We start from the raw sequence: 72,089 nt of genomic DNA on the forward strand, positions 1-72,089 counted from the left end.
ATGGGCCAAATGGCCTCTTTCTGCACTGTAAGCTTTCAGTGATTTATGCTCCTCATTATTTTATAGACCTCTATAAGATCACCCCTAAGCCTTCTACGCTCCAGAGAAAAAAGTCACAGTCTATCAAGCCTCTCCTTATAACTCAATCCATCAAGTCCCGGTAGCATCCTAGTAAATCTCTCTGCACACTTTCTAGTTTAATAACATCCTTTCTCTAATAGGGTGACCAGAACTGCACACAGTATTCCAAGTGTGGCCTTACCAATGTCTTGTACAACTTCAACAAGACGTCCCAACTCCTGTATTCAATGTTCTGATCAATGAAACCAAGCATGCTGAATGCCTTCATCACCACTCTGTCCACCTGTGACTCCACTTTCAAGGAGCTATGAACCTGTACCCCTAGATCTCTTTGTTCTGTAACTCTCCCCAACACCCTACCATTAACTGAGTAAGTCCTGCCCTGGTTCAACCTACCAAAATGCATCACCTCACATTTATCTAAATTAAACTCCATCTGCCATTCATCAGCCCACTGGCCCAATTGATCAAGATCCCGTTGCAATCCGAGATAACCTTCTTCACTGTCCACTATGCCACCAATCTTGGTGTCATCTGCAAACTTACTAACCATGCCCCCTATATTCTCATCCAAATCATTAATATAAATGACATTGGTATTGTGACATTGGTTTCCTGAGTCTAATTGCTACCTTGTCAAAAACCCCATTAATAGTTTAGAATCTAGAGGAAAAAGACAGAGATTTCGATAAGAAGTCTGTTCCTTGATTCAATCAACCATGAAGACCAGCTCTTGGAGATGGAGGCAAGAACCGGTTTGTTTTGGCAGTGGATGTTAGCGGGCTGCTAATTTAATGACTTTGTGAAACGGAAATGAATGCAAATAACGTTCACGCCACTAGCCAGTGGGAAGACCAACATGCCATTAACCCACCATTGGGAGAATTGCCACATGATTTTACGCTGGCGGATTTCTGAATTTCTGGCTCTGACTAAATTCTCCACTCCCACTCTCCACCAAATCCGCCGTGGGTGGGATGGTAGAATTCTACCCATAGGGCCAGATTCTCATCTCCCAGTGGAGGAGTGAAACTTGCAAAGCACTGAAATTAGCTTTTTTTCTGTTGGATATTTCTCTCTGCCTTTCCAGTCCCGTGTCATTTCATGTGAACTTTTCACAGGCTGTGAAATGATGGCATGGTGATATTGTCACTGGACTGGTAATTCAGGGACTCAGGGTAATTCTCTGGGGACCTGGGTTTGAATCCTACCATAGCAGATGGTGAAATTTGAATTCAATAAAAATCTGGAATTAAAAATCTAATGATGACCATGAAATCATTGTCAATTGTTGTAAAAACCCATCATAGAATCATAGAAACCCAACAGTGCAGAAGCAGGCCATTCAGCCCATCGAGTCTGCACTGAAACAATCCCACCCAGGCCCTATCCCCTTCAGCCCACATATTTACCCCGCTAATCCCTCTAATCTACGCATCCTGGGACACTAAGGGGCAATTTAGCATGGCCAATCAACCCAACCCACACATCTTTGGAGTGTTGGAGGAAACCGGAGCACCTGGAGGAAACCCACACAGACACAGGGAGAACGTGCAAATTCCGCACAGACAGTTGATGCACTATCAATCAAGCAAAGACTACTTTGTATGCAAGAACAAATAGGCTTTTATTCGCAAAAGACTTGGAGGGGGGATAGAATATAAAAGCAGAGAAGTCTTGCTGCATCTGTACAAGGCATTGGTGAGGCCGCAACTGGAATACTGCGTGCAGTTTTGGTCCCCTTACTTGCGAAAGGATATATTGGCCTTGGAGGGAGTGCAGAGAAGGTTCACCAGGTTGATACCGGAGATGAGGGGTGTAGATTATGAGGAGGGATTGAGCAGATTAGGTTTGTACTCGTTGGAGTTTAGAAGGCTGAGGGGTGATCTTATAGAGGCATATAAGATAATGAAGGGGCTGGATAGGGTAGAAGTGGAGAGATTCTTTCCACTTAGAAAGGAAACCAGAACTAGAGGGCACAGCCTCAAAATAAAGGGGGGTCAGTTTAGGACAGAGTTGAGGAGGAACTTCTTCTCTCAGAGGGTGGTGAATCTCTGGAATTCTCTGCCCACTGAAGTGGTGGAGGCTACCTCGTTGAATATGTTTAAGTCCCAGATAGATGGATTTCTGATCGGTAGGGGAATTAAGGGTTATGGGGAGCAGGCGGGTAAGTGGAACTAATTCGCTTCAGATCAGCCATGATCTTATTGAATGGCGGGGCAGGCTCGAGGGGCTAGATGGCCTACTCCTGCTCCTATTTCTTATGTTCTTATGTTCACACCCATGCTGATGAACTGGTCCGGTGACTGAGGCAGGGGCGTTGGGAGCAGTCACCTTTATACCTGGACCAGGGGGGGAGGAGTCTCAGGCAGGGCCGGCAGGGGCATGCCCAGGCATGTCACACACACATACACAGGCAATAAGCTTAACAGTGGTTTACCACGTTCACCCCCTGCTTTTAAAAAAAGAGTCCGGCGGGGGTGAGGTGGGTGGAACGATATTTACAGAATTACAAATTTACAAACTTAGTCTCTCTGGGGGCTTGATCTGCCGCTGCGACCGCCGTAGTGCCGGTTGTGGTGTCGGTTCCGGTGGCCGCGGTGTTGGTTCAGGCGCCAGGCCGTAGTCGTTCGAGTCGTCTGTAGTCCCTTCCGATTGTCGGGTGTGTGGTGGCGGCTCCTGGGGCTCAGGCGTGCTGTATACGGGCGTTGGGGGTGTGGGGTTGTGGGTCGTCATGGTCCCTGGGGCAACTGCGGGTTCTAGGTCTCGAATGGAGACCGTGTCCTCCCGCCCGTTGGGGTACGCCACATAGGCGTATTGGGGGTTGGCGTGGAGGAGCTGGACCCTTTCGACCAGGGGGTCCGACTTATGGGTCCTCACGTGCTTCCGGAACAGGACAGGGCCTGGGGACGTCAGCCACGACGGTAGTGAGGTCCCCGAGGAGGACTTCCTGGGGAAAACAAACATCCTTTTGTGAGGGGTAGCATTGGTAGCTGTGCAAAGGAGTGATCTAATCGAGTGTAGTGCATCAGGGAGGACCTCTTGCCAGCGGGTGACTGGAAGACCTTTAGACCTCAGAGCTAGTAAAACGGACTTCCAGACTGTCGCGTTCTCCCTCTCTACCTGTCCGTTTCCCCTGGGGTTGTAGCTGGTGGTCCTACTCAAGGCTATGCCTTTGCAGAGCAGGTACTGTCGAGGAGGATCCCCGGTCGCTATGGATATAGCTAGGGAAACCGAACAGGGTGAAGAGGCTGTGCAGGGCCCTGACGACCGTGGCCGTGGTCATATCCGGGCAGGGAATAGCGAATGGGAAACGTGAATATTCATCAATGACGTTGAGGAAGTATATGTTGCGGTCAGAACAGGGGAGGGGGCCTTTGAAGTCGACGCTTAGGCGTTCGAAAGGGCGGGTGGCCTTTATGAGGTGTGCTCTGTCTGGCCGATAGAAGTGCGGCTTGCACTCTGCGCAGACCTGGCAGTGTCTGGTTATAGACCTGACTTCCTCAATGGAGTAGGGCAGGTTCCGGGCTTTAATGAAGTGAAAAAACCTGGTGACCCCCGAGTGGCAGAGGTCGTTGTGGAGAGTCTGCAATTGGTCTATTTGTGCGCTGGCACATATTCCCCGGGACAGGGCGTCTGGGGGCTCATTGAGCTTCCCGGGCCTGTATAAGATCCGTAATTTTAGGTGGAAAGCTCGATTCTCCACCTCAATATTTTATCATTTTTGATCTGGCCCCGCTGCGTGTTGTTAAACATGAATGCAACTGACTGTTGGTCCGTGAGTAGGGTGAATCGTTTACCAGCTAAGTAGTGGCGCCAGTGCCGTACAGCTTCCACTATGGCTTGGGCCTCCTTTTCGACAGAGGAGTGTCGAATTTCAGGGCCTTGGAGGGTTCGTGAGAAGAAGGCCACGGGTCTGCCCGCCCTGGTTAAGGGTGGCGGCTAGGGCGAAGTCAGACGCATCACTCTCCACCTGGAACGGGATGGATTCGTCTACAGCGTGCATCATGGCCTTCGCGATGTCTGCTTTGATGCGGCCGAAGGCCAGGCAGGCCTCTGCCGTCAGGGGAAAAGAGGTGGATTTGATGAGCGGACGGGCTTTACCCGCATAATTGGGGACCCACTGGGCGTAATACGAGAAGAAGCCCAGGCATCTCCTCAGTGCTTTGAGGCTGGTGGGGAGGGGAAGTTCCAGGAGGGGACGCATGCGGTGGGGATCGGGACCGATGACCCCGTTTTCCACAACACAACCAAGGATGGCGAGGCGACGTGTGCGGAATACGCACTTCTTATTATAGGTCAGATTTAGGAGTGTGGCGGTGTGGAGGAATTTGTGGAGGTTGGCGTCGTGGTCCTACTGATCATGGCCGCAGATGGTGACATTATCCAGGTACGGGAAGGTGGCCCGCAGTCCGTTCTGGTATACCATTCGGTCCATCTCACGCTGGAAAACCGATACCCCGTTGGTGACGCCGAAGGGAACCCTAAGGAAGTGATAGAGGCGGCCATCCGCCTCGAAGGCAGTATATTGGCAGTCTTCCGGGCGGATAGGGAGCTGGTGGTATGCAGATTTTAAGTCGATGGTGGAGAACACCCGATATTGCGCAATCTGATTAACCATGTCAGTTATGCGGGGGAGGGGGTACAGCTGCGTGTATCGTTTAATGGTCTGACTGTAGTCAATGACCATGCGATGTTTCTCCCCAGTCTTAACAACTATTACTTGGGCTCTCCAGGGGCTGGTACTGGCCTTGATGATCCCCTCCCCGAGGAGCCGTTGTACTTCGGACCTGCTCCATCCCAAAACCTTTTGCGAATAAAATTGATGCACTATCAATCAAGCAAAGACTAGTTTGCATGCAAGAACAAATAGGCTTTTGTTCGCAAAAGACTTGGAGCACACCCATGCTGATGAACTGGTCCGGCGACTGAGGCAGGGGGGTTGGGAGCAGTCACCTTTATACCTGGACCAGGGGGGGAGGAGTTTCAGGCAGGGCCGGCAGGGGCATGCCCAGGCATGTCACACACACACAGGCAATAAGCTTAACAGTGGTTTACCACAACAGTGACCCAAGCCGGGAATCGAACCCAGGTCTCTGGAGCTATGAGGCAGCAGTGCTAACCACTGTGCCACCGTGCTGCCTCAGATCCATTAATGCTCTTTGGGGAAGGAAATCTGCCATCCTTCCTTGGTCTGGCCTACCTGTGACTAAAGATCTAAAGCAACAAAGAACAAAGAACAATACAGCACAGGAACAGGCCCTTCAGCCCTCCAAGCCCGCGCCGCTCCCTGGTCCAAACTAGACCATTCTTTTGTATCCCTCCATTCCCACTCCGTTCATGAGGCTGTCTAGATAAGTGTTAAACGTTCCTAGTGTGTCCGCCTCCACCACCTTGCCCGGCAGCGCATTCCAGGCCCCCACCACCCTCTGTGTAAAATACGTCCTTCTGATATCCGTGTTAAACCTCCCCCCCCTCACCTTGAACCTATGACCCCTTGTGAACGTCACCACCGATCTGGGAAAAAGCTTCCCACCGTTCACCCTATCTATGCCTTTCATAATTTTATACACCTCTATTAGGTCACCCCTCATCCTCCGTCTTTCCAATGAGAACAACCCCAGTTTACCCAATCTCTCCTCATAACTAAGCCCTTCCATACCAGGCAACATCCTGGTAAACCTCCTCTGCACTCTCTCTAAAGCCTCCACGTCCTTCTGGTAGTGTGGCGACCAGAACTGGGTGCAGTATTCCAAATGCGGCCGAACCAACATTCTATACAACTGCAACATCAGACTCCAACTTTTATACTCTATGCCCCGTCCTATAAAGGCAAGCATGCCATATGCCTTATTCATTACCTTCTCCACCTGTGACGTCACCTTCAAGGATCTGTGGACTTGCACACCCCGGTCCCTCTGCGTATCTACACCCTTTATGGTTCTGCCATTTATCGTATAGCTCCCCGCTATGCTAGTTCTATCAAAATGCATCACTTCGCATTTATCTGGATTGAACTCCATCTACCATTTCTTTGCCCAAATTTCCAGCCTATCTATATCCTTCTGTAGCCTCTGACAATGTTCCTCACTATCTGCAAGTCCAGCCATTTTCGTGTCATCCGCAAACTTACTGATCACCCCAGTTACACCTTCTTCCAGATCATCCTAACTATTACAGTGTAACTATTACACTGACCACCATTGTATAAATATTGACGTGCACTTGAATACACTTTAATGTATAATGCATTCAAAAGTGTAGAAAATGTGTTTGTAAACTCACATTTTTATGTTTGGCAATGACATTTAAATGTACAGACAGCTCCGACAGTGATAAGGTATGGCCTGCTTTTAAAAGGCATTCTGCTTTGAAATGGAGAGGACAACTATTATTTCAATTTTGAGCTCTTGCAATGATAATGATGTTTTGATCTTGTATGATCAAGGCTTGTAGCATACCCTAACAACCTCTGCAGAACACCAAGTTCCTGAGGAATGATTGAGACCTCTGGTTCTCTGTCCTACTTGCAATAGAGACAATTCTGATCCTGGTTACCTGTTGCATGACACATTCAGCTTCCTTATTTTGGGAAAAAGTACATCTCAACTACGTTATTGTTCCACAGAAAGGCTGGATGCTCAGTTCAGAGCTTCCTCCATCTGCTCTCTGCAGAATGTTGCCAGCATATTGGTGGCATTGTCTCACAGTGACAGAACACAGCAGTCATGTCTGTTTCTCAATGATAATGAACACATCCCCCATAATTTACAGGGCTACCGTCCGTCAACCTGGTCATTGTCAATGTGTGCTCCCTGCACTTGTTGCCCTGCTACTCACCCCCATAAAACATTAGCCTCAGCCTCTGATGACAATGAATCTCAAGGACAGAGGTCACTAAGAGGATCATAGATCTGGAAAAATGAAACTCTCCACATGAGATCACCATGATATAGAAACATAGAAACATAGAAAACTACAGCACAAAACAGGCCCTTCGGCCCCACAAGTTGTGCCGAACATATCCCTCCGTTTTAGGCCTACCTATAACCCTCCATCCTATTAAGTCCCATGTACTCATCCAGGAGTCTCTTAAAAGACCCTATTGAGTTTGCCTCCACCACCACTGATGGCAGCCGATTCCACTCGCCCACCACCCTCTGTGTGAAAAACTTCCCCCTAACGTTTCCCCTGTACCTACACCCCAGCACCTTAAACCTGTGTCCTCTCGTAGCAGCCATTTCCACTCTGGGAAAAAGCCTCTGAGAGTCCATCTGATCTATGCCTCTCAACATCTTATATACCTCTATTAGGTCTCCTCTCATCCTACGTCTCTCCAAGGAGAAAAGACCGAGCTCCCTCAGCCTATCCTCATAAAGCACGCCACTCAATCCAGGCAACATCCTTGTAAATCTCCTCTGCACCCTTTCAATCTTTTCCACATCCTTCCTGTAATGAGGCGACCAGAACTGAGCACAGTTGTGGTGAACCATCGTTGGTTCCCACTAGGTAGTACTGAGCCAGGGTCTGCCCAGTACTATGAGTATGTATATATGTTGCTGTTGGGGTTAGGGATGGGTTGTTCTACTTGTTGCTGTTGGGGTTAGGGTTGGGCTGTTACACCTGTATTATAGTTATTACGGTACATCCCAGTCGGGCTCCGCCTCCTGGGAGAGGTATAAAGGTCACTGCTCTGTCTGGGACCCCTCAGTCTGGGATCGTGTACTATACATGGTAGCTTCGTTGTAATAGTAAATAAAAGCCTTTATTTCCTTGAGCATCTCAAGCCTCGTGTGTGATAACGCGCATCAATTTTATTTACTATTAATTAAACTCTCGTCGTTAAAAAAAAGAAAACGATACAGAGAGTATGGAGCAAATGTTAAAACCCGAACGTCTTACACTGGATCCACGTGCGGCGGGCGCCTCTAACACCTTCGACCACTGGTTGAAATGTTTTGAGGACTACCTTGCAGCCTCCGCAGCGGTCACCACAGACGACGACAGACTCCGGGTCCTCCACGCGAGGGTAAGCGACACCGTATATCTCGCGATCCGTGCGGCCACCGACTACACAAGGGCCCTCGAGCTTCTTAAGAAGCGTTACATTAAACCGCCAAACAAGATGCATGCTCGATACCTCTTAGCCACTCGACGACGGCAGCCCGGCGAAACGACGGAACAGTACGCGAACGAGCTCCTACAGCTAGCCAGGGGCTGTAGCTGCAAAGCAGTGTCGGCAGACCAGAATATGAACGACCTCGCTCGAGATGCGTTTGTGGCGGGAATCGGATCATCTTATATCTGACTCAGACTGTTGGAGCAAGGTAATCTTGATCTCACTAAGTCGATAGAACTAGCGGATACGTTGGAGACGGCCTCCAAAAGCCTAGCATTGTATCCCGAAGACCACGTGGAGACAGCGTGGCAGGAGCAGTCGCTGATCCCTCCTCGTCCCTCGGGTTTGAAAAGCTGCGTGATGGCGTGCCCACACTCGAGCCTGACGACGGCAGCAGCTCCAGGCGGTCCGCGGTGTTACTTCTGTGGGGGAGTGAAGCACACTCGGCAGCGATGTCCCGCTAAAGCTGTGTTGTGCTCCGCCTGCGGTAAGAAGGGGCACTATTCGAAGGTATGCTGATCCAAACTTACTTCCAGGAACAGCAGTGCGGCCTGCGACTCCCCGGAGCCCGGTTCTTCGTCGTCGGCATCGTCGAGGGTTTCGTCCACGTGCGAGGCCAGGACGCCGCCATTACAGTCGACGGAGTCGCAAGAGACGCGCGACCACCAGGGGTCGCTGATTTTGGCACCGTCACCCACGTGCGACCTATGGGAGCAGCCATGTTGGTCGGCACCAACCGCGAACGACCAGCAGGGGTCATCTTCATCTATCTCAGCTGCTTGCAGTGGCGCTCACGAACCAACGGTGGTGTCGATCGTCCTGGACCAGGCCAAGCCTCACAGACTCGACAAGTCTATGATGGACATTCAGGTAAACAAACACTTGATTTATTGTCTGTTTGACAGCGGGAGCACTGAGAGTTTTATTCACCCAGACGCTGTGAAGCGGTGTGGCCTCCAGATCCAACCTGTCAAACAGACGATTTCGATGGCATCAAGGTCCCGGTCTTTCACTGTGCTAGGGAGTTGCGTGGTAAATTTAACGGTGCAGGGCACGGTTTACGAGCGCTTCAAGCTCCTGGTGTTACCGCACCTTTGCGCGCCAATACTCCTCGGACTAAATTTCATGGTCCACTTGAAGAGTGTAACCCTACAGTATGGTGGGCCACTCCCTCCGCTTTCAGTGGGAGAACAGCAGCTTCCAAATTGCCCAACGCCTCTCGACGCTGAAGATCACCACACCCTCCCTGTTCCAGAATCTTGTGCCAGGCTGCATGCCCATCGCGACTAAGAGTAGGCGTTACAGCGCTGAGGATCGGATCTTCATTCGATCTGAAGTTCAGCGGCTCCTCAAGGAAGGGATCATACAATCTAGCGCTAGTCCATGGAGAGCACAGGTCGTGGTGGTCAAGAGTGGGAACAAACCCCGGATGGTCATTGACTGTCAGACCATTAATAGATACACGCAGCTGGATGCATATCCCCTCCCGCGCATATCTGACATGGTCAACCAGATTGCGCAGTAGCGGGTGTTCTCCACCATAGACCTCAAGTCTGCCTACCACCAACTCCCCATTCGCCCAGAGGACCGACAATACACGGCTTTTGAGGCGGATGGTCGCTTGTATCACTTTCTCAGGGTTCCTTCTGGTGTCACCAATGGGGTCTCGGTCTTCCAGCGTGCTATGGACCGAATGGTGGACCATAACGGACTGCGGGCTACCTTCCCGTACCTGGATAACGTCACCATCTGCGGCCATGACCAGCAGGACCACGACACAAATCTCCTTAAGTTCCTACGCACTGCATCTCGCCTGAATCTGACCTACAACAGGGAGAAGTGTGTGTTTCGTACGCACCATTTAGCCATCCTCGGATACGTGGTGGAAAACGGGGTCATTGGCCCTGATCCGGACCGTATGCGTCCCCTCCTTGAACTTCCCCTGCCCACTAGCGCAAAAGCACTGAGAAGATGCTTAGGCTTCTTCTCTTACTATGCACAGTGGGTTCCCAATTACGCGGACAAAGCCCGTCCGCTCATCAAGACCACCTCTTTTCCCCTAACACCAGAGGCTCGATTGGCCTTTGATAAACTAAAAGCCGACATCGCGAAAGCCACGATGCACGCTGTTGATGAGTCCGTCCCCTTTCAGATGGAGAGCGATGCATCTGATTTCGCCCTGGCCGCCACACTTAACCAGGCGGGCAGGCCCGTCGCCTTTTTTTCCCGCACCCTCCAAGGCCCCGAAATTCGACATTCAGCAGTGGAAAAGGAGGCCCAGGCCATTGTGGAGGCCGTCAGGCATTGGCGCCATTACTTGGCGGGAAAACGGTTCACCCTGATCACGGACCAGCGGTCCGTGGCGTTCATGTTCAATAACACGCTGAGGGGCAAGATCAAGAACGACAAGATCTTGAGGTGGAGAATCGAACTCTCCACCTATAATTACGACATCATGTATCGTCCAGGGAAACTCAACGAGCCCTCGGATGCCCTGTCGCGTGGAACATGCGCCAGTATACAGGAGGACCGTTTGCAGGCTCTCCATAATGACCTATGCCATCCTGGGGTCACTCGGCTCTACCACTTCGTAAAAGCCCGCAATCTGCCCTACTCGGTGGAGGATGTCAGGTCCATAACGAGAAGCTGTCGGGTATGCGCGGAATGCAAACCGCACTTTTACCGACCTGACCGGGCACAACTAGTCAAGGCCACTCGTCCCTTCGAAAGACTTTGTGTCGACTTTAAGGGCCCCCTTCCCTCAACAGATCGGAATGTGTACTTCCTCAACATCATTGATGAGTACTCGAGATTCCCTTTTGTTATTCCCTGCTCTGATACATCCGCTGCCACGGTTATCAAGGCATTCCGTGATCTTTTTACTCTGTTCGGGTACCCCTGCTACATTCACAGCGATAGGGGCTCGTCGTTCATGAGCGATGACTTGAGGCAATACCTGCTCTCATACGGGATTGCCTCTAGTAGAACCACGAGCTACAACCCTAGGGGTAACGGACAGGTGGAACGTGAGAATGCTACTGTCTGGAAGGCTGTCTTACTGGCGTTGAAGTCAAAAAGCCTTCCAGTCTTCCGTTGGCAAGAGGTGTTCCCTGATGTGCTCCATTCGCTCACTCCTGTGTACGGCAACCAACGCTACTCCCCATGAGAGGCTGTTTTCATTCCCTCGGAAGTCTTCCTCTGGGACCTCATTACCGTCTTGGTTGACGTACTCAGGACCTGTCCTCCTGTGGCGACATGTAAGGGCCCGCAAGTCCGACCCGTTGGTCCATCTCCTCCACGCCAACCCTCAGTATGCCTATGTGGCATACCCTGACGGGCGAGAGGACACGGTCTCGATTCGATTCGAGGCCAGCAGGGGACGTAGAAACCCCTGTCGCTCCCATACCTCCTGTTAGAGACCCCCCAACTATTGTTTCCCCTCCTGACACGGCGCGGGCAGCATTGGGACCATTACTTAACCCTTTTACTCCCGTGTACAGCTTGCCTGGGTCCAGGAGATGGTCACCACTTCAGGGCGTGTCGGAACTCAACGGATTATCATCACCTCGGGGTCAGCCGGCCCGTGAGACTGTGGAGGAACCGTTGGACATCGCCTTGGGGAGAACGCCACCGTGAGTGCCTTCTCCGGTGTCATCACCGGTGTTGAGGAGGTCACAACGACGGTGTGGTCCCCCTGACCGTCTGAACTTATGGACTGATGACAAATTATTCTGTTTTTTTTGTACCCCGCCGGCCTTTGTCTTCAAAGGAGGGGTGAATGTGGTGAACCATCGTTGGTTCCCATTAGGTAGTACTGAGCCAGGGTCTGGCCAGTACTACGAGTATGTATATATGTTGCTGTTGGGGTTAGGGATGTGTTGTTCTACTTGTTGCTGTTGGGGTTAGGGTTGGGCTGTTACACCTGTATTATAGTTATTATGGTACATCCCAGTCGGGCTCCGCCTCCTGGGAGAGGTATAAAGGTCACTGCTCTGTCTGGGACCCCTCAGTCTGGGATCGTGTACTATACATGGTAGCTTCGTTGTAATAGTAAATAAAAGCCTTTATTTCCTTGAGCATCTCAAGCCTCGTGTGTGATCACGTGCATCAACAGTACTCCAAGTGGGGTCTGACGAGGGTCTTATATAGCTGCATCATTATCCCCGGACTCCTAAACTCAATCCCTCGATTGATAAAGGCCAGCACACCATACGTCTTCTTAACCACCTCCTCCACCTACGGGGCCGATTTTAGAGTCCTATGGACCCGGACCCCAAGGTCCTTCTGATCCTCCACAGTACTAAGAGTCTTTCCCTTTATATTGTACTCCTTCATCCCATTTGACCTGCCAAAATGGACCACTACGCATTTATCTGGGTTGAAGTCCATCTGCCACTTCTCCGCCCAGTCTTGCATCCTATCTATGTCCCTCTGTAACTTCTGACATCCCTCCAGACTATCCACAACCCCACCAACCTTCGTGTCGTCGGCAAACTTACCAAACCATCCCTCCACTTCCTCATCCAGGTCATTTATGAAAATGACAAACAGCAAGGGTCCCAGAACAGATCCCTGGGGCACACCACTGGTGACCGACCTCCATTTAGAAGAAGACCCATCTATACACACTCTCTGCCTCCTTTGGGCAAGCCAGTTCTGGATCCACAGGGCAGCAGCCCCTTGGATCCCATGCCCTCTCACTTTTTCTAGAAGCCTTGCATGGGGGACCTTATCGAACGCCTTGCTAAAATCCATACAAACCACATCTACCGCTTTCCCTTCGTCAATGTGTTTAGTCACATTTTCGAAGAACTCCACCAGGCTCATAAGGCACGATCTGCCCTTGACAAAGCCATGCTGAGTATTCTTGAGCATAATAAACCTCTCTAAATGCTCATAAATCTTGTCCCTCAGGATCTTCTCCATCAGCTGACCAACCACTGAGCTTCGACTCACCGGTCGGTAATTTCCTGGGCTATCCCTATTCCCCTTCTTGAAAATAGGAACCACATCCGCAATCCTCCAATTCTCCGGCACCTCTCCTGTCTCCATTGACGACGCAAAGATCATCGTCAGAGTCTGCAATCTCTTCCCTCGTCTCCCACAGTAACCTGGGGTACATCCCATCCGGACCCGGCGACTTATCTATCTTGATATCATTCAAAGATTCCAGCACAACCTCTTTGTTAAAGTCCACATACTCAATCTTTTCAGTCCACCGCATGCCCGCAGTACATCCACCCATGTCCTTCTCCTCTGTGAAAACTGAGGCAAAATACTCATTAAGCACCTCTGCCATTTCTACTGGTTCCGTACTGATTTTCCTGCCTTCACCTTTTATAGGCCCTATTCCTTCACGTCTCATCCTTTTACTCTTCACATATTTATAGAACGCCTTAGGGTTTTCCTTAATTCTACTTGCCAAGGCTTTCTCGTGACCCCTTCTGGCTCTCCTATTTTCCTTCTTTAGTCCCTTCCTACAAGTCGTATACTCATCTAGATCCCTATCGTCGTCAATGACCCAGGTCATTGAATATAAGCGAGCTGCCTTCAGCCAGATCGGAGTCAGACATTCACAGAAGCTCTTCGAGGAACAAATACCCAGAGCAAGTCATCATCATCCTCCTGCAACACCGGGAGCAGGGACAACTGCTCGCTCTCCATGACAGGAGCTTTATAAGTGAGTGTGTGCGCTGTCAACTGTCAGACAGGAAAGCAGTGCTAACAGAAGGCACGTGATCATGCTCAGTGGTTCGCATCATCACCATCCATGAGCACATCTTGTGCTCTTCTACCCTGTCTGCCCATTGCGGCTGCCTTATGGCCGACCTCTTCGCCATCCAGGATCTCCTCTCTGTCATCCACCTTGATGTCCTCCTCATCCAAGGAAATGTGCCACTCCTCCATCTCCTCCTCAGGCAGTTCGTACAGGTGCCTTTGAGCAACCATTCACTGGGGTCCCTCCTCTGGCAGTGGAGCAGGTCCTGAAACCCCTTCCTCCTGCATCTGGAGAGCCAGACATCTCCGTTGACATCTTCTCTCCTCTCATTGCACTAGAAGAATGATAGCCAGTCCTACAGGCTCCATCTCTCCCTCCTGCTAATCACTGCAAAGGAAAAGGGAGAGAGAGTTAACAACGAGCTTTCATCTCCAAGGGTTGACCCTATGCCCATTCACATTCGATAGCTGCATCTCAACAGGCAATGACTACAGTGTTGGCCATCAAATTGAGGACCTGTCCCTCAAAAGCTCGCAGAATGGACAAGAGCCGACACTATCCTTTCCTTACTCAGCTTGACAGAGTAGCCATAGCTTTGGCAACCCTACTGTCATGTAAACTTGTCCCTTGTTTCATTCAAAGGCCCCACATACTAACCGGCAGTGGGGGGGTGGGGGGGGGGGGGGGGGGTTGGTTGCGGGGAGAGTCCTGTGAAGGTGCCCCAGCACCTATGTCTGATGGGTGAGGGTGCTCTGCCCAGCCTGTGTGCTCGTGCTCACTGATAAGGTAGATATATGTCTTACCCACTTGGCAAATGGTGCAGGGAAACCATAGTAGTCATAGCATGAGATTAGTGTGCCAAGGGTTAACTGCAGAGCAGCAATCAATGGCATTCACACGCTTCAGTGGTGAGTTTGTGGGTGTAATTGGCTTATCGGTCAAACTGAAGGAATGTGAATTGACTTGTTGCTGAATGATCTCAGCTGCAAAGTGATGTTCATTGCTGTCATGCCTCTCCATTAGAGTTGACACAGTCAGTCAAGAACTCACAGGCAACCACCCCATCCCACGTGAGTGGATCTCTCAGCTGTGGCCACCACCCACCACACTAGCCAAGCTTCCCTTCCTAGTGTCAGGTCCCTCCAAGAAGGGCAGAGGTCCAGAAGCTGAAAAATGGAGCATTAGGATGGGTCAGTTTTAAACTTGGATTTCTTCCACTTCTGGTGCTGAGTCGTTGAAATGTAGAAACTAGGAGGAGGAGTAGGCCATTCAGCCAGCTCCTCCATTCAACCTGTACATTCAATAATGTGAATAGTTGGGGCCCAAGCACTGATCTCTGTGGGACTCCACTAGTCATGGCCTGCCACTTCAAAAGAGATGCATTTATTCCTACTCTATTTTTCCTGTCTGCTAACCAATTCTCAATCCATGCTAATATATTACCCCCAATTCCCATGCACTTTAATTTTGAAAACTAATGTCTTATGTCAGATTTTATCAAAAGTTTTCTGAAAATCCAAATACACCACATCCACTGGTTCTCCCTTATCTCTGGCCCAGTCTTCACTTCATCTCCTTCACCTCTAGCCCAGTTGTCACTTCATGCCCTTCATCTCTGGCCCAGTCACTGCTTCACTCCAACTTCACATCTGGCCCAGTCGCAATTTACCACCGGTACCACAAGGCCAATGCATCTCTCCCCTGAGTCAGCAGTGACCCATAGTGAGCTGCACACTCACCGCTAAACTCACCTCGGAGGTGAGCTTGCCAGGTTCCTATTTTAAAAACCTGTCAGAAATGTGATCATCATGATGTCACACCATCAGGGGTGGACCTTGGTACATGGGGGGATAAGTGCTGCAAGAAGGTATGGTAATGAGGTGCTAATGTATTGTGGTAAGATTCCCAACACAGCATTGTGGGAGCCCCTTATATCACTGGTGGGATCGGAAACAATAGCAATAGGAAATCCCACTAATGTAAATTGTGATTTGGGCGTTTTGCGATGTTTTGTCCTCCCATCACCATTCACTACCGATGCAAATAGGAGCTGAAAATCTTGGCCAGTATCTACTAAACAGTGTTCTCCATGTTGTGAGAAGCTGAGACTCTGGCTAAGCGGACAGACCAATAACCTTGCTTTGCATTGCTCTTTGAAAAATACTTAACAGCAATAAACATCGTGTTGAGTACAGGGTCAGGATCTTATGCAGATTTTGCATGAGGACTAAATTAGCCACCTCAGACCTAAGCAAATCCTGAGATTGCCATATTTTTCCAAAGTGTGAGTAAATGGAGCTGCACCCATGGTATGCTGGTGCACGTGACAGGTGATTCCATTGCACTCCATCTCATTGAGCTCCATTTTGAGCTTCAATTGTATGTGCATTTCCTTGGCACATTGATTGTAGGAATTGCATCCTCCTTTAGATGCAACCTGGCACCTTCCTTGAAGTCATCAATTGTATGAAACCTGTCAGATAGAGCAATTTCCGGTCTCAGTGACCTTCCATACCTTTCAGTGCAGTGCTGACCTCGTACTGTGATGATCTGTAAATCCACAAAAGAAGTTAGAAATTAAAACAAAGGGCAGAATTTGACGTGCCTGTGCGGGATACACACCGTATCTGGAAACGTGTTAAATCGCGCATGATGAGTTGAGCATGCATTATGATGACATCATGCACTCACGCAATATTTTGGTGGGTGGATGCAGGTAGGGATCGGTAGTGCGCTTGCTGACAATTACGAAAACCACTTGAAAGGGTTATCTCTCCAATTGACTACAATTGCTGATGGACTTTTAAGTTGCATGGGCAACATGGGCAGGCAGCCAATCCATTCTTGCAGGTTTCTCATCCAAGGGCAGGTAAATGGCTAGAACAAAGGCAGGCTGAGGCGTGAGGAGTTTTTAGAGGGCTAGAATACAAGAGCAGGGATGTACTGCTAAGGCTGTATTATGCTCTGGTCAGACCCCATTTGGAATATTGTGAGCACTTTTGGCCCTCAAAGGAGGTTCACAAGAATGATCCCAGCAATGAAGGATTTGTCATATGAGGAGCGGTTGAGGAGTCTGGGTCTATACTCGATGGAGTTTAGAAGGATGAGAGGATTACAGGGTCAAAGGTAGGCTTCTGAAGACTGTGGAGGAACAGAGAGATCTTGGGGTTCATATCCACAGATCTCTAAAGGTTGCCACTCAAGTGGATAGAGCTGTGAAGAAGGCCTTTAGTGTGTTAGCTTTTATTAACAGGGGGTTGGAGTTTAAGAGCCGTGGGGTTATGCTGCAACTCATAGATCATAGAAATCATAGAAACCCTACAGTGCAGAAGGAGGCCATTCGGCCCATCGAGTCTGCACCGACCACAATCCCACCCAGGCCCTACCCCCACATATTTACCCACTAATCCCTCTAACCTACGCATCCCAGGACTCTAAGGGGCAATTTTTAACCTGGATATCAACTGTACAGGACATTGGTGAGACCACATTTGGAGTATTGTGTGCAGTTCTGGTCACCTCACTATAGGAAGGATGTGGAAGCGCTGGAAAGAATGCAGAGGAGATTTACCAGGATGCTGCCTGGTTTGGAGGGTAGGTCTTATGAGGAAAGGTTGCGGGAGCTAGGGCTGCTCTCTCTGGAGCGGAGGAGGCTGAGGGGAGACTTAATAGAGGTTTATAAAATGATGAAGGGGATAGATAGAGTGAACATTCAAAGACTATTTCCTCGGGTGGATGGAGCTATTACAAGGGGGCATAACTATAGGGTTCGCGGTGGGAGATACAGGAAGGATATCAGAGGTAGGTTCTTTACGCAGAGAGTGGTTGGGGTGTGGAATGGACTGCCTGCAGTGATAGTGGAGTCAGACACTTTAGGAACATTTAAGCGGTTATTGGATAGGCACATGGAGCACACCAGGATGATAGGGAGTGGGATAGCTTGATCTTGGTTTCAGATAAAGCTCGGCACAACATCGTGGGCCGAAGGGCCTGTTCTGTGCTGTACTGTTCTATGTTCTATGTTCTATGAGAGGCAATCTAATTAAACTTATAGAATACTGAGAAGTCTAAATAGAGTGGACGTGGAGAGGATGTTTGCACTAGTGGGAGAGACTCGAACTCGAGGGCACAACCTCAGGCTAAAGGGACGACCCTTTAAAACTGAGATGAGGAGGAATCTCTTCAGCCAGAGGGTGTTGAATCTGTGGAACTCATTGCCACAGAGGTATGTGGAGGCCATTGAGTGTCTTTAAGACAGAGATGGATAGGTTCTTGATCAATAAGGGGATCAAAATAGGGTTATGGGGAGAAAGCAGGAGAATGGGGATGAGCATCGTATCAGCCATGATTGAATGGTGGAGCAGACTCGGTGGGCTGAATGGCCTAATTCTGCTCCTATGTCTTATGGTTATGGTCTTATGATATGGTTGTGGAGGGTTTAAACTGATTAAAAATTGCAAAAAGTCAAGCCCAAAGGCTTTGTATCTTAATGAATAAGGTGGATGAAGTGACGGCAGAAATAGAGGTAGACGAATATGATTTCTGTGATCTCCTGGCCATCACGAGATATGGTTATAAGGAGATCAAAATGTGGAACGAAATATTCAGGGATATTTGAACTTTCAGAAAGACAGGAGGGAAGGAAAAGGTAGTGGGGTAGCACTGTTAATAAGAGATGAAATTAGAACAGTTGTGAAAGATGATCTAGGTTCGAATGATGTAGAGTTCATTTGGGTGGAGGTAAAAAAACAGCAAGGGAAAGAACACATTTGTAGGAGTAATGTATAGACACACAAACAGTAGCCAATCTGTAGGGAAGGGTACAAATCAAAAAATCGTAACATACATAGAAAATGGAAGCAGGAGAAGGCCATTCGGCCCTTCCAGCTTGCTCCACCATTCATTTTGATCATGGCTGATCATCAAATTCAATGCCTTGATCCTGCCTTCCCCCCATATCCCTTGAACCCTTTAGCCCCAAGAGCTATATCTAATTCTTGAAATCACACAATGTTTTGGCCTCAAGTACTTTCTATGGTAATAAAGGAGGAGATCTGTGCGAGGGAAGTTTTTTTTCACAGAGAGGGTGGTGAATGTCTGGAACGCGCTGCCCAGGGAGGTGGTGGGAGCAGGGATGATAGTGGCATTTAAGGCACAACTAGACAAATAGGATGGGAATGGAAGGATATGGACTCCGTAAGTGCATAGTTTTAGTTTAGGCAGACATCATGATTGGCGCAGGGCCGAAGGGCCTGTTCCTGTGCAGTACTTTTCTTCGTTCTTTGTTAAATTTAACAGATTCATCACTCTCTGGGTGAAGAAATTTCTCCTCATCTCAGTCCCAAAATGTTTAACTCTTATCCTCAGACTATGACCCCTAGTTCTGGACACCCCTACCATCGCGAACATTCTTTCTGAATCTAATCCTGTTCGAATTTTATAAGTTTCTATGAGATCTCCTCTCACTCTTCTAAACTCCAATGAATATAATCCAGATTGATTTAGTCTCTCGTCATATGACAGTCCTGCCATCCCAGAAATCAGCCTGGTAAACCTTCGCTGCACTCCCTCTATAGCAAGGACATCCTTTCTCAGATAAGGACACCAAAACTGCACACAATACTCTAGGTGTGGCCTCACAATTGCAGTAAATCACCCCTATTCAAATCTTCTCGCTATGAAGGCCAACATACTATTTTCCTTCTTTATTGCCTGCTGTACCTGTGCACTTACTTTCAGCAACTGATGCACGACGATACCAAGATCCACTGAATTTACACCCATTCAAATAATAATCTGCCTTCCTATTTTTGCTAAGTGGATAATGTCACATGTATTCACATTATACTGCATCTTCCATGCATATGCCCACTCACTCAACCTGTCCAAATGGGACCTGATGAAGTGTATCCCAGGACATTGTGGGAGGCTCAGGAGGAAATTGCGAGTCCCCTAGCAGAGATATTTGAATCACCGATAGTCACAGGTGAGGTGCCTGAAGATTGGAGGGTGACAAATGTTGTGCCTTTGTTTAAAAAGGGCTGCAGGGAAAAACCTGGGAACTACAGCCGGTGAGCCTCACATCTGTAGTGGGTAAGTTGTTAGAAGGTATTTTGAAAGACAGGATCTACAGGCATTTAGAGACACAAGGACTGATTAAAGTAAAGTTTATTTATTAGTCACAAGTAAGGCTTACATTAACACTGCAATGAAGTTACTGTGAAATTCCCCGAGTTGCCACAGTCTGGCACCTGTTCGGGTCAATGCACCTAACCAGCACATCTTTCAGAATGTAGGAGGAAACCAGAGCACCCGGAGGAAACCCACGCAGACGCAGGGATTAGGGACAGTCAGCATGGTTTTGTGAGTGGAAAATTATGTCTCACAAATTTGATTGAGTTTTTTGAAGGGGTAACCAAGAAGGTAGATGAGGGAAGTGCAGTTGACATTGTCTAGATGGACTTTAGCAAGGCCTTTGACAAGGTACCGCGTGGTAGGTTGTTGCATAAAGTTAAATCTCACAGGATCCAGGATGAGATAGCCAAAAGGATACAAAATTGGCTTGTTGACAGAAGACAGAGGGTGGTTGCAGAGGGTTGTTTTTCAAACTGGAGGCCTGTGACAAGCGGTGTGCCTCAGGGATCGGTGCTGGGTCCACTGTTATTTGTCATTTATATTAACGATTTGGATGAGAATTTAGGAGGCCTGGTTAGCAAGTTTGCAGATGACACCAAGATTGGTGGCATAGTGGACAGTGAAGAAGGTTATCTAGGATTGCAATGGATCTTGATCAAATGGGCCAATGGGCTGACGAATGGCAGACAGAGTTTAATTTAGATAAGTGCAAAGTGATGCACTTTGGTCAATCGAACCAGGGCAGGACTTACTCAGTTAATGCTAGGGTGTTGTGGAGATTTATAGAACAAAGAGATCTAGGGCTACAGGTTCATAGCTCTTTGAAAGTCGAGTCACAGGTGGACAGAATGGTGAAGAAGGCATTCGGCATGCTTGGTTTCATTGGTCAGAACATTGAATACAGGAGTTGGGACGTCTTGTTGAAGTTGTACAAGACATTGGTAAGGCCACACTTGGAATACTGTGTATAGTTCTGGTCACCCTATTATAGAAAGGATATTATTAAACTAGAAAGAGTGCAGAAAAGATTTACTAGGATGCTATCGGGACTTGATAGTTTGAGTTATAAGGAGAGGCTGGATAGACTGGGACTTTTTCTCTGGTGCGTAGGAGGCTGAGGGGTGATCTTAAAGAGGTCTATAAAATAATGAGGGGCATAGATCAGCTAGATAGTCAATATCTTTTCCCCAAAGGTAGGGGAGTCTAAAACTAGAGGGCATCAGTTTAAGGTGAGAGGGGAGAGATACAAAAGTGTCCAGACGGGCAATTTTTTCACACAGAGGGTGGTGAGTGTCTGGTAGTAGTAGAGGCGGGTACAATTTTGTCTTTTAAAAAGCATTTAGACAGTTACATGGATAAGATTGGTATAGAGGGATATGGGCCAACTGCGGGCAATTCAGACTAGCTTAGGGGTTAAAAAAGGGGCGGCATGGACAAATTGGGCCGAAGGGCCTGTTTCCATGCTGTAAACCTCTATGACTCTAAATCACATTGAAGCATTTCTGCATCTTCCTCACAGCTCACCCTCCCACCTAACTTTGTATCATCTGCAAATTTGGAGATAATATATTTAGTTCCCTTGTCCAAATCATTAATATATAATGTGAACAGTTGGAGTCCTAGCACAGATCCCTGCTGTACCCCATTAATCACTACCTGCCAATTGAAAAAAGATCCATTTATTCCAGCTTTTTGCTTCCTGCCTTTCTATCCGTCTCAAGACACGACCCACAACCCCATGCGCTTTAACTCTACACAGAGATCTGTTATGTAAGACCTTGTCAAAAGCCTTCTGAAAGTCTAAATAAGGCACATCCATTGGTTCTTCCTGGTCAACTCTTTAGTTACATCCTCAAAAAATTCCAGATTTGTCAAGCATGATTTTCCTTTCATAAATCCATGCCGACTTTGTCTGCTTATACAACCGCTAGGGGAGAGATACAAAAGCGTCCAGAGGAGCAATATTTTTACACAGAGGGTGGTGAGTGTCTGGAATAAGCTGCCAGAGGTAGTAGTATAGGCGGGTACAATTTTGTTTTTTAAAAAGCATTTAGGTAGTTACATGGATAAGATGGGCATAGATGGATATGGGCCAAATGCAGGCAATTGGGATTAGCTTAGGGGTTTAAAAAAAAAAGGGCGGCATGGACAAGTTGGGCCGAAGGGCCTGTTTCCATGCTGCAAACCTCTATGACTCTATGACTCTTTCCAAATGCTGTGCTATGAAATCCTTGATAATGGACTCTAGGAACTTCCCTACAACCGACATTAGGCTCACTGGTCTATAATCTCTAACTCCCTTTTTGAATAGTGGGCTTACATCAGCTATCCTCCAATCCGTAGAAACCAGTCCAGATCCAAAGAGCTTTGGAAAATGACCACCAATATATCTACTGTTTCTCGGGCCATTTCTTTAAGTACTTTGGGATGAAGATTATCAGGCCCTGGAGATTTATCCACCCTCAATCCCATTAATTTTCCCAAAACTAGTTCTCTACTGATACTGATTTCCTTCAGCTGCTCACTAAAACTTGTGTTTCTCAGAACTTATGGTATATTATTCATACCTTTTTTTGTGATAGTAGGAGCATATAAAAAGAATAGAGCAATGGGTATTGATGACTATAATCTTCATGTTGCTTGTAAAAGGGCAGCTAACAACAACAAATTCATAGAGCGCATTTGGGATAGTTTCCTAGGACAACCAGCGAACAGGCTATCTTGGATCTGGTAATGGGTAATAAGGCAGGTTTAATAAATGACCTCAAAGTAAAAGATGACCGAGGAAATCATGATCATAACATGATAGAATTTAGTATTCAGTCAAGAATGAGAAACAAATGTGTTTAACTTGAATAATGGGAATTACAATGAAATGAGGATAGAGTTAGCTAAAGTGGACTGGGCAGATAGATTAGCAGGAAAGTCAGTAAGCAAGCGGCTGACATGTAAGGAAGTTATTCATGACTCTCAGCAAAAATATATCCCAGTAAGGAGGAAAGATTCTAAAAGAGGGATAAATCAATCATGACTAACCAAGGAAGTTAAGGAGAATATTAAGTTGAAAGAAAAAGCATGCAAGGAAGCATAAGTCAGTGAGAGCCCCAAAGACTGGGATAAATTCAGAATTCAACAAAAGAGAGGTATTGATCAAGTGGACAGTCAGAGGCTTTTTCCTAGGGCTGAAATGGTTGCCACAAGAGGACACAGGTTTAAGGTGCTGGGGAGTAGGTACAGAGGAGATGTCAGGGGTACGTTTTTCACGGGGGTGGTGGGTGCCTGGAATGGGCTGCCAGCAACGGTGGTGGAGGCGGATTCGATAGGGTCTTTTAAGAGACTTTTAGATAAGTACATGGAACTTAGTAAGATAGAGGGTTATAGGTAAGCCTAGTAATCGCTAAGGTAGGGACATGTTTGGCACAACTTTGTGGGCTGAAGGGCCTGTATTGTGCTGTAGTTTTTCCATGTTTCTATGTTTCTATGAGAATTAAAAAGATAATAAAGAGAGAGAAAATAACCTACATGGACAGCATTGTCCTGAAAGCTGCAGGCTATGCTGAAGCCTCCACAGATTGCAGAGAAAAAGCTGAAAATGCTCAAAACCAACAAGGTCAGCACTGCACTGAAAGGTATGGCAGGTCACAGAGTGCTTTAATTTGCCTTCCTAACTGCCAGCTGAACCTGCATGTTAACTTTAAGAGAGTCCTGAACCAGGACTCCCAAGTCCATTCGTGCTTCAGATTTCCGAAGCCTTTCTCCATTTAGAAAATAGTCTAACCCTCTATTCTTCCTACCAAAGTGCATTACCTCACACTTCCCCATATTGTAATCTATCTGCTACTTCTTTGCCCACTCTCCTAGCCTGTCCAAGTCATTCTGCCGCCTCCCCACTTCCTCAACACTGTCAGTCCCTCTACATATCTTTGTATCATCCACAAATTTAGCAACCATGCCGTCAGTTCCATCTTCCAGATCATTAATGTATATAGTGAAAAGTTGTGGTCCCAACATTGACCCCTGTGGAACACCACTAGTCACCAACAGCCATTCTGAAAAGCACCTCCTTATCCTCACTCTCTGCCTTCTGTCTGTCAGCCAATCTTCTATCCATGCCAGTACCTTGCCTCTAACACCATTGGCTGTTAGCTTATTTAGCAGCCTTCTGTAAAGCACCTTGTCAAAGGCTTTCTGAAAATCCAAATAAATCACGTCCACTGGCTCTCCTTTGTCTAACTTCTTCATTACCTCCTCAAAGAATTCTAACAGATTTGTCAGACATGACCTCCCTTTGACGAAGCTGTGCTGACTCAGCCCTATTTTACCAAGCATCTCTAAATACTCTGCAATTTCATCCTTAATAATGGACTCCAAGAACTCACCCACAACAGAGGTCAGGCTCACTAGCCTATAATTTCCCATCTTCTGCCTCCCTCCGTTTTTAAAAAGGGGTGTTACATTCGCCTTTTTCCAGTTCTCTGGGACCTTCCTTGACACAGTAAGAAGTCTAACAACACCAGGTTGAAGTCCAACAGGTTTATTTGGTAGCAAAAGCCACTAGCTTTCAGAACAGGCTGTTCCTTCGTCAGGTGGGTGGGAGTTCTGGTCACAAACAGGGCACAAAGACACAAACTCAATTTACATGAATAATGATTGGAATGTGAGTCTTTACAGCTAATCAAGTCTTAAAGGTACAGACAATGTGAGTGGAGGGAGCATTAAACACCGGTTAAAGAGATGTGTATTGTCTCCAGACAGGACAGCTAGTGAGATTTTGCACATCCAGGCAAGTTGTGGGGGTTACAGATAGTGTGACATGAACCCAATATCCTGGTTGAGGCCGTCCTCATGTGTGCGGAACCTGACCTTCCTTGATGCCAGTGATTCCTGAAAGATCACCACCAATGCCTCCACAAACTCCTCAGCTATCTTCTTCAGAACCCTGGCCAGTCCGGGTGATTTATCACCCTTAGACCTTTCAGCTTCCCTAGCACCTTCTCCTTAGTGATAGCCACTACATTTACCTCTGTCCCCTGACTCTCTTGAAGTTCTGGCATGTTACTGGTGTCTTCCACTGTGAAGATTGATACAAAATACCCATTCATTTCCTCTGCAATTTCTTTGTTCCCCTATTACTACTTCTGCAGCCTCATTTTCCAGCAGTCCAATGTCCATTCTTGCCTCTCTCTTACCTTTTATATATCAAAAAAAACTCTTGCAATCTTCTTTTATATTACTAGGTAGCTTCCCCTCATATTTCATCTCCTGCACCCTTATTGTTTTTTTTAGTTGTCCTCTGCTTGCTTTTAAAGGCTTCCCAATCCTCTGGCTTCCCACTATTCCTCACCTCATAGTATGCTTTCTTTTGCTTTTATGATATCCCTGACTTCCCTTGTCAGCCATGGTTGCCTCATCCTCCTGTTAACATGCTTCCTCTTCCTTGGAATGAATGTCTTAACAAGTTCCTAATGGTGTATAGGAAAACTGCACCTTCCATGACCAAGACCTCTCCTGCGTTACTAATGATATAAAGACAACTACGTTCCGCTTCAATCTGTAGAAAACTAAAGAGATTGTACAACAGCAAGTACAAGTGGAATGGCAGGAAAGCAAGGCAAAACTTAGAGCTTTCCATCAAGGACAAGGAGTTTTGGCTAGGAATTAGTCCACATGACAGAAATGGGTTCCACTTGGAGGAAGCACTGAGGGTAGCAAGAGCACAGCATGCGTAGGGGACTACAATGTCCATCAACAAGAGCGGCCTGGTCCTACATGACATAGCTGCCAGACTGAGACTGAGACAGGTAATGAGGGAACCAACAAGAGGGAAAAAAAAATTTGACCTCCGCCTCACCAAACCTGCCTGCCGTAGAAGCATCTGCCCATGACAGCATCGGCAACAGTGATCACCGCACAGTCTCCTGGAGATAAAATCCCATCTTCACGTAAAGAAGCCCTCCATTGTGTTGTGTAGTACTACCACTGTGCTAAATTAAATAGCACATCACCAGCAGCAGAATTGTACACAACTACTCGAGAACTCAACACCATCCAGGACAAAGCAACCCACTTGATTGGCACCCCTTTTACAAACATTGTAGAAAGATTGAAAAGAAAGGGCTACTATAAGATTGCCAGGTTCTGCTGGGGCTTTTGTTTCATCAAGTTAGATATAGAATTCACTTTAAATCAATGGAGAGCAAGTTTGTTAGTGTGGTGAACCATCGTTGGTTCCCACTGGATAGTACTGAGCCAGGGTCTGGCCAGTACTACAAGGATGTACATATGTTACTGTTGGGTTGTGCTACTTGTTGCTGTTGGGGTTAGGGTGGGGTTGTTACACCTTTGTATTGTAGTGTTGTGGTACATCCCAGTCGGGCTCCGCCTCCTGGGAGAGGTATAAAGGTCCCTGCTCTGGCTGGAGCCCCTCAGTCTGGGATCGTGTATCTAATTGTTCGCTGCTTTGTTACAGCAAATAAAAGCCTTTATTTCCTGAGCATCAAGCCTCGTGTATGATAACGCGCATCAGTTAGTAATTGTAATTAGGTGTTTTAAATACTTTGTAGTTTTAAAGGTATGTGTAATTAGTCTACACATATAAATTTATCTTCTATTCATTTTTAGAAGTTAAACAAAGAAACTTTGTTAACATGGCGAACAGTTACAGAGTACCGTGTGATACTAAACATGAGTTAAATACATTCCTTTAAGGTATCCAACTGTTGGAACCACAAGGCCATAAAGGACACTTAATAGCCTTACCAGTCACCTTATCAGAAACAACTGATACAAGAGAGAGTTTTAGAGAGAGTTTCACAGTTTCTAATCAAAACAGAGTCAGAAAGACATTAATGTCACAGCTAACGAAAGAGTTATGGTGGGAACTGATAAGGACTAACGATACATGCTGGCACCCCTCAAAATTGTAGTGTTGTACCTGTTAATTCTCAGATACTTTCAACCAGTTTACTTACTCCAAGGTTTTACCCCGGTGCCCTTATTTGCAAGGTGGACAAAGGGCAAACACAAGTAAAGGTTCAACAAGTTTATTAATAATAACACTATTAACCCTTAAATTACCCACATAAAACAAGAGGATACCCCAGCAGATTCAAGTATACTACCCGTAAAGATGGCTTGGTTAAACTGCAGGCCCGATTCTCTGAGTCCCTCTGGTCTGTTGTCACGAAGGTGAGTCTCGATGGCCGCTTCTTCCTTCCTTCCTTGTCTGGTCAGTCTTCCGAATGGTCACAGCTGTCTCCCCTGTCGAGTCTTCGCTCCTGTGTGACTCGAAGTGTGTCCCTTTATCCCCAGCCTGCTTGCCTTTCCAGAAACTTCTCTGGCTTCCGGCCAATGAGGTCCCAGGAGGGGGTTCCAATACCCAGTGAGTTTCTTGATGTCTGCCTGACAGGACACCAGGGTCCGCCCCCCAGGTATCCATCTCCATGTTGTTAAACTTGTTATCAGGTAAGGTTTCTACAGGATCTCTTGGTGACAGAAAGTCTGGCCCGATCTGGGCTTCTAACAATAGACCGATGCATTTCAATGAGGTGCCATGATCTCCTGCTAAGTCTCAAGTAGAGTGTAACGACCTTTGATGGGTGGTTGATGGGTCAGGCCCAGACACATTTGTGTATTGTACAATTGGCCTGCCCGAGGTTTGACTGTGTTTGATTTCAATGTGCCCAATTCTTTAATTTAGGATATCCAATTTTATCAGCCTTAAAACTAGGCCCTGTTTATATCACCACAGTAGATAGTGCTAAAGTGCTCAGTCATTGGATTGATAAACAATGTATACATGTGTTTCATTGTTGTTGGCGACATACAAACTTATCAGGGCTATAATCAGGGAATATCCTGAAGGCAAGTTGATTTGACCACATTCCTTCGAGATTCAGTTAACTTCACTGATAAGGCCATAAAATACTTATGGCTTTAGTAGGCCCCCTTTGTCAATTGAAGGATACCCATGTGAGACTGTTTTAGTGAAGATGTTTTGTGAGGCTGTTATCAAAATAGAGACATGAGACTAAAGGACAGTTCACAAGGATGATATATTGGGGTATCCCACAAGGAATCGTGGTCATATGGTTCAGGGTTGTTCAGTATTTCATTCTATTGGATCAATATGTAATGTATGTTATTTGTAACCCTTTTGATTGGATTGTGTGCAGCTGACTGTGAGCTGTAGAACTGTATAAACCGTGATGATTTTCTTTGTCTGGTGAAGTGGTGTTTTTGACCTATTGCGTCAGGAACCCTCCCCTTGCTGGCAAGTAAAATAAAGACCATCTGTCGGTTAAGTATCTTGTGTTAATGTGTGTTTGTGTTAAAGTCAAACTCGGAAGTCGAGATTTCAAGAACATTCACTCCCTCCACCACTGATGGACAGTAGAAGCCGTGTGCACCATCTACAAGATGCACTGCATAAACTCACCAAGGGTCCTTAGACAGGACCTTCAAAACCCACAACGGCTACCATCTAGAACAGGCCAAAATGGGGGTCGCGACCGGTGGGTGGGTGTAAAAAGGGTCATGGTGTTCCTCAAAGATCACCAGACTTAGGCGCACTATTCTAAATGCGGCCAAACCCCAGTGCCTCAATATTTTACTCAATTATGTTAATGAGCCATATAGGGGATGGATAGAATGAAGCACTGAGACCATCGGGTGTGCATCTCGAGCAGAAGTGGAAGAGATTTGTAACATCTTCTGGCTGGAGAAGCCAACTTCTGTGCATCAAGAGCTGAAATAAACATAATAGCAGGCTTTGATCATAAGAGGCAATGGTGAGCAGGTTAGTGTGCCCATGCTTTTGGCATGGATTCACTTGGAGGCAAGCTTCTTTCACTTGTGAGCTAGACAGGAAAACTGTGGACATGGATTGTTTTGTGACAAGTAAAACACGGCCATAGACTTCAAGAGGCAGCGTACCTACTGACCAGGATCTCACATCGGAATCTACTGGAGAGAGCTGCTTCGGAGAGTCCACGACTGGACAATGCAGTACTACTGTTCGCTCTGTACAGAGCACCAGGGCCTCCAGTGAACAACCTACAAAGAAGAAACTAAAATCAGGAACAGAGCAGTATAAAGACGATTTCTTAAGGTATTGTTTGTTAATTGTGGCAACACAAACCAGGATGCAAAGCCCTGTGTGCTAAATGCCAGGAAATACTGGCAAAAGAGAGTTTAAAACCCTCAAAACTGCAAAGACATCTGAATACTAAGTATGGCAATCTCGAGAACAAATCTTTGGATTTTTTTCGAAGTATGCAGCAAGAACTGAAATCATCAGCTCAAGCTCTTAGTAGAAATTTAACATTGCACAATTAGTCTCATATATGCTAGTTTACCACATAGCTAAAGAGAAAATGCCTCACAATGTTGCAGAGAGATTAATTCTTCCTGCAACATTAGACATAGCTCGCACAGTCCCAGATGAGAAGTCAGCTGACAAACTGTAATGCATTCCACTTAGTGATAACGCAGTGGCTCGCCAAACTAGTGATATTGCTGAGAATTTAGAAGTACAACTTATTTCTCGTTTAAAGTCAGCATGAGATTACAGATTGTGAAACCTTGCTGGTTTACGTTAGATATGTTTGACACAATCAATTTTTTGAGGATATGTTGTGTTTTAAGAAGGCAAATGGAATTTTGTCCTTCTAGCAAATACTCAGCCTAGGACATCAGTTCTGGTCTTACCCAGGTGTAACCCGTCCAGTTTGTACTTGTCCCACCTCCACCAGAACCAATCCCAATGTCTCAAGAATCTGAAACCCTCCACCTTGCACCTTCTTTCAGGCCACGCATTCATCTGATGTATCCTGGTATTTATACTCTGGCACGTGGCACTGGTAGCAATACTGAGATCACTACCTTTGAGGTCCGACTTTTCAACTTACTTCTTGACTTCCTATATTTGGTTTTCAGGACTTAATCTTTTTTTAACCTATGTCATTGCTACTGATGTGTACCACAACTATTGGCAGTTCACCCTCCCCCCTCCAGAATGTCCTGCAATCTCTCCAAGACATTCTTGACCCTAGGGAGGCAACATACCATCCTGGAGTCTTGTTTGTGGCCACAGAAACGTCTGTAATTCCCCTTACAATTGAATCCTCTATAACTATTGCATTATTATACTTTTTACTCCTCCCCTCTGCAGCAGGATCAACCATGGTGCAACAAATTTGGCTGTTGCTGTTTTCCCCTGAAAGGCCATTCCCCTCAACAGTATCCAAAACAATCTATCTGTTTTGCAGGGGAATGGCCACAGGAGATTCCAGCACTGCCTGTCTTGTCCTCTTGCTCTGCCTGGTGGTCACCCATTCCTTTCCATCCTGGGGAATCTTAGCCTGTGGTGTGACCACCACGCTATACGTGCTAACCATGATATTCTCAGCTTCACAGGTGCTGCCCAGTGTTCCCAATTGCTGCTCCAGCTCCTAAATCCAAGCTTCCAGGATCTGCAGCTGGAGATACTTCCTGCACACATGGTGGCCTCGGGCACTGGAAATGTTCCTGGCCTCCCACATGGAGCACAATGAGCATACCATGGCATGGAGTTCTCCTGCCACTCTTACCCCTTTAAATTAACCAATGGATGCATTGGTTATAATTTTACAAAAATCCCTGGATTCTGGAGAAGTACCCGAGTTTTGAAAAACAGCCAATGTGACATCCTAAATCAAAAAGGGAGGGAGACAAAAAGTAGGTAACTATAGGCCAATTAGCCTGACATCTATTGTTGGAAAAATGTTAGAATCAATTATTAAGGAAGTAATAGCACATTTGGAAAATTATGATCTATATTACTAAATACTTATAATTAACACACTAATCAAGCAGAGTCAGCATGTCTTCATGAAAGGGAAATCGTAACTGACTAATTTATTAGAGGTTTTTGAGGCAGTTTCAACTGGAGTGGATAAAGGGGAACCAGTAAATGTGTTGTTTTTGAACTTCCAGAAGGCATTCAACAAGGTACCTCATGAAAGGTTAAATCATAAGATAATAGCCCATGTTGGAGGTAGCATATTGGCACGGGTGGAGAATTAGCTAATTGACAGGAAACAGTGAGTGGAGATAAGGGATTCTTTTTCAGGTTGGCAACCTGTAACCAGTGGTATTCCACAGGGATCAGTGCTGGGACCGCAACTGTTTACAATATATATTAATGACTTAGAGGAAGGAAGTGAATGTACTGTAGCCAAATTTGCAGACAACACAAAAATATCCCATGTTATTGGGAGAGCAAGAGAGGAGATTGTTGTGACCCTGACAAAGATCTTTGTATCCTCGCCAGCCATTGAAGAGGACTGGCAAGTAGTTAATGTTGTTTCTCTGTTTGAGAAAGGATCACTCACTCAACTGATGAAGGAGCAGCGCTCGGAAAGCTCGTGTAACCAAATAAACCTGTTGGACTTTAACCTGGTGTTGTGGGACTTCTTATTGTGTCCACCCCAGTCAAACGCCGGCATCTCCACATCTTCGAGAAAGGAAATAGGGATAATTCAGGAAACTATAGACCGGTGAGTCTCACATCGGTGGTCGAGAAGCTATTGGAGAGGATTCTTAGGGAAAGGATTCTTAGGAATAGGACTTACTGTTTTTGGAAAAGCATGGCCTAATTAGGGAAAGTCAGCATGGAAATCATAGAATCATAGAATCCCTACAGTGCAGAAGGAGGCCATTCGGCCCATCGAGTCTGCACCGACCACAATCCCACCCAGGCCCTACCCCCACATATTTTACCCGCTAATCCCTCTAACCTATGCATCCCAGGACTCTAAGGGGCAATTTTTTTAACCTGGCCAATCAACCTAACCCACACATCTTTGGACTGTGGGAGGAAACCGGAGCACCTGGAGGAAACCCACGCAGACACAAGGAGAATGTGCAATCCGCACAGACAGTGACCCAAGCCGGGAATCGAACCCAGGTCGCTGGAGCTGTGAAGCAGCAGTGCTAACCACTGTGCTACCGTGCCGCCCCAATTCTGAGCATATCGCGGCTTTACCGACACCCGATTCGGGCGCGGCTCCGGCCCACGCCCGAATCGGGCGGCCCGACGATTTAAATCGACTTAATGAACCGCGCACCCAACCCTACCGCCAAATCCCACTTTACCGTCTTCTGGCCCGTTCCGGGTCCGCGCTTTTAGCGACCTGCAGAATAAAAGTCCGAAGCAGATTTCTATTCTGCAGGGGAACGTCCAAAGCCCATCCTCCTCGACCATCCTTCGCGGACCCCCCCACCGCTAACCATCCCGGTAGACACCCCCCCCCCCCCCCCCCCCGCCCCGCCCCGGATCAGACCCCCCTGGGAGGCAGGCCCTCCCGGCAGACCCCCTCCCCCTCCCATAATCGGACACCCCTGGGAGGCAGGCCCCCCTGGCAGACCCCCCCCCGGGATCGGACACCCCTGGGAGGCAGGCCCCCCCGGCAGACCCCCCCCGGGATCGGACACCCCTGGGAGGCAGGCCCCCCAACCTACCTCGATCGCTGGTCTCCCTCCACCATCCTTCCATTAGCAAGATAAGCTGTATGTTCCTCAGTGATGTTTAGCAGCCGTTCCAGTTTGGTTTTGGTTTCACTTCGAACATGCTGTTCTGGAGACCGTGATTTCCAGTAGAACCACCTTTGTTGCCAATCTGGCCCCACCATATCACGAATTACAGATTCAGTATCTTGAAGACGGGTTTGCAAGGTTTCTTCCAGGAAATGGATAGCTGCATCCCACTGCTGTTTGTCAGATATGGAACGATCTTCTGAAGCATTGTGCTGGATGACTCGCAGACTGTCTTCAGCCTGCTCATTCCATCTGTGACGTTTTATACTTTCATCTTTAACAGCATGTTTTAGTTTGTCAAAGATATCATCATGGTCCTTCCCTTTGTGCTCTGACATAAATCGAGCAAATTCATCCTCCAAGGTTCCCCAAGCAACCTCTACTGCTTTGTGAGGCAACTGTTTGTCAGTCCACTGCTTTACCTTGATGTCCACTGTGGTATTGAATGTGCCTGAATTCACAGACTGGGCAGCAGGAAGGTAAATATTCTCTATCACTTGTGTAGAGACTCTTTCCCACAGTTTCCTTTGTAGAATCTCTTCCCAGTGTTTTGGAGTAACCTGACCTAAGCTGATCACTTCATCCAGAATTCCATTCTTCGTCTTCTCGTATAGTTCATTCCTGTCGAGTTCCCTCAGCCGAGGATAGCTGTTCTTCCATTCAGTTTCAAGGTTGAAGCGAGTAGCTTTAAATGCATCAGCCTGTTGTTCCACAGACTCGCGCACCATCTTCCAGAAACAGTCTGAAACTGCGAGGTTCAAGTTCTTAGTTGTCACTTGATGTGCTTTCAGCATCCCTGTCTTCAACAATTTTGAATTCTGAAAGAACTCTCCTTCACAATCTTTTATGGAATCAATACCTTCATTGGTGTTGCCTCTACTGGTAACAACTGCAAAGTAACTCAAAGCCTTCATTGGAAACAACTTGCCTTCCACAATCTGTTGAATCCGACTTGCACTGGCTAGGTTTTTCTAGCTAGATCCACTTTGGTCAACACAAAGATGGTCCTTCTGCCTTGTGGGTCCATCTGGCTCACCAAGTCAGTTACAATACTGCGTACAGCATCTACTGAACCATCTTGGATACAAAGGATAATGAATGGTACTGGTCAATCTTCCTGGTGTTATCAGTACTGTAACACCAGGAATGGCTGTCGACACCAAGGATATAATTTTTAGCATAAGCAAGGCTTACATGCAGAACCCTACTGCCATTATCCTTTGTATCCAAGATGGTATAAAACGTCACAGATGGGATGAGCAGGCTGAAGACAGTCTGCGAGTCATCCAGCACAATGCTTTAGAAGATCGTTCCATATCTGACAAACAGCAGTGGGATGCAGCTATCCATTTCCTGGAAGAAACCTTGCAAACCCGTCTTCGAGATACTGAATCTGTAATTCGTGATATGGTGGGGCCAGATTGGCAACAAAGGTGGTTCTACTGGAAATCATGGTCTCCAGAACAGCATGTTCGAAATGAAACCAAAACCGAACTGGATCGGCTGCTAAAAATCACTGAGGAACATACAGCTTATCTTGCTAATGATGAAGTTACAACAGTTCGTAAAAACCTGGAGGCCAAAGATGTAGATGTGGACACCATTCTGATTAAAGATACTTGGTACCAAGTTTACCGAAAACACTTCCTAATGGAATTGCTGAACCATTGTAATCTCTGCAGAAGAGGTTTCCACTATTACCAAAGGCATTTTGATAGATTCTGAGCTTGAATGCAATAACGTTATCCTGTTCTGGCGCATTCAGCGAATGCTAGCTATTATATAAGAACATAAGAACATAAGAAATAGGAGCAGGAGTAGGCCATCTAGCCCCTCAAGCCTGCTCCGCCATTCAATAAGATCATGGCTGATCTGATAGTGGGTTCAGTTCCACTTACCCGCCCGCTCCCCATAACCCTTAATTCCCTTAATGGTTAAAAATCTATCTATCTGTGACTTAAACACATTTAACGAGGTAGCCTCTACTGCTTCATTGGGCAGAGAATTCCAAAGATTCACTACCCTCTGGGAGAAGAAGTTCCTCCTCAACTCTGTTCTAAATTGACACCCCCGTATTTTGAGGCTATGCCCCCTAGTTCTTGTTTCCATTGTAAGTGGAAATAACCTCGCTGCTTCTACCCTGTCTAGCCCCTTCATTATCTTATATGTCTCTATAAGATCTCCCTTCAACCTTCTAAACTCCAATGAGTCTACTCAATCTCTCCTCATAAGCTAACTCCCTCATCTCCGGAATCAACCTGGTGAACCTTCTTTGTACCCCCTCCAAAGCTAATATATCCTTTCTTAAATAAGGGGACCAAAATTGTACACAGTACTCTAGGTGCGGCCCCACCAGTACCCTGTACAGTTGCAGCATGACCTCCCTGCTTTTATACTCCATCCCTCTCGCGATAAAGGCCAACATTCCATTTGCCTTCTTGATTACCTGCTGCACCTGCAAACTGAATTTTTGTAATTCATGCACAAGGACCTCCAGGTCCCTCTGCACTGTAGCATGTTGCAATTTTTCACCGTTTAAATAATAGTCCATTTTACTATTATTCCTTCCAAAGTGGATAACCTCACACTTACCAACGTTATACTCCATCTGCCAGATCCTCGCCCACTCACTTAGCCTATCCAAATCTCTCTGCAGACTCTCAGTGTCCTCCATGCAATTTGCTTTCCCACTCATCTTTATGTCATCCGCAAACTTTGTTACCTTACACTCGGTCCCCTCCTCCAGATCGTCTCTGTACATGGTAAATAGTTGAGGCCCCAGCACCGATCCCTGCGGCACGCCACTAGTCACTGATTGCCAACCGGAAAAGCACCCATTTATTCTGACTCTCTGCTTTCTGTTAGATAGCCAATCCTCAATCCACGCTAACACTTTACCCCCAACTCCATGTACCTTTATCTTATGCAGCAACCTTTTGTGAGGCACCTTATCGAATGCCTTCTGGAAATCCACATACACCACATCCACCGGTTCCCCTCTGTCAACCGCACTCGTTATATCCTCAAAAAATTCCTGTAAATTAGTCAAACATGACTTTCCCTTCATGAATCCATGCTGCGTCTGCTTGACTGAACCATTCTTTTCCAGGTGTCCTGCTATTTCTTCCTTAATGATAGATTCCAGCATTTTCCCAACTACGGATGTTAAGCTAACCGGCCTGTAGTTACCTGCCTTTTGTCTATCTCCTTTTTTAAACAATGGCGTTACATTAGCTGTTTTCCAATCAGCTGGCACCTCCCCAGAGTCCAGTGAATTTTCATAAATTACAACTAAAGCATCTGCTATTACTTCTGCCATTTCTTTTAGTACCCTGGGTTGCATTCCATCCAGACCAGGGGACTTGTCTACCTTTACTCCCATTAGCCTACCTAGCACTAACTCTTTAGTAATAGTGATCGTTTTAAGGTCCTCATCCCCTACGGTCCCATGACCGTCAATTATTGGTGTGCTATTTGTGTCTTCCACTGTGAAGACCGACACAAAAAACTTGTTTAAGGCCTCGGCCATTTCCTCATTTCCCATTATTAAATCCCCCTTCTCGTCTTCTAAGGGACCAACATTTACTTTAGCCATTCTTTTCCGTTTTATATATTTGTAAAAACTTTTACTATCAGTTTTTATATTTTGTGCTAGTTTACTTTCATAATCTATCTTTCCTTTCTTTATTGCTTTCTTAGTAGTTCTTTGTTGTTTTTTAAAGCCTTCCCAATCTTCGAGTTCCCCACTAATTTTGGCCACTCTGTATGCATTGGTTTTTAATTTGATACTCTCCTTTATTTCCTTAGTTATCCATGGCTGGTTATCCCTTTTCTTACATTCCTTCTTTTTCACTGGAATATATTTTTGCTGAGTACTGAGAAAAATCTCCTTAGAAATCCTCCACTGTTCCTCAACTGTCCCACCAATTAGTCTGTGTTCCCAGTCTACATTAGCCAACTCCACCCTCATCCTATTGTAATCCCCCTTGTTCAAGCAGAGGACACTGGTTTGGGACCCTACTTTCTCACCCTCCATCTGTATTAGAAATTCAACCATATTGTGATCACTCATTCCAAGAGGATCCCTCACAAGGAGATCATTAATTTTACCTGTCTCATTACACAGGACCAGATCCAAGATAGCTTGCTCCCTCGTAGGTTCTGTAACACTGTTCGAGGAAGCTATCGTGACAGCATTCTAAGAACTCTTCCTCAAGTCCACCGCGTCCAACTTGAGTTGACCAATCAATATGGAGGTTAAAATCCCCCATGATTATTGCTGTTCCATTTTTACATGCATCTGTTATTTGTTTGTTTATAGCCCGACCCACCTTGAAGTTATTATTTAGGGTCTACAGACTACGCCCACCAGTGACTTTTACCCCTTACTATTCCTTATCTCCACACACATTGATTCCACATTTTGCTCCTTAGAGCCTATATCGTCTCTCACTACCGCCCTGATGTTATCCTTAATTGTGATGCCGGCATTGGACTGGGGTAAACATAATAAGAGTTTTAACAACACCAGGTTAAAGTCCAACAGGTTTATTTGGTAGCAAATGCCATTAGCTTTCAGAGCGCTGCTCCTTCGTCAGATGGAGTGGATATCTGCTCTCAAACCTGACGAAGGAGCAGCGCTCCGAAAGCTAATGGCATTTGCTACCAAATAAACTTGTTGGACTTTAACCTGGTGTTGTTAAAACTCTTACTGTGTTATCCTTAATTAACAGAGCTACCCCAGCTCCTTTTTCTTCCTGTCTAACCTTCCGAATTGTCTGATACCCCTGGATATTTAGTTCCCAGTCCTGGTCACCCTGCAACCACGTTTCTGTAATGGCCACTAGATCATACCCATTTGTACTGATTTGTGCCGTCAACTCATTCACTTTGTTTCGAATGCTACATGCATTCAGGTAAAGTGTCTTTATGTTAGTCTTTCTTACCTCGACCCGATTTGTTAGTGCATTCCTTTGTTTGCATGCTCTGTCCCTTCCTGTCACAGACTGGTTATTCTTCCCCAGACCATCTCCTTGCACTGTGTTGACCACCTCCCTTCTCATGCTTGTCACCTTTTTTATTCTGCTTGAGGTTAGATTCCTGCCACCTTCTATACTCTCTGTTCTATTACATGGTCTGGAAACTTTACTAACCTCTCCTGAGCCCTCGGCTCCTTTAACTAGTTGAAAGTCCTCATCATTAACCTGCACTCCTACTAATTACCTTTGATTTTCTAATTCTCCATACAACTGAACCCTCCCCCCCCCCTCCCCCCTAGCCCCCCACTATTTAGTTTAAACCCTATCTAAAGCCCTAGTTATATGATTCGCCAGGACTCTGGTTCCAGCACGATTCAGATGAAGACCATCCCATCGGAACAGGTCCCCTCTTCCCCAATACTGATGCCAATGTCCCATGAATTCAAACCCATTCCTCCCACACCAATCTTTGAGCCACGCATTTACCTCCTTAATCTTATTGACTCTGTGCCAATTTGCTCGTGACTCAGGTAGTAATCCAGAGATTATTACCTTTTTGGTTCTGCTTTTTAATTTAGCTCCTAGCTTTTCATACTCCCTTAGCAGAACCTCTGTTCCTGTTCTACCTATGTCGTTGGTACCTACATGGACCACGACAACTGGATTTTTACCCCCCCCCACTCAAATTCCTCTGCAGCCCAGATGAGATATCCTGAACCCGAGCACCAGGCAGGCAACACAACCTTTGGGATTCTCGATCCTGGTCACAGAGAACAGTGTCAATGCCCCTAACCATACTATCCCCGATTACGACTACATTTCTTTTTTCTCCCCCCACTTGAACGGCTCCCTGTACCACGGTGCTGTGGTCAGTTTGCTCATCGTCCCTGCAGTCCCTGTTCCCGTCCACACAGGGAGCAAGAATCTCGAACCTGTTGGACAGGTTCAGGGACTGAGGCTCCTGGAACTCTACCTCCTGGATCCCGCTACCTGCCTCACTTGCAGCCAAACCCTCTTGTCCCTGACCACTGGCTGAATTCAAGCTAGTTAGTCCAAGGGGTGTGACTGCCTCCTGAAACACAGTGTCCAGGTAACTCTCCCCCTCCCTGATGTGTCGCAGTGTCTGAAGCTCAGAATCCAGCTCATCAACCCTGAGCCGGAGTTCCTCAAGCAACCAGCACTTACTGCAGAGATGCTCACTGGGAACCACAATGGGGTCCACCAGCTCCCACATCATGCAGGAACAACACATCACCTGACTCTCCATCCTTATTTTATTTGCTTTGTTTTTAAGTTTTTAAAAACTAAGAACTAAACCTACCCTGCCTCGCTCATTTCCGCCTAAGCCCGTTGAGCCAAAGCCCTTCAGCCCTCACTCTGCTACCTGCTCACTCCGCTGCCCGCTAAGGACGCTGCCCGCTGGATAGTGCGGCCTACTTTTTAAACCTCCCGCGCGCTTATAAAAAAATAAATAATTCCTTCCCAGGTCACCCTGCGGCCGGCCTACTTCCGCCTCTCACTTAAACTAGGAAAAATAAATTACAGCAAACACACTCCGACAACAGCTAACAAATACTGAAGTGAGACGCCTCGAAAAGAATGTGAAAGAAGTGTTGGAGGGTTTTGCTGATGACAATGCTAAAAAAATTCAACTGTTGACAGGAAGGTGAGTGCAACTAGCAGAGGACCTCAAAAGGGTTTGTGAGATTCAAGAGAAGTTAGAAGTATTCATTGAAGCTCTTCATCAAGAAAAATAACACAGTCTCTCGTCACACACTGCCACACATCCCCCCATCCTCCCACCCCCCCACCAGAGGATGATCCGTCACACCCCCTCTCCTCCTCCCACCTCCCCCCCCAGAGGATGATCCGTCACGCCCCCTCCCCCCCCCCCACAGATGATCTGGGTCAGAGAGCTGCTCTCTCTGCTTTTTTCTCCCCGCCCGGGCGGGCTGCTTCAGATTTCTTTTTGAACTGCGCATGCGCAGTTCAGGGCTCCGATCGGTCCGGCAGCGCTAAGCCCCGCCCACTGCGCGGTTCGGACTGGAGCCGGCAAAACACTTATGGGCGCGCTGGAAAGAGGATTCCAGGCTCGGATCTATTTGACGCCCAGATTCGGCACTTTGACTCAAAATGGTAAAATCAGGCCCTTAGTTTATTGTGTTCAATTCTGGTCACTACATTACAGGAAGGATATGGAAACTTTGGAGAGGGTGCAGAAGAGGTTTACCAGGGTGCTGCCTGGATTAGACGGTATGAGCTATAAGGAGAGGCTGGACAAACTGGGGTTATTTTCTCTGGAGCGGCGGAGACTGAGGGGAGACCTCCCCTGAGTTGTAATATCTAATACTACGGGGCCTACACTTAAGGAGGGAAGTGGAAAGTTCAAAGGAGATGAGAGGCAAGTTTTTTTTACAAAGAGCCCTAGGTGTCTGGAACCTGCTGCCAATGGTGCTGGTGGAGGCAGATACAATAGGTGCGTTTAAGGGGCATTTAGATAAGCACATGAATATGCAAGGAATAGAGGGATATGGACCAAGAGCAGTCAGAAAGGATTAGTTTCATTTGGTGTCATGTCGGCACAACATCAAGGGCCAAGGGGCCTGTTCCTATGCTGTACTGTTCTATGTTCTAAATGGGAGGATATTAAGAGGTGTAGAGGAAGTGATATCCACAGATACCTGAAGTAGCAGAACAGCTAGTTAAGAAGGCATATGGAATCCTTTCATTTTTTAGCCAACATATAGACAATAACAGCAGGGAGCTTATACTGTAACTGTATAAAACATTAGTTAGGTCACAATTTGATTATTGTGCGTCATTCCAGAAAGGATGAAATTGCACTGGAAAGGATTCAAAGGATGTTTTGAAGACTGAAAAATTGCTGCTATGAGGAAAAATTGGATAGGCTGGGATAATTCTCCTTGCAACAAAAGAGGCTGAGGGGAGATTTGATTGAGATGTACAAACTTGCGAGGGATCTAGATAGAGTGGATGGGAAGGGCCTATTTACCATAGCAGAGAGGTCAGTGACTAGGGAGCATAAATTTAAAGTGGCAGAAATATTAGAGGGGACACATCATAGTCATCGAGTCATACAGTGCAGAAGAGGCCCTTTGGCCCATCATGACTGCACTGACAAAACTCCACTAAATCTACACTAATTCCACTTTCCAGCACTTCCCATAGCTTTGAATGTTACGAGATTTCAAGTGCTCATCCATCTACAAAGAATAAAGAAAAGTAAAGCACAGGAACAGGCCTTTCGGTCCTCCAAGCCCATGCCGATCATGATGCCCCAACTAAACTAAAAAAAAGCCTTCTGCCCTTGGTTCATATCCCATGATTCTCTCCCTATTCATGTACCCATCCAGATGCCTCTTAAATGTTGTTAATGTGCCTGCTTCCACCATCTCCTCTGGCAGCATGTTCCAGGCACTCCTGCACATCTCCCTTAAATTTTCCCCTCTCACCTTGAATCTGTGCCCCCTTGTAATTGACTCTTCCACCCTGGGAAAAAGCTCTGACTATCCACCCTGTCTATGCCTCTCATAATTTTGTAGACCTCTATCAGGTCTCCCCTCAGTCTCTGTCTTTCTTTTTTAATGATTGTGAGGTTTCCTGCCTCTATCACCCCAGGCAGCGCATTCCAGACTCCCACCACACTCTGGGTGAAAAAGAATTTCCTCAAATCCCCTCTAAACCTTCTGCCCCACACTTAAAATTATGTCACCTTATCATTGATTCTTCAACTATGGGGAACAGTTGCTTCCTATCCACCTTGCCCATACCCCTCAAAATCTTATACACCTCAATCAAGTCCCCTTCTTGGCCCTCTCTGCTCTAAGAAAAAACAATCTAAAGCCTATCAAGCCTCTCCTCATAGCTCAAATGCTCCAAACCCAGGCAACATCCTGGTGAACCTCCTCTGTACCCACTCTAGTGCAATCACATCCTTCCTATAGTGAGGCGAGCAGAACTGCACACAGTACTCCAGATGTGGCCTAACCAAAGTTTTGTATAGCTCCAACATAACCTCCTTGCTCTTATAATCTATACCATGATTAATAAAGGCAAGTGAGGTAAAGTCATTAGTCATAAGTAGGCTTACATTAATATTGCAATGAAGTTTCTGTGAAAATCCCCTAGTTGCCACACTCCGGCGCCTGTTTGGGTACACTGAGGGACAATTTTGCATGGCCAATGCACCTAACCAGCACATCTTTGGACTGTGGGAGGAAACCGGAGAACTCGGAGGAAACCCACACAGACACAGGGAGAACGTGCAAACTCCACACAGACAGTGACCCAAGCCGGGAATCGAACCTGGGCCCCTAGCACTGTGAGGCAGCAGTGCTAACCACTGCATATGGGGCATGAGCGGTACTACTGTGCCATCCATGTTCCATATGCAATCTTTATTAATTACACTGTCTTGTTACCTGCAGGGACAAGCACCCCAAGATCCCTCTGTTCCACTGAGCTTCCTAGTGTCCTACCATTCGTTGAATATTCTCTTGTCTTGTTACTCCTTCCAAAGTACATCACCTCATGCTTTTCAGAGCTAAATTTCATCTGCCACTGCTCTGCCCATGCACCTGTCTATATTTTCCTGCAAGCTAAGACCTTCATTCTTCACTATTAACCACCCTAACCATCCGCAAACTTACTTTATCATCCTCCCCTCATTCTCATCTATATAGTTTATATCTATCACAAACAATAAGGTTCCTAGCACTGATCCCTGTGGTATGCCACTGGACAATGTTCTTCAGTCACACAAACAGCCTTCTACCACAACCCTCTGTCACCCAGTATTAAGCCAGTTTTGGATGCATCTTGCCAAGTTACCCCAGATCCCATGTGGGATCTTGTCAAAGGCGTGGCTGAGATCCATAGAAACGATATCAACTGCACTGCCCTCATTCACACACCTGATCACCCCCTCTAAAAATTAAGACAAATTGGTTAGGCATGGCCTCCCTCTGATAAAGTCACCCTCTCCCTTATCAAACCTTACCTCAAGTGGAGATTAATTTTCTCTTCCAGATTTTCTTTAATAGTTTCCCTACCAATGATGTTGGACTCACTGGTCTGTAATCGTTCATCTCTACAACTCTTCTTGAAAGGTGGAACCACATTAGCCGTCCTCCAGTACTCTGGCACCTCTTCTATACCCAGAAAGGAATTAAAAATTAGTGCCAGAGTCCCTGAAATTTCTTTCCTTGCCTCCCTCAGTAGCCTGGGTTATAACTGACCTGGGTCTGGAGATTTGTCCACTTTTAAGCGTGCCAAAACCTCCAGTACCTCTTCATTCCCTATGTCAAACTGTTGAAGAATCTCACAGTCCATCTCCCTGAAATCTGTACCTACATCGTCCTTCTCCCAAGTGAAGACAGATGTGAAGTACTCATTTAATGTCCTCCGGTTCCATGCATTGATGTGAAAAATGTTTTTCACCCAGAGGGTAGTAGGGGTTTGGAACTCACTGCCTGAAAGGGACGTAGAGGCAGAAATCCTCAATTCATCTAAAAGCTGTCTAGATATGCACCTCAAATGCTGTAACTTAATGCTGGAAAATGGGATTTGGCTGCGTGGCTCATTTCTTGGCCAGCTCAGACACAATGGGCCAAGTGGCCTCTTTGTGAGCCATAAACTTTCTATGATTCGAAATCTCAGAATACTGTAAATTACTTTGAGTTCATCTTGCTAGGGTATTTCTGATCCTCAGACACAAATCCTGAAATGCTGATCCATTGTTCATTCTATGATTGCAAAAGTGGGCCGATGTTTTTTTAAAATATGGACCAATAAACTTGAGACCCCCCCCATCCCACCCTGATTCACCTGGGTCCTTTGCTGATCCAGGGCCTCTGACAGGTGCACTGCCAGCAGCTCCCCAGTGACGCTGACAGCAATGAAGAGCTGTCGGCCTCTGATTGACTGGCAGCTCCAGGGTGGCAGGATTCTGCTCCTCAGCTCCTGATCTCAAGAAAGGCCTGCTGCTGGCCACTTAAGTATCTGGCAATGTGGGCTCTCCGCATTTCTCCAGCTGACAGGCCAAACCCCCATCACCTCAGATGTAATCAGTCATGGGTTTGATCAGACTGAAATTGCAGTCAGGGAGATTTGGAAGGATTGTAGAGTCTGCAACAAAACATTTCCCTCTGAAATTCATGTTGCAACCTTCATTATTTTAACAGCATGACATCAATAAATCATTTCCTTTAATTATCTATCCTTTGGATAGTTAGAAGCTTTTTCCCAGGGTGGAAGAGTCAATTACTAGGGGGCATAGGTTTAAGGTGCGAGGGGCAAGGTTTAAAGGAGATGTACGAGGCAGATTTTTTACACAGAGTAGTGGGTGCCTGGAACGCGTTGCCAGGGGGAGGTAGTGGAAGCGGATACGGTAGTGACTTTTAAGGGGCGTCTTGACAAGTACATGAATAGGATGGGAATAGAGGGATATGGTCCCCGGAAGGGTAGGAGGTTTTAGTTAAGTCAGGCAGCAGGCTTAGAGGGCCGAAGGGTCTGTTCCTGTGCTATAATTTTCTTTGTTCTTGTTGCTTATAAATATTAAAGTTGCTTTCATCCCTGAAATTCCTGGGTGAGGTAATTTCCAGGAGTCTTTCATTAATATTACCAGTGCAAGAAGTAGTCTCTAAGAATGTGAAAATAATTGCAGGATGTACATGCAATGTGAAAATTTAGTGAGGTGGAAGATGTTTCTGTGGGCTAAGAGATTGTCAAGATAGTTTTTCTTACATTTGTCCTAATTCTGTCAAATGTTACTGAGATAGTCATGTAGTCAGCTAGGGATAAAGCCCTGAAAAATGGCTCGGGGTCAGGAACACTACATAATCCTGCTCAGTTCTGCACGTGAGCCCTGTGGAGCTCTGGGGTAAATAGCTCAAATATTGAGAGGGGGAATTAATTGAGAATTTAATCCGCAATTCTGGCTTTAGCAGTCAGCGCACAGGTTTCCTGAGTTGTGTGGAACTTGCCAAAGTCAAATAAATGAAAACACAGTGTGGAGTCATTGAACAATGAAACCAACATAAATAAAAACAGAAAATGCTGGAAATACCCAGCAGGTTATGACAGCATTTGCAGAGATGAAGAGATTAATGTTTCAGGTCTATGACCTATGATCAGAACTGGGGAAAGTGAGAGATATGGCTGGTTTTGAACAAGGAGTGGGTGGGACAAGGACAAAATAGAATAGGGTGTGATTGGATGGAAGACAGGAGAGATTGAATGACAGTAGAATTAGTCTTCCTGGGCCAAAGGGAATGGTGGTGGGGGTAACAAAAGCAACAAAGAAATTAAAGATGTGTCTGGTGCAGCTGTGCTGCTGACTGTGAGAAAAAAAGCAAAGAAAAGGATTAATCTCCAGATTTGGATGAATTATGTCCGAGGCTGCTGTGGGAGGCAAAGGAGGAGATAGCAGGGGCTCTGACCCAAATTTTTAATTCCTCTCTGGTGCCAGAGGACTGGAGAACAGCTAATATGGTTCTGCTATTTAAGGAAAACCCCAAGGCTTTTTACTCTTACGTGAGGAATAAAAGAATGACCAGGGTGAGGTTAGGGCCGGTCAAGGACAGTGGTGGGAACTTGTGTATGGAATCAGTAGAGATAGGCGAGGTGATGAATGAATACTTTTCTTCAGTGTTCACCAAGGAGAGGGGCCATGTTTTTCAGGAAGAGAAGGTGTTACAGGCTAATAGGCTGGAGGAAATAGATGTTCGGAGGGAGGATGGATTGGCAGTTTTGAATAAACTGAAGGTCGATAAGTCCCCTGGGCCTGATGAAATGTATCCTAGGATTCTTTGGGAGGCGAGGGATGAGATTGCAGAGCCTTTGGCTTTGATCTTTGGGTCCTCGCTGTCCACGGGGATGGTGCCAGAGGACTGGAGAGTGGCAAATGTTGTTCCTCTGTTTAAGAAAGGGAATAGAAATGACCCTGGTAATTATAGACCGGTTAGTCTGACTTCGGTGGTTGGTAAATTGATGGAAAAGGTCCTTAGGGATGGGATTTACGACCATTTAGAAAGATGCGGATTAATCCGGGATAGTCAGCACGGATTTGTGAAGGGCAAATCGTGCCTCACAAATTTGATAGAATTTTTTGAGGAGGTAACTAGGTGTGTTGATGAAGGTAGGGCGGTTGATGTCATATACATGGATTTTAGTAAGGCGTTTGATAAGGTCCCCCATGGTCGGCTTATGATGAAAGTAAGGAGGTGTGGGATAGAGGGAAAGTTGGCCGATTGGATAGGTAACTGGCTGTCTGATCGAAGACAGAGGGTGGTGGTGGATGGAAAATTTTCGGACTGGAGGCAGGTTGCTAGCGGAGTGCCGCAGGGATCGGTGCTTGGTCCTCTGCTCTTTGTGATTTTTATTAATGACTTAGAGGAGGGGGCTGAAGGGTGGATCAGTAAATTTGCTGATGACACCAAGATTGGTGGAGTAGTGGATGAGGTGGAGGGGTGTTGTAGGCTGCAAAGAGACATAGATAGGATGCAAAGCTGGGCTGAAAAATGGCAAATGGAGTTTAACCCTGATAAATGTGAGGTGATTCATTTTGGTAGGACAAATTTAAATGTGGATTACAGGGTCAAAGGTAGGGTTCTGAAGACTGTGGAGGAACAGAGAGATCTTGGGGTCCATATCCACAGATCTCTAAAGGTTGCCACTCAAGTGGATAGAGCTGTGAAGAAGGCATATAGTGTGTTAGCTTTTATTAACAGGGGGTTGGAGTTTAAGAGCCGTGGGGTTATGCTGCAACTGTACAGGACCTTGGTGAGACCGCATTTGGAATATTGCGTGCAGTTCTGGTCACCTCACTATAAGAAGGATGTGGAAGCGCTGGAAAGAGTGCAGAGGAGATTTACCAGGATGCTGCCTGGTTTGGAGTGTCGGTCTTATGAGGAAAGGTTGAGGGAGCTGGGGCTGTTCTCTCTGGAGCGGAGGAGATTGAGGGGAGACTTAATAGAGGTTTATAAAATGATGAAGGGGATAGATCGAGTGAACGTTCAAAGACTATTTCCTCGGGTGGATGGAGCTATTACGAGGGGGCATAACTATAGGGTTCATGGTGGGAGATATAGGAAGGATATCAGAGGTAGGTTCTTCACGCAGAGAGTGGTTGGGGTGTGGAATGGACTGCCTGCAGTGATAGTGGAGTCAGACACTTTAGGAACATTTAAGCGGTTATTGGATAGGCACATGGAGCACACCAGGATGGTAGGGAGTGGGATAGCTTGATCTTGGTTTCAGATGAAGGTCGGCACAACATCGTGGGCCGAAGGGCCTGTTCTGTGCTGTACTGTTCTATGTTCTATGTTCTATTAAGAGTTGTAGAGATAAACCAGGTAACTGCAGACCAATGAGTCTCATGTCAGTGGTAGGGAAACTATTGGAGAACCTTCTGAAGGAGAGCATCTATCTTCACTTGGAGAGGCAAGGCTTGATCAGGGATAGTCAGCTGGTCTTGTCAGAGGAAGATCATGCCTAACAAATTTGATCGAATGTTTTGAGGAGGTAACCAGGTATGTAGATGAGGGTAGTGCAGTTGATGTAGTTTATATGGATTTCAGCAAAGCTTTTGACAAAGTCCCACATGGGAGACTTGTAAAGAAGGTAAATGCACATGAAATTCAGGGTAATTTGATAAAGCGGATTCAAAATTGGTTCAATTGTAAGAGACAGAGGATGATGACAGAAGGCTGCTTTAGTGGCTGGAAGCCAGTGTCCAGTGGTGTACCACAGGGATCTGTGTTGGGTCTCTATTATTATTTATTTATATTAGCAACATAGATGATTATGTGGGGGTAAGATTAGTAAGTTTGCGGATGACACAAAGATTGGCCAGATGGTTAATAGTGAGGCAGAGTGTCTTGGGCTACAAGAAGATATAACTGGAATGGTCAAATGATCAGATAAGTGGCAGATAGAATTTAACCCTGAAAAGTGTGAGATGATACAGTTTGGAAGAGTAATTTGACAAGGAAGCATTCAATGAATGGCATAGCACTTGGAAGTTCTGTGGAATAAAGAATACAGGGACTTGGCGTGTTTTTGCCTAGATCTCTGAAGACAAAAGGGCATTTTAGTAGGGTGGTGGAAAAGGCATATGGGACACTTTCCTTTATCAATCGAGGCATAGATTACAAAAGCAGGGAAGTCATGTTGGAATTATTTGGAACTTTGGTGAGGCCACAGCTAGAGTACTGTGTGCAGTTCTGGTCACCATATTATAGGAAGGATGTGACTACACTGGAGGGGGTGCAGAGGAGATTCACCAGGATGTTGCCTAGGATGGAACATTTAAAGTATGAAGAGACGTTGGGTAGGCTTGGGTTGTTTTCATTGGTGCAGAGAAGACTGAGGGGCAGCCAGATAGAGATTATGAGGGGCATGGACTGAGTGGATAAGGAGCAGTTATTCCCCTTAGTTGAATGGCCAGTCATGAGGGGACGTAGGTTCAAGCTGAGAGACAGGAGGTTTAGGGGACATGTGAAGAAAAACCTTTTTATCCAGAAGGTGGTGACAGTCTGGTGTGTGCTGCCTGGGAGGGTGGTAGAAGCAGGTTGCCTTTAAAAAGTGGATGAACACTTGGCACATTCAAGGCCAAGTGCTGGTAAATGGGATTAAATGGGAGGTCAGGCCTTTCTTGCGTGTCGGTGGAGACTCGGTGGCCGAAGGGCCTCTTCTGCACTGTATGGTCCTATTCTATTTTGTTCTAAAATGGAGCAGAGATTATGGTCCATAACAAATCGAGGGCAATTCATTGAGGCTAAAGGGCAAAAGGCTCTATTGCCATCGGGTCAGAGAATAACTATGCGATTGTGCATTATACCTTTCTGGCTCCAATTGCTGATCCTCCCCCAGCCTGGGATACGTGCCCTCACACAGCTTCCCACTGTGACACTCCATAGGTTCCAGCCTGACCATAGGGCCATCATCTAAAAGGGGCCATGCTGAAGTTATTGAATTCAATGTTGAATCCATCTAAAGTATGTAATTGAAAGATAAAGTGGTGTTCCTGAAGCTTACATTGAGTTTCACTTTTTAAAGTCTCTTCTTTGCTGCTTTCTCTTTTATTCTTGCAGTCAGCAGCACACTTGTTCCAGATGCATCTTTAGTTTTTTTGTTGATTTTGTTGCCCCATCAGTGTGGAGGACCTTGCTGAAATCCATATGAACTACATCAATTGCACTATCCTCATCTAAACACGATCACATTTTTGAAAAATTCTATCAAATTTGTTAGGCATAACCTCCCTCTGACAAAGCCATGCTGGCTATCCCTGAAAGGGTGAATGACCACACAAGTTTAAAATTCACATCAGCTGCTATGATAGAAACCAGAGGTCTTTATTAAAGCTGTCACAGATAAGTGTCAAGGCTCTTAGTCTGAGAGAATTCATTAAATCTGACATCTGGACATGGGCGGGGTGATTGATATCCACAGAGACACAAGCTGGGATATCAATGATAACTTGTTACAATAATGAATTAGGTTAGCTAACATGATTAAGTCTTCACACTGATTGGATATTATAATCAAGCAAACACACGATAGTAGTGATTGGTGTTTATCATTTGTATCTTACGCATGATGTAATGTCAAACAATAGTTGTGAGTGGATAGTGATAGCTCCTAAAACTTGATTAGTATATATTAATTACTTGTAATTGAATCTGAAACTATATTTATTTGCATATTCCTGAATTCTGCACTCAGGCTGGCCACAGAGGACCTTCCAGAGTTCTATAGCTATAGAATAACCACCATTGTGAAACACTCTGACTTTGTCTGGCTACTTGAAGGGAACAAAATAGTACATAAACTAACAGGCAGAACCTCAAAGAAAGCCCCGCAACAATCCCTAATCAACCCATGCATTTCCAAGTGGAGATTAATTCTCTCCTTCAGAACTTTCTCCAGTAGTTTCTCTGCCACTGACCAGTCTGTAATTTCGTGATTCATTTCTACCACCCTTCTTGATAAGTGAAACCACATTAGCCGTCTCCCAGTCCTCTAGCACTTCCCCCATTGACGGAGAGGAATTAAAAATTTGTGTCAGAGCCCCTGCAATTTCCTCCTTTTCCTGAGTGAAGAGTGAAGAGAAGTATTCATTTAACACCCTTTCAAAGTTCTGCAGCTTCACAGACAGATTTCCCCCTTGGTTTCTAATGGGTTCTACTCTTTCCCTGGTTAACCGCCATCCCAAATGTATTTATGGAATATCTTAGGATTCTCCCTAATCTTGTTAGCAAGCCCTTTTTCATGCCCCTTTTTTGGTCTTCTTAAATTCCCTCTTTGCATTTCCTATAGTCCTCCCGGGCTGCAGCTGAATTGCTCCCTTTGGACTTGCTGAAATACTTCTTTTCTTCCTTATCCAGTCTTGAATTGTCTGAGACATCCAGGGTTCTCTGAACTGAATTTAGGGAGTTAGGAGTTAAACTAAAAAGTAGGACCTCAAAGGTAGTAATCTCAAGATTGCTACCAGTGCCACGTGCTAGTCAGAGTAGGAATGTCAGGATAGTTAAGATGAATACATGGCTTGAGGAATGGTGCAAGTGGGAAGGAATCAAATTCCTGGGACATTGGAACTGGTTCTGGGGGAGGTGGGACCAGTACCAATTGGATGGTCTGCCCCTGGGCAGGACTGGAACCAATGTCCTAGGGGGAGTGTTTGCTAGTGCTGTTGGGAAGGGTTTAAACTAATGTGGTTGGGGGCAGGGTGGGGGGGGGGGGGGGGGGGGGGGGGTGGGTGGGGGGGGGGGGCGAGGGGGGTGTTTGTGAGGGGAGGGGGGAGGTGGGAACCGATGCAGGAAGTCAGAGGGAAGTAAAGTGGGGACAGAAGTGGCAGATGGAGAAGTGGCAGATGGACTTCAGCCCAGATAAGTGTGTGGTGGTTCATTTTGGCAGGTCAAATAGGAAGAAAGAATATAATATTAAGGGTAAGACGCTTGGCAGTGTGGAAGATCAGAAAGATCTTGGGGTCCGGGTTCATAGGACGCTCAAAGCAGCGTCGCAGGTGGAGGCTGTGGTTAAGAAGGCATATGGAATACTGGCCTTCATCAATAGAGGAATTGAGTTTAGAAATCGGGAGATAATGCTGCAGCTGTATAGGACCCTGGTCAGACCCCACCTGGAGTACTGTGCCCAATTCTCGTCGCCTCATTACAGAAAGGATGTGGAAGCCATAGAAAGGGTGCAGAGGAGAACAAAGAACAAAGAACAATACAGCACAGGAACAGGCCCTTCGGCCATCCAAGCCCGTGCCACTCCCTGGTCCAAACTAGACCATTCTTTTGTATCCCTCCATTCCCACTCCGTTCATATGGCTATCCAGATAAGTCTTAAACGTTCCCAGTGTGTCCGCCTCCACCACCTTGCCTGGCAGCACATTCCAGGCCCCCACCACCCTCTGTGTAAAATATGTCCTTCTGATATCTGTGTTAAACCTCCCCCCCTTCACCTTCAACCTATGACCCCTCATGAACGTCACCACTGACCTGGGGAAAAGCTTCCCACCGTTCACCCTATCTATGCCTTTCATAATTTTATACACCTCTATTAAGTCTCCCCTCATCCTCCGTCTTTCCAGGGAGAACAACCCCAGTTTACCCAATCTCTCCTCATAACTAAGCCCCTCCATACCAGGCAACATCCTGGTAAACCTCCTCTGCACTCTCTCCAAAGCCTCCACGTCCTTCTGGTAGTGTGGCGACCAGAACTGGACGCAGTATTCCAAATGCGGCCGAGCCAACGTTCTATACATCTGCAACATCAGACCCCAACTTTTATACTCTATGCCCCGTCCTATAAAGGCAAGCATGCCATATGCCTTCTTCACCACCTTCTCCACCTGTGACGTCACCTTCAAGGATCTGTGGACTTGCACACCCAGGTCCCTCTGCGTATCTACACCCTTTATGGTTCTGCCATTTATTGTATAGCTCCTCCCTACATTATTTCTACCAAAATGCATCACTTCGCATTCATCAGGATTTAACTCCATCTGCCATTTCTTTGCCCAAATTTCCAGCCTATCTATATCCTTCTGTAGCTTCTGACAATGTTCCTCACTATCTGCAAGTCCTGCCAATTTTGTGTCATCTGCAAACTTACTGATCACCCCAGTTACACCTTCTTCCAGATCGTTTATATAAATCACAAACAGCAGAGGTCCCAATACAGAGTCCTGCGGAACACCACTAGTCACAGGCCTCCAGCCGGAAAAAGACCCTTCCACTACCACCCTCTGTCTTCTGTGACCAAGCCAGTTCTCCACCCATCTAGCCACCTCCCCCTTTATCCCATGAGATCCAACCTTTTTCACCAGCCTACCATGAGGGACTTTATCAAACGCTTTACTAAAGTCCATATAGACGACATCCACGGCCCTTCCCTCGTCAACCATTCTAGTCACGTCTTCAAAAAACTCCACCAGGCTAGTGAGGCATGACCTCCCTCTCACAAAACCATGCTGACTATCGTTAATGAGTTTATTCCTTTCTAAATGCGCATACATCCTATCTCTAAGAATCTTCTCCAACAACTTCCCCACCACGGACGTCAAGCTTACAAGGATGTTGCCTGGATTAGGTGGCATGCCTTATGAGGATAGGTTGAGAGAGCTAGGTCTTTTCTCCTTGGAGAGGCGAAGGATGAGGGGTGATCTGATGGAGGTGTATAAGATGTTGAGGGGTATTGATAGAGTGGATTCTCAGAGGCTTTTACCCAGGGCTGAAATGGTTGCCACAAGAGGTCACAGGTTTAGGGTGCTGGGGAGTAGGTACAGGGGAGGTGTTAGGGGTAAGTTTTTCACTCAGAGGGTGGTGGGTGCGTGGAATCGGCTGCCGGTAGTGGTGGTGGAGGCAGATTCGATAGGGTCTTTTAAGAGACTTTTGGATAAGTTCATGGGACTTAATAGGATAGAGGGCTATAGGTAAGCCTAGTAGGTAGGGAGATGTTCGGTGCAACTTGTGGGCCGAAGGGCCTGTTTGTGCTGTAGCTTTTCTATGTTCTATGTTCTAGAAACAAAAGGCAGTAAGGGGAAAGTGAAAGGCAGAGAAACCAACGCCAAAAATCAAAAAGGGCCACAGTACAGAGTACAGAGACTGTGGAGAACTCAGTGAATGGGTCCAGTAAGGCTCAGAGAAATAAAACACAGGAAGAATGTACAAAACATGACCAGATAGATGGTCTGAGAAAGTAGGCACAGAGCAAGGGAAGTCTAGATTAGACTGCATTTATTACAATGCAAGATGCCTGATGGCAAGGCAGGTGAACTCAGGGCATGGATGGGTACATGGGACTGGGATATTATAGCTATTACTGAAACATGGCCAAGGGAGGGGTAGGACTAACAACTCAATGTTCCAGGGTACAAATGCTATAGGAAAGATAGAGCAGGAGGTAAGAGAGAGGGGGGAGTTGCGTTTTTGATTGGGGAGAACATCATGGCAGTACTGAGAGGGGTTGGCCCACTGAGTCTATATGGGTAGAACTGAAAAATAAAAAGGGAGCAATCACTTTAGTAGGTCACTGGTTAGACATTGCGTTGAGACTGGGATAATAAGGCGCTACATAATTTATAAAATTTTTTAAATAAAAAGTTAAAAACTAATTAAATAAAATAGAGATGGAGGGTCAGGTGATGTGTTATTCATGCATGATGTGGGAGCTGGTGGACCCCGTTGTAGTTCGCAGTGAGCATGTTTGTAGTGAGTGCTGGTTACTTGAGGAACTCCAGCTCAGAGTGGATGAGCTGGATTCTGATCTTCGGACACTGCGACACATCAGGGAGGGGGAGAGATACCTGGACACTGTGTTCCAGGAGGCAGTCACATCCCTTAGATTAAATACCTTGAATTCGACCAGTGGACAGGGACAGAAGGGTATGGATGCGAGTGAGGCAGGTAGAGAGATCCAGGAGTTGGGTTGCAGGTGCCTCAGTCCCTGAACTTGTCCAACAGGTTCGAGATTCTTGCTCCCTGTGGTGAATGGGAACATGTACTCAGGGAGGATGAGCAAACTGACCATGGCACCGTGGTACAGGGAGCCATTCAAGTGCGGGGAGAAAAAAGAAATGTAGTTGTAATTGGGGATAGTATAGTTAGGGGCATTGACATTGTTCTCTGTGACCAGGTTCGAGAATCCCGAAGGTTGTGTTGCCTGCCTGGTGCTCGGATTCAGGATATCTCATCTGGGCTGCAGAGAAACTTGGAGTGGGAGGGTAAAGATCCAATTGTCGTGGTCCAAGTAGGTACCAACGACATAGGTAGAACAGGAACAAAGATTCTGCTAAGGGAGTATGAACAGCTAGGAGCTAAATTAAAAAGTAGAACCAAAAAGGTAATAATCTCTGGATTAATACCTGAGCCACGAGCTAATGGGCACAGAGTCAATAAGATTAAGGAGGTAAATGAGTGGCTTAAAGATTGGTGTGGGAGGGTGTGGTGAACCATCATTGGTTCCGACTGGATAGTACTGAGCCAGGGTCTGGCCAGTACTACAAGTATGTACATATGTTACTGTTGGGTTAGGGATGGGTTGTTCTACTTGTTGCTGTTGGGGTTAGGGTGGGGTTGTTACACCTTTGTATTGTAGTATTGTGGTACATCCCAGTCGGGCTCCGCCTCCTGGGAGAGGTATAAAGGTCCCTGCTCTGGCTGGGACCCCTCAGTCTAGGATCGTGTATATAATTGGTAGCTGCCTTGTTACAGCAAATAAAAGCCTTTATTTCCTGAGCATCAAGCCTCGTGTGTGATAACGCGCATCAATTTTATTTGCGATAAATAAATTCTCGTCGAAGAAAAAAAAAGAGTATGGAGCAGATACTGAAGCCTGAACGCCTTACACTAGATCCACGTATGGTGGGCGCCTCTAACACCTTCGACCACTGGCTGAAGTGTTTCGAAGACTACCTGGCAGCCTCCGCAGCGGTCACCACAGATGATGACAGACTCCGGGTCCTCCATGCGAGGGTAAGCGACACTGTCTACCTCGCGATCCGTGCGGCCACCGATTACACAAAGGCCCTCGAGCTTCTGAAGAAGCGTTATATCAAACCGCCCAACGAAATACACGCTCATTACCTCTTAGCCACTCGACGACGGCAGTCTGGCGAAACGATGGAGGAATACGCGAACGAGCTCCTACAGCTAGCCAGGGGCTGTAACTCAAAGCTGTGTCGGCTAAGCAGAGTATGAACGACCTCGCCCGAGATGCGTTTGTGGCGGGAGTCGGATCATCGTACATTCGACTCAAACTACTGGAGAAAGGTAACCTTGACCTTACCCAGGCAATAGAGCCAGCGGAGATGCTGGAGACGGCCTCCAAAAGCCTAGTATTGTATCCTGAAGACCACGTGGAGACAACGTGGCAGGAGCAGTCGCCAATCCCTCCTCGTCCCTCGGGTTCGAAATGCTGCGTAATGGTGTGCTCACACTCGGGCCAGACGACGGTAGCAGCTCCGGGCAGCCCGCGGTGTTACTTCTGTGGGGGAGCGAAGCATACTCGGCAACGGTGTCCCGCTAAAGCTGTGTTGTGCTCCGCCTGCGGTAAGAAGGGGCACTATTCAAAAGTGTGCCGATCTAAATCTAGGAACAGCAGTGCGGCCTGCGATTCCTCAGAGCCCGGTTCTTCGTCGTCGAAATCATCGAGGGTTTCGTCCACGTGCGAGGCCAGGACGACGCCATTACGGTCACCGGAGTCGGAGATGTGTGACCACCAGGGGTCGCTGAGTTTGGCGCCATCACCGACGTGCGACCTATGGGAGCGGCCATGTTGGTCGGCACCGACCACGAACGACCAGCAGGGGTCATCCTCATCAATTTCAGCTGCCTGCAGTGGCGCTCATGAACCAACGGTGACGTCGATCATCCTGGACCAGGCCAAGCCTCATAGACTTGACAAATCTATGATGGACATTCAGGTAAATGACCACTTGATTTATTGTCTGTTTGACAGCGGGAGCACTGAGAGCTTTATCCACCCAGACGCTGTGAAGCGGTGTGGACTCCGGATTCAACCTGTCAAACAGACAACTTCTATGGCATCGAGGTCCCGGTCTGTCACCGTGCTAGGGAGTTGCGTGGTAACTTTAACGGTGCAAGGCACAGTTTACGAGCGTTTCAAGCTCCTAGTGTTGCCGTACCTTTGCGCGCCAATACTTCTCAGACTAAACTTCATGATCCACTTGAGGAGTGTAACCCTACAGTACGGTGGGCCACTCCCTTTGCTTTCAGTGGGAGAACAGCAGCCTCCAAATTGCCCAAAGCGGCCCGCCTGTAGCCTCTCGACGCTGAAGATCACCACACCCTCCCTGTTCCAGAATCTTGTGCCAGGCTGCAAGCCCATTGCGACTAAGAGTAGGCGTTACAGCGCTGAGGATCATTGGCTATAGTCAGACCATTAATCGATACACGCAGCTGGATGCGTATCCCCTCCCGCGCATATCTGACATGGTCAATCAGATTGCGCAGTACCGGGTGTTCTCCACCATAGACCTCAAGTCTGCCTACCACCAACTCCCCATTCGCCCAGAGGACCGACAATACACGGCTTTTGAGGCAGATGGTCGCTTGTATCACTTTCTCAGGGTTCCCTTTGGTGTCACCAATGGGGTCTCGGTCTTCCAGCGTGCTATGGACCGAATGGTGGACCAGAATGGGCTGCGGGCTACCTTCCCGTACCTGGATAATGTCACCATCTGCGGCCATGACCAGCAGGACCACGACACGAATCTCCTGAATTTCCTACGCACTGCATCTCGCCTGAACCTGACCTGCAACAGGGAGAAGTGTGTGTTTCGTATGCGCCGTTTAGCCATCCTAGGATACGTGGTGGAAAACGGGGTCATTGGCCCTGATCCAGACCGTATGCGCCCCCTTTCTGAACTTCCCCTGCCCACTAGTACAAAAGCACTGAGAAGATGCTTAGGCTTCTTCTCTTATTATGCGCAGTGGGTTCCCAATTACGCAGACAAAGCCCGTCCGCTCATTAAGTCCACTCCTTTTCCCCTAACGCCAGAGGCCCGATTGGCCTTTGATAAATTGAAAGCCGACATCGCAAAAGCTACGATGCACGCGGTTGACGAGTCCATCCCCTTTCAGGTGGAGAGCGATGCATCTGATTTCGCCCTGGCCGCCACACTTAACCAGGCGGGCAGGCCCGTCGCATTTTTTTCCCGCACCCTCCAAGGCCCCGAAATTCGGCATTCAGCGGTGGAAAAGGAGGCCCAGGCCATTGTGGAGGCCGTCAGGCACTGGCGCCATTACTTGGCGGGAAAACGGTTCACCCTGATCACGGACCAGCGGTCCGTGGCGTTCATGTTTAATAACATGCAGAGGGGCAAGATCAAGAATGACAAGATCTTGCGGTGGAGAATTGAACTCTCCACCTATAACTATGACATCATGTATCGTCCAGGGAAACTCAATGAGCCCTCGGATGCCCTCTCGCGTGGAACATGCGCCAGTATACAGGAGGACCGTTTGCAGGCTCTCCATAATGACCTATGCCATCCTGGGGTCACTCGGCTCTACCACTTTATAAAAGCCTGCAATCTGCCCTACTCGGTGGAGGACGTCAGGTCCATAACAAGAAGCTGTCGGGTATGCGCGGAATGCAAACCGCACTTTTACCGACCTGACCGGGCACATTTAGTCAAGGCCACTCGTCCCTTCGAGAGACTGAGTGTCGATTTTAAGGGCCCCCTTCCCTCAACAGATCGGAATGTGTACTTCCTCAACATCATTGATGAGTACTCTAGATTCCCTTTTGTTGTTCCCTGCTCTGATACATCCGCTGCCACGGTTATCAAGGCATTCCGTGATCTCTTTACCCTGTTCGGGTACCCTGGCTACATTCACAGCGACAGGGGCTCGTCGTTCATGAGCGATGACTTGAGGCAATACCTGCTCTCATACGGGATTGCCTCGAGTAGAACCACGAGCTACAACCCTAGCGGTAACGGACAGGTGGAACGTGAGAATGCTACAGTCTGGAAGGCTGTCTTACTGGCGTTGAAGTCAAAAAGCCTTCCAGTCTCCCGTTGGCAAGAGGTGCTCCCTGATGCGCTCCATTCTATTCGCTCACTCCTGTGTACGGCAACCAACGCTACTCCCCATGAGAGGATGTTTTCATTCCCTCGGAAGTCTTCCTCGGGGACCTCATTACCGTCTTGGTTGACGTACTCAGGACCTGTCCTCCTGCGGCGCCATGTAAGGGCCCGCAAGTCCGACCCGTTGGTCGAACAGGTCCATCTCCTCCTCGCCAACCCTCAGTATGCCTATGTGGCATACCCTGACGGGCGAGAGGACACGGTCTCAATCCGAGACCTGGCGCCAGCAGGGGACGTAGCAACCCCTGTCGCCCCCATACCCCCTGTTACAAACCCCATAACTCTTGTTTCCCCCCCGGACACGGCGCGGGCAGCATCGGGACCATTGCTTAACCCTTTTACTCCCGTGTACAGCTTGCCTGAGTCCAGAGGATGGTCGCCACTGCAGGACGTGTCGGGACTCCATGGATTACTGTCACCTCAGGGTCAACCGACCCGTGAGTCTGTGGAGGATCAGCTGGACATCGCCTTGGGGAGAACGCCACCACAAGTGCCTACTCCGGTGTCACCGCCGGTATTGAGGAGGTCACAACGACGGTGCGGTCCCCCTGACTGTCTGAACTTACAGACTGATGACAAATTATTCTGTTTTTGTACCCCGCCGGCCTTTGTTTTCAAAGGAGGGGTGAATGTGGTGAACCATCATTGGTTCCCACTGGATAGTACTGAGCCAGGGTCTGGCCAGTACTACAAGTATGTATATATGTTGCTGTTGGGTTAGGGATGGGTTGTTCTACTTGTTGCTGTTGGGGTTAGGGCGGGGTTGTTACACCTTTGTATTGTAGTGTTGTGGTACATCCCAGTCAGGCTCCGCCTCCTGGGAGAGGTATAAAGGTCCCTGCTCTGGCTGGGACCCCTCAGTCTGGGATCGTGTATATAATTGGTAGCTGCCTTGTTACAGCAAATAAAAGCCTTTATTTCCTGAGCATCAAGCCTCGTGTATGATAACGCGCATCAGAGGGATGGGTTTGAATTCATGGGACATTGGCACCAGTATTGAGGAAGAGGGGACCTGTTCCAATGAGATGGCCTTCATCTGAATCGTGCTGGGACCAGAGTCCTGGCGAATCGTATAACTAGGGCTGTAGATAGGGCTTTAAACTAAATAGTGGGGGGGGGAGGGTTCAGTTGTATGGAGAATTAGAAAATCAAAATTAAAGGAGAGGGTAGAAGTGCAGGTTAATGGAGCTGAGGGCTCAGGAGAGGTTAGTAAAGTTTCCAGACCACGTAATAGAACAGAGAGTATAGAAGGTGGCAGGAATCTAACCTCAGGCAGAGCAAAAAAGGTGACAAGCATGAGAAGGGAGGTGGTCAATGCAGGACTGAGGGGGTTGTACCTCAATGCACGCAGTATATGGAACAAGGTAAATGAGCTTGTTGTATACATTGAAATTGGCCAGTACGGTGTTGTGGGCATCACAGAGACGTGGCTGCAAGGGATTAGGGCTGGGATCTAAATATCAAAGGATACGTGCCCTATCGAAAAGACAGACAGATGGTCAAACGGGGTGGGGTTGCATTGTTAGTAAGGAATAAAGTTAGATCGATAGCAAGAAGTGATATTGGATCAGAATGCATAGAATCTCTGTGGGTAAAGTTGAGGAATCGCAAACGTAAAAAGATCCTGGTGGGACGTATGTACAGGCTCTCTAGCAGTAGTCAGGACGTGGGGCAGAAAATAAATCGGGAGATAGAAAAGGCGTATAAAAAAGGCAATATTGCAATAATCATGGAAGACTTCAATATGCAGGTGGACTGGGAAAATCAGGTATGCATGTTTTTTTGGAGCAGCTTGTGAAGAAGCCAACTAGGGACCAGGCAACTCTGGATTTGGTGATGTGTAATGAGGCAGACTTGATTAGGGAACTTAAGGTGAAATAACCATTAGGGAGCAGTGACCACAATATGATAGAATTTAACCTGCAGTTTGAGGGGGAGAAGCTGGAGTCAGATATAACAGTATTACAATTAAATAAAGGTAACTATAAAGACATCATAGAATCATAGAAACCCTACACTACAGAAAGAGGCCATTTGGCCCATAGAGTCTGCACCGACCACACAATCCCACCCAGGCCCTACCCCCATATCCCTACATATTTTACCCACTAATCCCTCTAACCTACGCATCTCAGGACACTAAGGGGCAATTTTAGCATGGCCAATCAACCTAGCCCGCACATCTTTGGACTGTGGGAGGAAACCGGAGCACCCGGAGGAAACCCACGCAGACATGAGGAGAATGTGCAAACTCCACACAGACAGTGACCCAAGCCGGGAATCGAACCCAGGTCCCTGGAGCTGTGAAGCAGCAGTGCTAAATGATGAGGGAGGAGCTGGCCAGAGTTGATTGGAAAGGGAACCTAGCAGGAAAGACAATGAAACAGCAATGGCAGGAGTTTTTGGGAGTTATTTGGGAGGCACAACAGAAATTCATCCCAAGGAGGAGGAAACATGCTAAGGGGAGGACGAGGCATCCATGGCTGATGAGGGAAGTCAAGGACAGCATAAAACAAAAGAAAAAGCATACAAAGTGGCAAGGATTAGTGGGAAGCCAGAGGATTGGGAAGCTTTAAAAGCGAGCAGAGGACAACTAAAAAAGCAATAAGTGGGGAGAAGATGAAATATGAGTGTAAGCAAGCTGGTAATATAACAGAAGATAGGAAGAGTTTTTTTCAATATATAAAAGGTAAGAGAGAGGCAAAAATAGACATTGGATCACTGGAAAATGAGGATGCAGAAATAATAATCGGAAACAAAGAAATGGCAGAGGAACTGAATAGTTACTTTGCATTAGTCTTCACGGATGTCAGAGCTCCAGGAGAGTCAGGAGGCATAGCTGAGGGTAGTGGCCATCACTAAGGAGAAGGTTCTGGGGAAACTGAAAGGTCAGAAGGTGGATAAATTACCTGGACCGGGTGGACTATACCCCTGAGTTCTAAAAGAGGTAGCTGAGGAAATTGTGGAGGCATTGGCGGTGCATTTAGAACGGAACAATCTCATTAGTGACAGACAGCATGGTTTTGTAAGAGGGAGGTCGTGCCTTACAAATTTGGTGGAGGTTTTTGAGGAAGTGACAAAAACGGTTGATGAAGGAAGGATGTCGTCTATATGGATTTCAGTAAGGCATTTGACAAAGTCCCATATGGCAGGTTGGTTAAGAAGGTTAAGGCTCATGGGATACAAGGAGAAGTGGCTAGATGGGTGGAGAACTGGCTTGGCCATAGGAGACAGAGGGTAGTGGTCGAAGGGTCTTTTTCCGGCTGGAGGTCTGTGACCAGTCGTGTTCCGCAGGGCTCTGTACTGGGACCTCTGCTATTTGTGATAGATATAAATGATTTGGAAGAAGGTGTAACTGGTGTAATCAGCAAGTTTGCGGATGACACAAAGATGGCTGGACTTGCGGATAGCGAAGAGCATTATCTGGCAATACAGCAGGATATAGATAGGCTGGAAAATTGGGCGGAGAGGTGGCAGATGGAGTTTAATCTGGATAAATGCGAAGTGATGCATTTTGGAAGAAATAATGTAGGGAGGAGTTATACAATAAATGGCAGAGTCATCAGGAGTATAGAAACACAGAGGGACCTAGGTGTGCAAGTCCCCAAATCCTTGAAGATGGCAACACAGGTGGAGAAGGTGGTGAAGAAGGCATATGGCATGCTTGCCTTTATAGGACGGGGTATAGAGTATAAAAGCTGGAGTCTGATGATGCAGCTGTATAGAACGCTGGTTAGGCCACATTTGGAGTACTGCGTCCAGTTCTGGTCGCCGCACTACCAGAAGGACGTGGAGGCATTGGAGAGAGTGCAGAGAAGGTTTACCAGGATGTTGCCTGGTATGGAGGGTCTTAGCTATGAGGAGAGATTGGGTAAACTGGGGTTGTTCTACCTGGAAAGACGGAGAATGAGGGGAGATCTAATAGAGGTGTACAAGATTATGAAAGGGATGGTGCAGGAGGGAGGGATTCAGATACCTGGACAATTGGGGCTCTTTCTGGGGTAGGTGGGACCTCTACAAACAGGATGGTCTGCACTTGAACCAGAGGGGTACCAATATCTTGGGGGGGGAAATTTGCTAATACTCTTCGGGAGGGTTTAAACTAATTCAGCAGGGGGGTGGGTACCTGAGTTGTAGCTCCTGTGTACAGGAGGTAAAGAGTAGTGAGGTCATGGATGAGGTTTCAGAGTCGCAGGACTGTACTGGCAGGCAGGAAGGTGGTTTGAAGTGTGTCTACTTCAACGCCAGGAGCATCCGGAATAAGGTGGGTGAGCTTGCAGCATGGGTTGGTACCTGGGATTTCGATGTTGTGGCCATTTCAGAGACATGGATAGAGCAGGGACAGGAATGGTTGTTGCAGGTTCCGGGGTTTAGATGTTTCAGTAAGTGCAGGGAAGGTGGTAAAAGAGGGGGAGGTGTGGCATTGTTAGTCAAGGACAGTATTACGGTGGCAGAAAGGACGTTTGATGAGGACTCGTCTACTGAGGTAGTATGGGCTGAGGTTAGAAACAGGAAAGGAGAGGTCACCCTGTTGGGAGTTTTCTATAGGCCTCCGAAAAGTTCCAGAGATGTAGAGGAAAGGATTGCAAAGATGATTCTGGATAGGAGCAAAAGTAACAGGGTAGTTGTTATGGGGGACTTTAACTTTACAAATATTGACTGGAAAAGCTATAGTTTGAGTCTTTTAGAGGGGTCGGTTTTTGTCCAGTGTGTGCAGGAAGGCAGTATGTAGATAGACCAACAAGAGGCGAGGCCACATTGGATTTGGTACTGGTTAATGAACTAGGCCAGGTGTTAGATTTGGAGGTAGGTGAGCACTTTGGTGACAGTGACCACAATTCGATTACGTTTACTTTAGCAATGGAAAAGGATAGGTATATACCAAAGGGCAAGAGTTTTAGCTGGGGAAAGGAAATCATGATGCGATTAAGCAACATTTAGCTGGCATAGGTTGGGGAAGGAAACTGCAGGGGATGGGCACAATTGTAATGTGGAACTTGTTCAAGGAACAGCTACTACTCGTCCTTGATAAATATGTACCTGTCAGGCAGGGAGGAAGCAGACGTGTGAGGGAACCGTGGTTTACTAAGGAGGTTGAATCTCTTGTGAAGAGGAAGAAGGAGACTTATGTTAAGATGAGACGTGAAGGCTCAGTTAGGGCGCTTGAGAGTTACAAGTTAGCCAGGAAGGACCTAAAGAAAGAGTTAGGAAGAGCCAGGAGGGGACATGAGAAGACTTTGGCAGGTAGGATCAAGGAAAACCCTAAAGCTTTCTATAGGTATGTCAGGAGTAAAAGAATGACTCGGGTAAGATTAGGGCCAGTCAAGAACAGGACTGGGAAGTTGTGCGTGGAGTCTGAAGAGATAGGAGAGGCACTAAATGAATATTTTTCGTCGGCATTCACACTGGAGAGGGACAGTGTTGTTGAGGGGAGTACTGAGATGCAGGCTGTTGGACTGGATGGGATTGATGTTCATAAGGAGGAGGTGTTAGCAATTCTGGAAAGGGTACAAAATAGATAAGTCCCCTGGGCTGGATGGGATTTATCCTAGGATTCTCTGGGAGGCTAGAGAGGAGATTGCAGAGCCTTTGGCTTTGAGCTTTGTGTCGTCATTGTCGACAGGAATAGTGCCAGAAGACTGGAGGATAGCAAATGTTGTCCCCTTGTTCAAGAAGGGGAGTAGGGACAACCCTGGTAATTATAGACCGGTGAGCCTTACTTCTGTTGTGGGCAAAGTATTGGAACGGATTATAAGGGATAGGATTTATAATCACCTAGAAAGGAATAATTTGATTAGGGATAGTCAGCACGGTTTTGTGAAGGGTAGGTCATGCCTCACAAACCTTCTTGAGTTCTTTGAGAAGGTGACCAAAGAGGTGGATGAGGGTAAAGCTTTTGCAGAAAATACGGACACATGGGATTGAGGGTGATTTAATCGTTTGGATCAGGAATTGGCTAGCTGTAAGAAAACAAAGGGTGGTGGTTGATGGGAAATATTCATCCTGGAGTTCAGATACTAGTGGTGTACCACAAGGATCTGTTTTGGGGCCACTGCTGTTTGTCATTTTTATTAATGACTTGGATGAGGGTGTGGAAGGATGGATTAGTAAATTTGCGGATGACACTAAAGTCGGTGGAGTTGTAGACAGTGCGGAGGGAAGTGGCAGGTTACAGAGGGACATAGATAAGCTGCAGAGCTGGGCTGAGAGTGGCAAATGGAGTTCAATGCGGAAAAGTGCGAAGTGATTCACTTTGGAAGGAGTAACAGGAATACAGAGTACTGGGCTAATGGTAAGATACTTGGTAGTGTGGATGAACAGAGGGATCTGGGTGTCCATGTGCATAGATCCCTGAAAGTTGACACCCAGGTTGATAGGGTTGTTAAGAAGGTGTACAGTGTGTTAGCTTTTATTGGTAGGGGGATTGAGTTTCGGAGCCAGGAGGTCATGCTGCAACTGTACAAAACTCTGGTGCATTTGAAGTATTGCGTACAGTTCTGGTCGACGTATTATAGGAAAGATGTGGAAGTGTTGGAAAGGGTGCAGAGGAGATTTACCAGGATGTTGCCTGGTATGGTGGGAAAATCAAATGAGGAAAGGCTGAGGGGCTTGGGGTTGTTTTCATTAGAGAGAAGAAGGTTAAGAGGTGACTTAATAGAGGCATGCAAGATGATCAGAGGATTAGATAGGGTGGATAGTGAGAGCCTTTTTCCTCGGATGGCTAGCACGAGGGGACATAGCTTTAAATTGAGGGGTGAGAGATATAGGACAGATGTTCGAGGTAGGTTCTTTACTCAGAGAGTAGTAAGGGCGTGGAATGCCCTGCCTGCAGCAGTGGTGGACTCGTCAACGTTGAGAGCGTTCAAGTGGTTATTGGAATAGTGTAGATTAGAGGGGCTTTAGATTGGTTCCACTGGTCGGCGCAACATTGAGGGCCGAAGGGCTTGTACTGCGCTGTAATGTTCGATGTTCTATCTGTGTTGAACCTTGCCTCCCTCACCTTGAACCTGTGACCCCTTGTGTTCGTCACCTCCGACCTGGGAAAAAGCTTCCCACTGTTCACCCTATCTATGCCCTTCATAATTTTATACACCTCTATTAGGTCGCCCCTCATCCTCCGTCTTTCCAGGGAGAACTACCCCAGTTTACCCAATCTCTCCTCATAGCTATGACCCTCCATACCAGGCAACATCCTGGTAAACGTTTTCTGTACTCTCTCCAAAGCCTCCACGTACTTCTGGTAGTGTGGCGACCAGAACTGGACGCAGTATTCCAAATGTGGCCTAACCAACGTTCTATACAGCCGCAACATCATGTGCCAACTTTTATATTCTATGCCCTGTCCAATAAAGGCAAGCATACCATATGACTTCTTTACCACCCTCTCCACCTGTGCTACCACCTTTAAGGATCTGTGGACTTGTACACCCAGGTCCCTCTGTGTGTCAATACTCCTGATGGTTCTGCCATTTATTGTATAGCTCCCCCTTACATTAGATCTACCGAAATGCATCACTTCGCATTTATCTGGATTAAATTCCATCTGCTATTTCTCCGCCCAATGTTCCAGCCTATCTATATCCTGCTGTATTCTCTGACAATGTTCATCACTATACGCAACTCCAGCAATCTTCGTGTCGTCCGCAAGCTTACTGATCACACCAGCTACATCTTCCTCCAAATCATTTATATATATCACAAACAGCAGAGGTCCCAGTACAGAGCCCTGCAGAACACCACTAGTCACAGACCTCCAACCGGAAAAAGGCCCCTCCACTGCTACCCTCTGTCTTCTATGGCTAAGCCAGTTCTCCACCCATCTAGCTAGCTCACCTTTTATCCCGTGAGATTTAACCTTTTGCACCAGCCTGCCATGGGGGACCTTGTCAAACGCTTTACTAAAATCCATATAGACGACATCCACGGCCCTTCCCTCGTCAATCGTTTTTGTCACTACCTCAAAAAACTCAACCAAATTTGTGAGACATGACCTCCCTTGTACAAAACCATGCTGTCTATCGCTAATGAGATTATTCAGTTCTAAATGCGCATATATCCTATCTCTAAGAATCTTCTCCGACCTATAATTACCTGGGTTATCCTTGCTACGGCTATGGTTGGCTTATGATGAAAGTGAGGAGGTGTGGGATAGAGGGAAAGTTGGCCGATTGGATAGGTAACTGGCTATCTGATCGAAGACAGAAGGTGGTGGTGGATGGAAAATTTTCGGATTGGAGGCAGGTTGCTAGCGGAGTGCCACAGGGATCAGTGCTTGGTCCTCTGCTCTTTGTGATTTTTATTATTGACTTAGAGGAGGGGGCTGAAGGGTGGATCAGTAAATTTGCTGATGACACCAAGATTGGTGGAGTAGTGGATGAGGTGGAGGGCTGTTGTAGGCTGCAAAGAGACATAGATAGGATGCAAAGCTGGGCTGAAAAATGGCAAATGGAGTTTAACCCTGATAAATGTGAGGTGATTCATTTTGGTAGGACTAATTTAAATGTGGATTACAGGGTCAAAAGTAGGGTTCTGAAGACTGTGGAGGAACAGAGAGATCTTGGGGTCTATATCCACAGATCTCTAAAGGTTGCCACTCAAGTGGATAGAGCTGTGAAGAAGGCCTATAGTGTGTTAGCTTTTATTAACAGGGGGTTGGAGTTTAAGAGCCGTGGGGTTATGCTGCAACTGTACAGGACCTTGGTGAGACCACATTTGGAATATTGTGTGCAGTTCTGGTCACCTCACTATAAGAAGGATGTGGAAGCGCTGAAAAGAGTGCAGAGGAGATTTACCAGGATGCTGCCTGGTTTGGAGGGTAGGTCTTATGAGGAAAGGTTGAGGGAGCTAGGGCTGTTCTCTCTGGAGCGGAGGAGGCTGAGGGGAGACTTAATAGACGTTTATAAAATGATGAAGGGGATAGATAGAGTGAACGTTCAAAGACTATTTCCTCGGGTGGATGGAGCTATTACAAGGGGGCATAACTATAGGGTTCGTGGTGGGAGATGTAGGAAGGATATCAGAGGTAGGTTCTTTACGCAGAGAGTGGTTGGGGTGTGGAATGGACTACCTGCAGTGATAGTAGAGTCAGACACTTTAGGAACATTTAAGCGGTTATTGGATAGGCACATGGAGCACACCAGGATGATAGGGAGTGGGGTAGCTTGATCTTGGTTTCAGATAAAGCTCGGCACAACATCGTGGGCTGAAGGGCCTGTTCTGTGCTGTACTGTTCTATATTCTATGTTCTACCCATCTTAAATAACGGGACCACATCCTCCAATCCTCTGGGACCTCACCTGTGTCCAGCGAAGGCAGGGAGGGTACCAGAGGACTGGAAAGTAGCTAGTGTACCACCACTGTTTAAGAAGGGAGAGAGGCAGCAGAGGGGAAATGATAGGCTGGTTTTTCTGACTTCGGTCATTGGCAAGATTTTAGAATCCATTATTAAAGATGAGATCGCAGAGTACTTGGAAGTGCATGATGAAATAGGACTGAGTCAGCATGTCTTTGTCAAGGGGAGGCCATGTCTGACAAATCTGTTAGAGTTCTTTGAGGAGGTAACAAGGAAGTTAGATAAAGGAGAACCGGTGGATGTGATTTATTGAGATTTCCAGAAGGCCTTTGACAAGGTGCCGCATAGGAGACTGTTCAATAAGTTAAGAGCCCATGGTGTTACGGGTAAGATCCTGGCATGGATAGAGGATTGGCTGACTGGCAGAAAGCAGAGAGAGGGGATAAAGAGGTCTTTTTCAGGATGGCAGCTGGTGACTAGTGGTGTGCCTCAGGGGTCAGTGCTGGGACCCCAACTTTTCACAATATACATTACCGATTTGGAGGAAGGAACTGAAGGCACTGTTGTTAAGTTTGCAGATGATACAAAGATATGTAGAGGGACAGCTTGTATTGAGGAAGCAGGGGGGGCTGCAGAAGGACTTGGACAAGTTAGGAGAGTGGGCAAAGAAGTGGCAGATGGAATACAACGTGGAAAAGTGTGAGGTTATGCATTTTGGAAGGAAGAATGGAAGCATAGACTATTTTCTGAATGGGAAAATGCTTAGGAAATCAGAAACACAAAGAGAATTGGGAGTCATTGTTCAAGATTCTCTTAAGGTTAAAGTGCAGGTTCAGTCGGCTGTTAGGAAGCCAAATGCAATGTTAGCATTCATGTCAAGAGGGCTAGAATACAAGAGCAGGGATGTACTTCTGAGGGTGTAAAAGGCTCTGGTCAGACCCCATTTGGAGTATTGTGAACAGTTTTGGGCCCCGTATCTAAGTAAGGATGTACTGGCCTCGGAAAGGGTCTAGAGGAGGTTCACAAGAATGATCCCTGGAATGAAGAGCTTGTCGTATGAGGAACGGTTTTGAGGACTCTGGGTCTGTACTCATTGGCGTTTAGAAGGATGAGGGGGGATCTTATTAAAACTTACAGGATACTGCGAGGTCTGGATAGAGTGGACGTGGAGAGGATGTTTCCACTAGTATGAAAAACTAGAACCAGAGGGCACAACCTCAGGCTAAAGGGACGATCCTTTAAAACAGAGATGAGGAGGAATTTCTTTAGCCAGAGAGTAGTGAATCTGTGGGACACTTTGCCACAGAAGGCTGTGGAGGCCAGGTCATTGAGTGCCTTTAAGACAGAGATAGATAGGTTCTTGATTAATAAGGGGATCAGGGGTTATGGAGAAAAGGCAGGAGAATGGGGCTGAGAAAAATATCAGCCATGATTGAATGACGGAGCAGACTCAATGAGCCGAGTAGCCTAATTCTGCTCCCATGTCTTATGGTCTTATAGTAGGATTGTAGTACAGGCCCCCAAATAGTCAGTGGGAAATTGAGGAGCAAATATTTAAGGAGATTACAGATAGCTGCAAGAAAAATAGGGGATAATAGTAGGGGACTTTAACTTTCCCAAAAATTTGACCTCCATGTGGTAAATAAGAAAGGGCAGGTTTAGAAGTGTTAGTGAGGGATCATTTTGGGACCAGTGATCATAATTCCATTCGTTTTAAGGCTATGGAGAATGATAGGTCTGGCTCAAACGTTGAAGTTCTAAATTGTTGCAAAGCCAATTTTGATGGTATTAGACAGGAACTTTCAAAAGTTGATTGGGGGAGTCTGCTGGCAGGCAAAGGGACAGCTGGTAAGTGGGAGGCTTTCAAAAGTGTGTCAACCAGGGTTCAGGATATGCACATTCCTTTTAGAGTGAAGGGAAAGGCTGGTAGAAGTAGAGAACCCTGGATGACTTGGGATAGTGAGGCCCTGATCAAAAAGAAGGAGGAGGCATATGACATGCATAGGCAGCTGGGATCAAGTAGACCCCGTGAAGAGTATAGAGGTTGTCAGAGTAGAGTTAAAAGAGAAATCAGGAGGGCAAAAAGGGGACATGAGATTGCTTTGGCAGATAAGGCAAAGGAGAATCCAAAGAACTTCTGCAAATACACAAAGGGCAAAAGAGTAACAAGGGAGAGAGTAGGGCCTCTTAAGGATCAACAAGGTCTTCTATGTGCGGATCCACAAGAGATCGATGAGATCCTAAATGAATATTTCTCATTAGTATTTACTGTTGAGAAAGGCATGGATGTTAGGGAACTTGGGGAAATGAATAGTGATGCCTTGAGGAGTGCACATATTACAGAGAAGGAGGTGTTGGAACTCTTAAAGCGACCAAGATAGATAAATCCCCAGGACCTGATTAAATGTATCCCTGGATGCCGTGGGAGGCTAGGGAAGAAATTCCGGGTCCCCTAGCAGAGATATTTGAATCATCGACAGCCACAGGTGAGGTGCCTGAAGATTGGAGGGTAGAAAATATTGTGCCTTTGTTTAAGAAAGGCTGCAAGGAAGAGCCTGGGAACTGCACCATGTCTGTGTGGGTTTCCTCTGGGTGCTCTGGTTTCCTCTCACAGTCCAAAAATGTGCGGGTTAATTGATTGGCCATGCTAAATTGACCCTAGTGTCAGGGGCATTAACAAGGTAAATATGTGGGGTTGTGGGAATGGGCCCTGGGTGGGATTGTGGTCTGTACAGATTCGATGGGCTGAATGGCCTCCTTCTGAATTGTAAGATTATATAATTCTATGATTCTGGATACAGGCTGGTGAGCCTAACTTTCGTAGTGGGTAAGTTGTTTGAAGGCATTCTGAGAAATAGGATCTACAGGCATTTAGAGAGACAAGGACTGATTAGGGACAGTCAACATGGCTTTGTGAGTGGAAAATCATGTCTCACCAACTTGATTGAGTTTTTTGAAGGGGTAACCAAGAAGGTAGATGAGGGAAGTGCAGTTGACATTGTCTAGATGGACTTTAGTAAGGCCTTTGACAAGGTACTGCATGATAGGTTGTGGCATAAGGTTAAATCTCACTGGATCCAGGGTGAGATAGCCAACTGGATACAAAATTGGCTTGATGACAGAAGACAGAGGGTGGTTGTAGAGGGTTGTTTTTGAAACTGGAGGTCTGTGACCAGTGGTCTGTCTCAGTGATTGGTGCTGGATCTACTGTTACTTGTTATTCATATTAATGATTTGGATGAGAATTCAGGAGGCATGGTTAGTAAGTTTGCAGATGACGTCAAGATTCATGGCATAGTGGACAGTGAAGAAGGTTATCTAGGATTGCAACGGGATCTTGATCAGTTGGGCCAGTGGGCCGATGAATGGCAGATGGAGGTAATGCATTTTGGTAGATCGAATCGGGGCAGGACCTACCCAGTCAATGGTAGGGTATTGTGGAGAGTTATAGAACAAAGAGATCTAGAAGTACAGATTCATAGCTTCATAACTGTGAAAGTGGATTCACAGGTGGACAGGGAGGTGAAGAAGGCATTCAGCAGGCTTGGTTTCATTGGTCAGAACATTGAATACAGGAGTTGGAATGTCTTGTTGAAATTGTACAAGACATTGGTAAGGCTACACTTGGAATACTGTGTACAGTTCTGGTCACCCTATTATAGAAAGGATATTATTAAACTAGAAAGAGTGCAGAAAAAATTTACTAGGATGCTACCGGGACTTGATGGTTTGAGTTGTAATGAGAGGCTTGATAGACTGGGATTTTGTGACTAACTTCAGGTGACTAACCTGAAGAAGGAGCGACACTCCGAAAGCTTGTGCTACCAAACAAACCTGTTGGACTTTAAAGTGGTGTTGTGAGACTTCTTATTGTGTTTACCCCAGTCCAATGCCGGCATCTCCACATCATCCTTTTCCCCTGCCAGACTAGTTTACACACCTCCCAACCGCACTAGCAAACCTACCTGCAAGGATGTTGGCACCAATGTGGTTCAGGTGCAAACCATTCCACTTGTATTGGAGCCATCATCCCCAGAAACATTGCAGTGATCCAGGAATCTAAAAGCCTCCCTCCTGCACCAATTCTTGAGCCATGTATTCATCTGCCGTATTTTCCTATTTTTATACTCGCTATCACATGGCATTGAGATTATTCCAGAGATTGCAACCATTTAGGTCCTGCCTTTTAATCTACTGCCTAGCTCCCTGAATTCTTGATGTATGACCTCATTCTTGAATTTACCTATATCTTTGGTACCAACATATACCACAACCTCTAACTCATCACCCTCCCATTTCAGGATGCCCTGCAGCCATTCAGTGATTTCCCTGACCCTGGCACCAGAGAGGCAATACAGTATCCTGGAGTCACATCTTTGGTCACAGAAATGCCTTCTCCTCCTCTGACTAAAGAGTCCACTATCACTATTGCTCTTCCTTTCTTCTTCCTCCCTCATGTGTTGCCAGAAGCTTGGCTGTGACTGCATTCCTCCAAGATATCAGCACCCTCATCAGCTTCCAAAATGGAATACCAATTAGTGAGCGGGACAGTAAGGGACTCCTGCACTACCTGCTTGTTCTTTCTGGTCTGTCTGGTGGTCACCCATTCCCTTCTTTCCTCTAGTCCCTTGAGTTGTGGTGTGACTACCTCTTTTAATGTGCTATCCATGTGACTCTCAGTCTTATGGATGCACCAGAGTGTGTCCAGTTGCTGCCCAAGCTCTAAAACACGGAGCTCCGGCTTTTGCAGCTGGGAGCACTTCCTGCGCATATGGTCATCTAGGATACTGGCAGCATCCAGGACTCCCACTTGTTACAATGCACACATTGCATTCGGCTGTCCTCACCTGACATGTCCTAAATGTAAAATTTACACCTTAGATGAGAACAAATCTAGATACAGGTAATTAATAATACTTTTTCAATAAAATAATGTTTCTATTAGCTTCAGGTATTTAAATACAATCCTTCTGCGCTATGATATTTCGGTGGTCCCGTAATTGAGGGATCCAGAATAAGTGGGCATGGCTAGACAATTAAAT

General features: G+C 46.7%; 1 pseudogene; it reads right to left on the bottom strand.

Moving 5' to 3' along the window:
- Positions 1–16,292: 16,292 nt before the first annotated feature.
- LOC144507048 (dynamin-like GTPase OPA1, mitochondrial) lies at positions 16,293–42,961 on the bottom strand (annotated as a pseudogene).
- Positions 42,962–72,089: the final 29,128 nt, after the last annotated feature.

Source organism: Mustelus asterias, chromosome 1 (assembly GCF_964213995.1).
Source record: "Mustelus asterias chromosome 1, sMusAst1.hap1.1, whole genome shotgun sequence".
Lineage (NCBI taxonomy): Eukaryota > Metazoa > Chordata > Chondrichthyes > Carcharhiniformes > Triakidae > Mustelus > Mustelus asterias.